Raw genomic sequence first — 71,867 nt, forward strand, 5'->3', positions numbered from 1 at the left:
CCTGTTGTTTGGACTCTCTAGAAAGTGCTCTTTGCCCTGCCCTCTACCCTGCCCATTGTCTCTATTACATCCCCTGTTATTAGCTGAAGGGTGTTGACTAAAAACTGATTCCTTGCAAGCCTGTTGCTCTAGCAGCTGGACTTCTGTTTGGTGCCTTGAAGCGGACAGCCATGGCGCCCCGGCTGAGCTGGCCTGGGGCCCGTTCTAAACCACTTTCTCCATCAACAAGCCCTGGCTGAGAACTGGAAAAGCTGCGCATGGCATAGGAGCCGGCCTCCTGCTCCTCACAAATGCCTCTTTGTGTGGCTGAGTGTGATTAAAATCAGATCACTTCAGCTGGGCGCTGCCACTGCTGTCCCAGGTTTATCACAGAGCTACATACAGGCTGGTGCTTAGCTCTCTCTGTGCCCTCATCTGAAAACAAAACAAAAGAGATAAAGACTCCGTTAGGGTGGATTCTTAACATGCATTTGAGTGTCTCCTAATCAGAGAGAAGAGAGTGGTGTTGAGGTAGGGGTGGGGTTCTGCCACGAAGTCTCCAAGCAGTTTGGAGTCAGGAAATTATGTCTGAAAGAAAGAAGGAGCCAAAGATCCCCTTTCGACTTGAAAATGTAATGACTGGATACTCGATTTTGAAAGCCCTGCTCTTTGGTACCAAAGTGTAATGTTTATCTGGGCTCATAAATAGGAGTTGAAATAATAGGCCCTTTATGTCTCCTTCTGCATCTCATTCCTGGATGGGGGTCAGAAAGCGCAGCTGTGTCTGCGGCCCTCTGTGGGAAGCAGACTGGGGCGCTGAAGCTCCCAAGACATTTTAAGTTTGAGTGGAGTATTTTTATCAACACACAGGAAGGGTGGCTTCACGTGTTGGGCCCTGGGAACGAAAGAGTGAGCTCTGGCCATGAATGGCCGTTGTTTCCCAGACCCGGCAGCCTGCAAGAGAGGCGGCTTCCTGGCACGTGTGCAGATCCGCTGAGCCTGGGGAGGAAGAGCTGGGCCAGGGTCTCGCCTTACTCCAAGGGCTCTTTCAACAGGATTTCTGCCCTGGGCAGAAGGACACCACTTCTTAGATGGCATTCTGTATCCTGAAGCTTTGGGAGCCAACTGCACAGAACCCGTCTTGCCCAGTCTTTTCTTACTGGGGCCGGGCTGTGTGGAGTGCAGACTCCCAGCACCATCATGGGGTGGAGGGAAAGGGCAGAGCTGTGAGTTGGAGGGGCCAGATCTAGGTGAGGCCATGGTTCCCTGTGCTTAAGCATTCTGCCTGACTGCCCGTGCATTTCAGCATCCACTCACCCAGACCACCTCGGCCTGGCTCCAGTGTCTGAGCTGGGCAGCCGTGTCTTCAAGGTATAGATCCCATAGCTCACTTAGTTCCAGAACCTTGGTGACTCCTCTAGGAAATCTGCCACACACAGCCCTGTGCAGAATGGCAGCCCAGGCAGTGGGCGCCCTTTCCCGGCCCCCCAGCCTCTCTGTTGACTGTGTTCCTTGCGGGTCCCTAGAGGAGCCTGAGTTTTGGGGGAACTTCCACTGCAATGGCTGGGAGCACGCATTCCTTTTATCTCTCTGACGGAGCCTTGAACATGAGCTGTTGGAATTGGGAAAGGGTTTAATGGCCAAGTTGAGCCCTACTGTGCACCCTCTTGGAATTGGGTATAACTCTACTTCAACTCACCATATTCAACCCCGAGGGAATGAAGCGGTTAGGAAAGAGACCTGTCCCGTTTTATTTAATCTGCTTTTTCTTAGAAGATTTTCAATGTCAGCTTTAATAATATAGTTTGGGGAAAACACTGGCTTCACATGTTACTTCTTTTTTTCTTCTTTTTTTTATTTTTTATTTTTTGGTGGTACTGGGGTTCCTGGAAACCCTTCTACCTCCAGGCTACACTCCCAGACCTATTTTATACTTTTTTTATTTTTTTAATTTGGAAACAGGGTCTCTTAAGCCAGCACGGCTGGCTTTGAACCTGTGCAAGTCTCCTGTCTCCGCCTCCCAAGTGTGGGAATTACAAATGTGTGCCACCACACCCGGCAACACATGTCATTTCTTATTTTTGAATCTGCATGCCAGTGGGCTTCTTTTTCTCCTCCTCCTCCTCCTCCTCCTCCTCCTCCTCCTCCTCCTCCTCCTCCTCCTTCTTCTTCTTCTTCTTCTTCTTCTTCTTCTTCTTCTTCTTCTTCTTCTTCTTTTGTGGTACTGGGGTTCCTGGAAACCCTTCTACCTCCGGTCTACACTCCTAAACCTATTTTATATTTTATTTGGAAACAGGGTCTCTTAAGCCAGCGAGGCTGACTTCGAACCTGTGTGATCCTCCTGTCTCTGCCTCCCAAGCACGGGGATTACAAGTGTGCACCACCACGCCCAGCTTCTTTTTTTTTTTAAGTAACATTTTTCTTTTTAAGAAATCATTTAATTTTAGAGTGTTTTACATTTAGATGGATGGATTGCGATTTAGAGGTAGGAAAACGATGCATATGGAACAGATTTCCCCATGCATCCCCACCAGCTTCCTCTGTTCACACCTTGTTCTAGTATAGGGTATTTGTCACAACTAAACAGTCATTGTTGATCCATGGTTTACCAAAGTCACCACTTCTATTCAGACATCCTTGGTTTTAACCGGATGCCCTCTTTCTACCTTAGGACCCAACATTAGAGTCATGCCTCCTTAGGTCTGAGACGTCCATCGTTTTTGAAAACCGGCTGGGCATGGTGAAGCATGCCTGTAATCATGTAATGGGAGACTGAAACAGGAAGATTAAAGGTTCGCCACCAGCCTCAGGGACTTAGAGTGAGATCCTCCGCTGTTTAGTGAGATCCTGTCTCAAAATCAGAAGTGAAAAGGGTTGAGGGTAGAGCTCAGAGGTAGAATGACCCTGAGTTTAATCTCTAGTACCATAAAAGAAAAAAAGGAAGGGAGGAAAAAAGGAAGGAAAGATGGAAAGAAGGAAGGGGGGGACCCTTGATAGTTTTGAAGAGTGTCAGTCAAGTATTTTCTAGAATGTCCCAGAACTGGAACTTATTTGCTCTTATCATAGGCTGGGGTCGTGGTTTGAGGAGGAAGACCTCAGAGGTTAGACCCCCTCTTTCATTATGCCCTATCAAGGGCACACATGGTCGCCATGCTGACCTCGACTGGGGCCGGGGGGCTCAGGCTTCTCCACTGCAGCCCACAGTGCTCTACCGGGCAGCCCTTCTGCGTAGCCTACATTGAGACTGGGTTTGGGCTCCTCCCTGGGGTTGGGGGCAGCTGCTGAAACCACCTGGAATGTTTCCGCAGGGGACATGTCTTTTCCCTCTCGGTTATATATTTCTTCAGCCATTTATTTATGGTCTCATGAGTATTTACTTCTATTCTAGGTCGTAATTCCTACTACTGTGTCACTCGGAGGTTTTCAGCATTAGTCATAAGACCTTCTCTGCTGGTGCCCCGTGGTGCCCTGACACATCTCCATCAACGTGTGGGCAGTTGTTTGTTTTAGAGTACTTCCTTGCTTTGCCCTGCTACAAGGTGCTCCAGACTCATCTGAATCTCCCTTGCCCCAGGATCAGCCACTTGCCCAGTGTGCACTCTAGTTTCCCAATCTGGAGCACTAAGTCAGAAAGCAGCATCGAATTTTGCCAAAGGAGGTCTTAGCAATGCTTGGTGCCCTCTCAGCTGGTGATGACGTATAGCTGACTCATGTGTATACACACGTCCCGATTTGTCCATCTTCATCTAGATTAAACATGAGTCCACACTATTCCGCTACCACGTGGATCCTTCTAGCCTTCCCTTGCTTGTCTGTCACACCCCTCCCCAACAGCAGAGTCTCAAAACCATCTCCCAGATAGATGTTTGACATGTAATGCTGTATGAAATCGGTTCCCATGATGCCAGACACACATTCAGCAATCTCTCTCTGTGTATACATACGTATACATGCATGTGTGTTCATATTTTATATTAAAAAATAGATAAAACATTTCCAGAATTGTGAAGTAGCCTGTGGCTATCACTGTCTCTTACCTTTGAATATTGCTTCAAGATGGGGAGACAGAGTGGCATATATCATACACTTTGAAAGCCATACTGCCCCAGAAAGAGTTGAGATGCACAATCAGTGTGAGTTTAGATGCAGAGTGGAGCCCAGCGCCCAGCAGACCCGGCTGTTGGGTTTTCATACTGCGGTGAGCCGTGCAGCAGGTGGGTTGGAGCACACGTGGACTTTGCTGCAGATGGACGTCATGGGAAATGCTGTGAAGTGCTGTGGTAGGGACCATGGTTTTAGACTGTACAGTGAATCCGTGCCCCAGCCTCCAGAGTTTCTGGCTCTGTAAGTCTAGGTTGGGGCAAGTTCCCAGCTGCTGCTACATTTAGCAAAGACACAGAAAGGCGTGGAGAGCTGTGGAAGCAGGAGAGGCATCTCAGAGCTCCGGGAATGGATCCTGGGCCTGCCAAGCTGGTGGGATTGGAGCAATCCTGAGGAAGGAGAAGGGAATTTGGTTGGGAAAGAAACGTGGCTGTGGCTCCGTGGACACCAGAGAGGTTGTTGGAGGGAATCAGGACAGGAGGAGGGGCCAGGGCTGGCCACCAGCTGCGTTTCCTTCTGCATTGCTTTACTGTGTGAGAGTTGAGGGGCCGCAGCCCTCACCTGGAGACAGGACGTTTCTACAAATAATCACATTGGCCTTCTACTGTTGTGAGGAATGTCTTTCTTTGGGGTCTCTTGTCTCTCCCAGCTCCCTCCTGCCCTTTGTTCATACCTCTTTTGTCACAGCACAGCCCTCTGCTGATCCTCAGTCCTGCTTAATAAGGAACTTGCCTTACAAAGATTTCGAATTGCTTAAATTGAATAATACTTATAATTGGACAGATGTTCTTAAAATAGTTGCTTGTTTCGTAGGACTTGACATTCACATAAGAAAAACAAAGACTTTTTTTTTCTCTTATTGTGCATTATGAGACTCCTAGCAAATTCCTACCGCAAGTTTGCAGCTGTTCAACGTTTGCAAAATCACATTAAGGTCATCCTGTTTGTAGGGAAGGTCCATGATGGGCTTACGCAATACACCTTTTGTTTTGGTCAAAATTAAATCATGGTTTTGAGCATATGTCAGAGACTATGTATTCTAGGGGGAAAGGAGTGCATGCAAGTAGGCAGAGTGGTGCACACTTATAATTCTAGGTTCTTCCTGGGCAGGAAGAACCTGCATTTGCAGCTGGCCTGGGCAACATGGAGAGACCCCCATCTCATGAACAACAGAGATACAGATGTGGTCTCACCCAGAAACTGGCCTGCTTCACGTGTAGTGCCGGGGCTGCGGTAGGGAGAAGGTGAGGGTCAAGGGCTCACCCTTGCCAAGGAATCGGGAAGCCACATTGTCTGGGGTTCAAGTAGAAATTGTGGTCCAGGAAGAAAGGAAGTCAGACGGGTCAAGCCCTCTGAGCTGTGCCAAGGGTCACATCAGAGAGGCTGTAAACAGGAAGAGGAGCTGAGCTGAGGAGAGGAGCCCTGGGAGCAAGAAGATGTGGTAGAGCTCTGGCCAGAGACTGAGGCTTTAAGAGGTTTAAGCAGCAGGACCTATGGTGGTGGTGAATGGAGACCCAAAGACCCTGGGGCTCTGTCATTTGACATGTTCCTGGGTTCAATCCCTGGCACCAAAAGAAAAATAAAAAGAAATGAATCATTGTACACTGACCATGAGTGGGTTGAGATGCGGCCAGAGAAATCTCTGGGAGGGCTGCAAAGTAAGGATCGTTTCCATCATTGTGAGTGCCCACTGTACACAATGGATCTCTATAGATGGTCCTGTCTACTGAAGACCTTTGCCTTCCTGGAGCTTGGGACTCTAGAACATCTATTGGCTTGAGAAGCAGGTGGGCCAGGGCTGTATCTGGAGGCTGAGGGCACTGGAACCAGCAGATTGGGGAAGGTGAAGGCAGAGGGCTGCAGAGAAGGGCTTCCTGCCTGGCTTCCCTGGGGCATTTCTCCAAGCAGTGACAATTTTAATGAAACTTTTACCTGGACCAGGTGCAAGAGGGTCTCACTAATTGCTCATGGGAGAGCAAGGGGAAGGGGTCCTTTGCCACTTTGAGAGTATACCAGAAAGCTACCTCGGGAATGTTAAAGGTAGCACCCACAGACCCAAGTCGGTGCCCTTTGGCTAGCACGTCTTAGAAGACCCCAAATGTGTACCATCTAGAGCCCCAGCTGTCTCTACAGTCGGTTTTCCACCTCTCTGGGCCCTGGCTATAGGAGATGTGACCCAGCTGAGTTCCTGTGGAGGCTGCAGGCTGGGCTGCGAGGTCTGACTACGTGTGTCTTTCATTTCAGACTGCTCTGCGATGACCACAGCAAGGTACCGACCCACCTGGGACCTGGCTCTCGACCCGTTGGTGTCCTGCAAGCTCTGCCTCGGGGAGTATCCGGTGGAGCAGATGACGACCATCGCCCAGTGCCAGTGCATCTTCTGTACCTTGGTGGGTCTCAGCTCAAGGCTGTGTTCAGCAGAATCTCAGGAGGAGCCCTCTGCTCTCTTCCAGACACACAGAGCACACCTTTGGACTCACTTTGGGGGATGACAAAGGTGTTTTATTGAAGCCTTCACTCGGTTATTGGAATTCGTTCTTAAGTCAGGCAGGCGCCCAGAGTAGATTTCAGAGGCAGTTGCTTGGGGGTGCAACACAGTCCTTAAGCAGGATTGTAGAAGCTAGTGACACAATTTCGAAAACCTATCATATCACGTGCTCTCTTTTGCCAGACAGGAAAATCTTTTCCACACTTCATTTTAAATTTAATTTAATAATAGCATGCTTGAGATTATAACAGGGATAACCTCATGATTTTACATAGCTGGTATAATAAATTATTGGTGTCATCTTCTACTGGTTAGTGCTAAACTAAAATGTCTACTTTTTTTTTTTTTTTGGTGTTACTGGGGGTGGAACTCAGGGGCTTTCTACCTTCGAGCTATACTCCCAGACCTATTTTATAGGTTTTGGAAACAGGGTCTCACTAAGTTGCTGAGAGCCTCACTAAGTAGCTAGGCTGGCTTCGAGCCTGTGTGATCCTCCTGTCTCAGCCACCCAAGCGCTGGGATTACAAACGTGCGCCGCCACGCCCGGCTTAAAATGTCTACTTCTTAACATTACATTTCAGTGTCCTTAATATGTAGCCCGAGTTCCTCTGGGGACAAATGATCTATTCTTAATAAATACAGGGGCTTTAAACTCTTGAGTTTGGGTCTAACTCAGATCTAAAATTTTTATACATCAGATAAGAAAAATGAGAAAGAAGAAATCGGGCACCATGGCATATATGTCTGTAATACCAGTACTTGAGTGGACTGTAGATTTGAGGCCAGCCTTAGCAACTTAGCAAGAACCTCAACAACTTAGTGAGACCTTGTTTTAAACTATAAAGAAAAAGGAGTAGGGGTATATTTCAAAGGTAGAATGCCCCTGGGTTCAATCCCAGTATCAAGAAGGAGGAGGAGGGTGGGAGGAGAGGAGAGGAGAAGACTGATTTACTCCTCGTTGACTCCATTTAATTTTTCTTGATCTTTCTTCCCATGTAAAGGATGAGGGTATGGTCAAATACACTCTTAAAAGCAGAAAGTAGAACAGGGTTACTAGGGCCTTGGGAAGGTGCTGGTCAGATGCACCACCTTACGACGTTGCAGTTACGTAGGATGAATTGATTCTGGCATCTCCTGCACAGCATGGTGAATGCAGTCAGGACCATATCGTGTAGGAGGATAGATCTTAAGGGTTCTCACCCAAACCAAAAACAAGGAAACTGACTCTGAGAGGTGATGAGTGCTTAACTCTATCAGATAATCACCCCCTTACCCACATATATCAAGGCATCAAAGTGTATGCCTTATATACACAATTTTTATGTGTCAGTTATATTTCAAAAAAGCTGAAAAATAATAACCGTAGTTATCGTTTCTAAAAGTAGAGAAAGGGAAAGAGAGAACCTTTCTTCAAGCTATTAAAACATCTGGATCGGGGTGCAGCTCAGGACTAGAGCATGCTGGAGGCTCCAGGCTCCATCCCTGGTGCCAGAGCAGCAGCGATAACAACAAGATAACGACACAGCAATCAAAGTCCGGCACCTCTGAGTGTCAGGCCGCCACAACTGGGCGGGACGGCAGCTGCCTGCGGGTTTTTCAGATGTTGCGATTAGACTCTGTGGATCCAGCAGTCTTTCCTACCTCTGTGCACAGAAGGCGTTTGCTCTCTGTGCCCGTATTTTCAGGCTTTATTTATGCCTCATGGTTGTTCTGGGAGGTAGGCCCAGCACCTAGCATCAGCTCCATTTTATAGAGGAGAATGAGCCTTGCAAACACTGAAGGCTCCGATTTCTGATTGCTCATCGATGCTCTCTGACCCTCTGGCTCATTTTCTGTCCCCTAAAAGTGCAGGTCAATGCAGGAATCAGCTAACCAGCGGAAGGCTCACGGATTAAACCAAAGCGAGCTGACATCCCAGAAATGTGCCTCATTAAAGCCCCAGGAAAAAACTTCAACCCGGAGGAAAGGAAATTTCTCTTGACATTTTTTTTTTTCTGAGACAGGGAAGAACAGGAGGGAAGAGAGACAGTGGGAGAGGTAGGAGAGACAGATCTCCATCCAATTAACGCAATGAATGGCGCTCATCTCATTTCTAGAGGATGAGCGAGGACTGTAGCATGTCAAGATGTGAGCTGTGCTAAATAATTAGCTCTGTGCGGAGCTGCCTCCTCCTTGCCTGAAGGGACATCTTCCCCCATCTCTGTCAGTTGTGTCAGTGGCATAGGTCCCATTAGGCAGGTGCCTTTAGGCACGTTTGCTGCCTCTGTGGTCCCCCACATCTGTCGGAAGCCATTGTGAGTGTTTCCTTTCGAAATACTAGTCTTTGGGGCTTTTGAGCCAAGGCTTTTGTTTTTATTTTTAGAGGACTATAGTTAAAATAAATAAGCAACTCTCATTCAGACTCAAGGCTTCAGTCAAGGAACACAGAAGGGGAAGCCAAGTGCTGTTTTCTCAGAGTTGCTGTTTAGGAATGCCAAAATGAGGGAGACAGTTGTGACTTCCCCCATAACTCTTTATTCAAAGTTAAAGTGTTGAAAATAATTTACCTCCTGTCTGCAGCTCGCTGTAGTGGAGCCCCCTCGTGTTGGCTGGTTAGGGAGCTGAGGAGTTGCCCAGGTGCTGGAATTTCCAGCAGAAACCTTCCCTTCTGGGGGCTCTCGGGTCATCCATGCCACAGGCTGGGGATGAGGACCAGGAGCCCACTGCTGCAGGAGATACAGCTGTTCTCTTCCAGGAGACAGATGGGGAAGGCAGACAATTGTTTTAGACTGAAAGGAGGCACTTGGAAAATAAACAGTCACTTCAGAACTCAGTTTAGTTCCAAAGTAAATTTATCTCCAGGAAGAAAGGGGTAGGAGAAAGCGTGAGCTTGGGAGGCAGGCATTCCCATGGTGGAATGCCTGTTCTGTTTATGATCTGAGGAGGCCTCATCAACCCCATCTGTGTTATGGAGATAAAAATAATTAACCTCCATGTTCAAAGGCATGAAGATATATAAAGCACCTGGTGAGTTCAGGGGGCCTATGTCCCTTTATTTTACTTCTGAGCTTGAACTGAGAACTGCAGGAATGAGAAAGAGTTGGAGGCAGCTTTCTCCAAATAAGTGTTCCAGGGAACGTTTGTCCCCAAAGATGAACTCCAAAGTGATTTTTATGGCTCAGCAGGTTTGCTTAAACTGCACGCAACGTCCTTAGATCTTCTGTGTGCTCAAGCTCATGAATGAAGCACCAGGAAGTCCCTGGCTAGACATTCCGTCTAACCTGCATTCCCCAAATGTAGGTGAGCAGAAAGATGCCTACGAGACAGACAGGTTTGTCCAGATGCCTTGAAGCCTGCTCCCGAGGGCTGGCTTCAGGGTGAGTGCCAGGGCTGCCTTGTGATTCTGATGAGGCCGCCGGGAGTCTGTGCACCGGGTCTCTGTAGCTGTGACCTGGATGGAAGTGTGGTGCGCTGAGGAAGGATTTCAGTAGCCCCAGGCATCGCCTATCTCTGCACCGCCGAGGCACAGAGCCAGGTCTGGGATCTTAGAGATGATGAGGACTAGGAGATTTCTCGCATGGTCCCCTTTTGGCTCTGTGTGAAATGTGACTTTAAGTAGACACATGTGAACCTGAAGATAATGTGGGCATCGAAGCAAAATATAAGTGTAGCCAACAGTTTTTCCTCTAAAATACAGGGAGGAGAGGGAGAGCTTTTGACATGTATGGCCATATAAGGCAGTTCTATCCCTGCCCTGAGAGCCAACTGCTTTTCCTTCTGTTACTGATAAAACCAGGTGTATGGGGCCCGGGATGGGGCCTACCAGAGCCCCTTGTTATCCACTATACTTAATGTTTCCCCATTAGCTGGTGCACGGTAGCCCTTAGAAACAAGCGTGTTTCTGGAATGTTAGGAACCCGAGTCCTTGGGTCTCTATTTTCTGTTCTGGTGACACCTGGGGCTGACAGTGCTGGGCCTCTTCTTCCAGGAGATGGGTCTCCTTGAAGGGTCCTCAGTTCATGGGTGAAATCACATTTCTGAAGCTCCAGGAAGGTGTTCTTTGTCAGCACAGACCCCGTGGTGGTCCTGGGCCATTTGCTCCAGATTCCCAAGCTCACCCAGTGAGAGTGGGCTGCAGGGCTCCCATGAAGCTGTCCATATCCTTGAAAGATGCACTGTGTAATCCCGCAACCCCCCTATTTTCATGAAAGTTCTGCCAGGGCCGGCTTGGCTGTGTCTCCAGACCTTCTGCTGAGACACATAACAGTGCTCCAGCCTAGTCATTCTGTCCGTGTGATGTTCATCGGAATATCCATCCCTCCAGCACCTCCCTACCTGCCCTGTGGATTCATCACTGGCCCAATGAGCTATGAGAAATGGAAAGATAAATATACATTTCCTACATCCAAAGAACATACCATCTGACATAGGAGAAGCATCAGCAGCTCTTTAGTTGCTGGGTGCAGATCTGTTGGAGAGCACTGGGCTCCAGCCCTCCTCAGGAGCGCCATGCCCATGAGAGTCTGGAGCTACAGGGTGATCCTCCTGTGTTGGTCAGGCTTACTGCAGGTGCCAGGCCCTGAGAGGAAGGCTCCAGCCCCAGCCACGGCTGTACGTGGGTGAGTTGGGATTCACACCCTGCTCTGCGGTTCAGGGTCCTTGTTCCTTACACACTTTTATGGTGTCCCACATCTGTGTTATTTGGACCTGACTGTTTAAATCAGGGTTAAGTCAAAGCCATTCAGGAACCTTCGAGCACAGTTTCTGGGTGTTTATCCTGCTGGTTGGGTCCTCAATAGCCAATCATCCCTGGAGGAGAAAAGATGCACTGTTTAGACCAGCCATAGTCTGGTGAGGCAGAAACGTCTCTGGCCCCTCTCTCCGTGGCAGGAAACCTTTGATATAATGGAGGTTTATTGGCAAATCAGCAAAGTTCATCGGCTTTCAGAGCGCTGGAAGCTCTAGTGGAAAATGAAATGCCTGGAACATTCCGTGGCTGCACTGCCTCCTCCCAGCTTCCCTTTGGGAAGTCGATGCCTCTTTCCTGGAATCCCTTTGTCCCTTTGGACAAAGATTTCATCTCTCTTTTTTTTTTTTGGTGGTACTGGGGTTCCTGGAAGCCCTTCTACCTCCAGGCTACACTCCCAGACCTATTTTATATTTCTGAAACAGGGTCTCTTACGCCAGCGCGGCTGGCTTCGAACCTGCTCGATCCTCCTGTCTCCGCCTCCCAAGCGCGGGGATTACAAGCGTGCGCCACCACGCCCGGCCTAAAGATTTCATCTCTTGAAGTCTTCCCTGGCCCCGGCCTGAGGGACCACCCATCTCTACCTGGAGGTGTCCAGTCAGCACTGCCACATCGCGGCCGCCTTAAGCACGGAGCACGGTGTATAGTATGCATCTTCCTCCTGCACCAGGCCATAAGGACATGGGGTCTAGGATCAGCTCTGGCTTCCGACAGTAGTGATTCTGCCTTGAGTCAGACTTGGCCAGTTCAAGACACACACAATCCTTTATTCTACAACAGCAAGTGCCATGACATAAGCTCCTTCATAAATGATTGCCCATGAAAAAGTTCCTCCCTGAGAAGGAAGTAGGCAAAAAATTCAAAATCCAGCCAACCAAAAAACCATCAACTTTAGAGTCAGGCGCACATAGCTAGCGCCGTGACTATGGAGATGACTTTGTGCCGCTCTGAGACTCGGTTTTCTCACCAATGAAATGGAAGTGATAACGCGCCCCAGATCTCCATGCATGTTCATTGGTAGCATCACTAAAGCGACCAACACAGAGCCTGGTGCTTAGGAGGCTTTTGTTGTTGTTGGCGGTGATGGTACTGAGAATTGAATCCAGGGGCATTCTTCCTCTGAGCGGTACCCCCAGCCCTTTTAAATTTTTGTTTTGAAATAGAATCGTATTAGGTCGTTGAGGGTCTTGCTAAGTTACTGAGTCTGGTCATGATCCTGTGATACTCTGGTCTCAGCCTCCCAAATGCTGGGATTACAAGCGTGAGCCATCACACCTGGCTTTCACTCTGTTTTTGGACTGTAGATTTATTGTTACAGAAATTTCTTTGTTTATTTGTTAGTTTTTAACAAACTGTGCACGTTTCATGGCATCTTTTTGTTATTAGAGCTATTGGAGTGAAAACCACACCGTGGGTAATGACCCACTCTCTATCTATCTGGAAGAAGACTGGATTATTTTTGATGGACGAAGTACACGATCTGGCACTCAGACACGCATCTGTCTTTCAGTAGTACACACAGTGACATTACCGGGACATAATCATGCTGTGCTTTGCACCATGGCCTTTGTGGCTCACTGTCCGGCAGCTCTCAGCTAGATGTAATTCAGTCCCTGTCGCCAAACACAAGCTCTTGAACAAAAGTGTTTAGAGGCTTCCTGGGGGTGTATGCTACACACCTGTTTTAATTGTTGTATTTTGCTTCTTGAGGAGAATAATAGCCTGTCATTATCTACTGCTCCTATTCGTGTTGTCAGAGTTTTCAGCATTCCAAGTCGTTTAAGACACTCTAGAATCCTCCAGAGACCCCATTTAGACAAACTTAATGGTGAAAAGTAAAGTAATGATCTTTTACTTTTAAGGATTGGGTTTTCTCAGAGCCTGTAACTGTCAGAAACACATTGCTCAGAAGGGCAGATGAGATGACCGAGATGACCAACGACACTGCTGGCTTAGCGGGTGCCATGTACGGGAGCTGTGTAGCCGCTGCTCATAGACTTGATCTATTACTGTCACAAAAGCCCAGAAAGATGGGCGCCCTGCTTTATCACAGAGGGAACTGAGGCCTTAACACTTAGGGTAACTGCTTTGTGGTCTCTGACCAGAAGGACTGAGATTGCTGAGGTTCTGTAGCTCCAGAGCCATGAGGAGCTTGCTCCATTGTCCTCTCGCCCCATTTATAAATAAGGACATGCCATTTCTCTGCTGGATGAAAACAAGCCATGGTGACAGCTCTTTCCACCAATGGTACTGCCCCATAGGGTTAGCGGTGCTGCCCAGAAGGGGCTTCAGCCCTGATGGAGTTTGCATGTGACCCCTTTCTCCTCTGTGTTGCCTGAACCTGGAGAGGGACTCTGCACTGGTAATGATATAGTCATCTCTGACCATCCTGCCATCTGGTGCCTCAGACAGAGCTCCAAGTCCTGGCTTGTCTACAGTCACTCTTCTGAAAGCTCCCTTTATAAATGATGGGTTGGCAAAAGTAGAAGTATCTGTGGGTCTTTTGAGCTCAGGGCCTCTGCGGTCCTCAGAGCACCAGCAGATCAAAAGAATGCGGGTCGAAGAAGGCCAGGGGCCTCCTGTTAGAGAGACTGACATTGTAATTTGCACATGAAGTCATAGCTCTGGAGAACAGCTCTGGAACATGGTTTTCATTTTTTTTTAAGGAATTTCTATCTAGAGTCTTTGATGAATGAAGTATTCTGCTTTGCTAGAATGCGGAGAATTGTTCATTGAGAGTCATCTCCTTTTTATGTCCTGAGCTTATACTCTTTTGGGGGAGGGAGCATTCTTCTAGACTCTTTTAAAATTCTCCTGTAAAATAGAATAAACCATTCCCAATTATAAATTGGAAAAATAAGGCTGGCAGAGAAAGAGAGACAGACAGACAGACAGACAGTAACAGAGTTGTTCCAATACAGAAGAAGCAAGAATTGCACCTGACCTACAGTTGAGGCCCACTCCTTAATATAGTATTCTTATAGTGGAATGGATTATACATTTTAGGGAGAGGTGATGGCTTGGCAACACAGCCTATGGGTTTTCTTGATGAATTGCCATCATTGTCTTGTAACAGTGCTGTCATGATGTTACGGTAGTGTTGCTGTTATGAACATCATTAATCTGGATCATGTCGAGCGTTTATTTGAGAATGCTGTTGAGGTATTTAACATTGCTTTCTTTCCCCTGGATGACTCCAGTCTTTGAGTCAGTTTATCAAATTTTTGTCTTTTCTCTCTTCATCATGAACCTAGCTGGAGAAGTCCTTACTGTTTATAATGTGCTTTTTAGAAAAACACTGGGTTTCTAGGACTAGTAGATTTAGTAAAACAAGAGTTAATTGGTATAGGCAAATTGATCCTTTTATATTAACTAACCCTTGCATCTTCTACTTGATCCTTTTTTTGTTACTCCAGACTTTGAATGAAGTAGGTAGGGTTGAAAAAGGTAGGGTTGATAGTACATAATCACCAGGTAAGTGAGGTATCATAAGTGAGAGTTGACAGATGTTGAGGTGCATGAAAGAGATGCCAGATGTAGATGTGTTCTCAGCAGGACAGCATGGTCAAGTATGCTAGATAAATTTGGATTGAAATCGAGGTTCTTCTTTTACTGTGTAGGGAAGCTAGCAAGTTTTTTCTTCAGTGACTCAGTTTTTACATCTGAAAGATATAAGAGTTATACTTCCCTTGTAAGAATATTCTAAGGATAAAATGAAACAGTGGAAGATAAACGATTTAGTACAGTGTCCAACACTCCCTATATACTTAAGAAATATCACTTCCGGGCCACTTTTGCTGTTGGAGATTGGCATTCACACTTGTTGAAGGCCTTTCTCAATTAGCTTTCTCACTGTTGTAATCCCAAACACTTAACCACCATAGCTTGAGAGGAAAGAAGATGTATTTGCTCATAGTTCTGGAGATTTCAGGAGTTCAGTCCATGTTAGGCCAGGTTACCTCTGCAGAGCTCAGGGCATGGTTTAGAGAGGAGAGAGGAGAGAGAGGATCAGCAAAGGAAACATCATGGAGGCCATGAACAGAGAGAGGGCACAAGAGGATTCAACCAGACAAGCACAATCCCAAGGGCTACACCCCCAGCTACCCACTTGCCCAGCTGCCCACACTCCACCTGCTCAGATCACCACTCAATAAACTCGTTACAGTGTATTTATCCAGTGATGATGAGATCACAACCCCCATGATTTAATATATCATCTCTCAATATCATTCTATATTTAAACCACATCAGCATCTAACCCCAGTCTCAGCTCCATGAACCAACATACAATCCCCGACCTAGATCAGATAATTTTTAAACATTTGCCAAGTGAGGAAAGCCTCGAACTCTCTAGTGTGGTGGTCATTATGAGCTGTGCAGCAAAAATATACCAAGCTATAATGGGACTATATGCTCGATGGGTCATTTCCCTAATGGTTCACTATCTATGCCTTTGGCATCAAGGAAGTAAAGGTGTTACAGAGGGGTTTTCTGCTTTTTCTTTTAGTGCCTGAAACAGTATGTTGAGCTCTTGATCAAAGAAGGACTAGAAACTGCAATCAGCTGCCCCGATGCTGCCTGCCCCAAACAGGGCCACCTACAGGAGAACGAGGCATGTGCAAAAGAAGAATCTGGTTTGTTGAACTCGCTAGACCCTGTTTCGCGCATCAGGACATTGTGCGTGCAGAGTAGGCGTGTGCTGTGTTATACTCTGAACCTCAGCTTGTCTGTATTCTTTTCTTGTAGATTGAGTGCATGGTTGCTGCTGAAATTATGCAAAGATATAAAAAACTACAATTTGAAAGAGGTAGGTAGTCCAGTCTCTTAGGCAGTTGTGATGCCTCGAACAGCATGTGGATAACTTTGGGGGGAACTTCTTTTAGAAGCTTTGCAACTTTATAGAAGTATATCACTTCACAGTTATACAATATTTGATAGGCGTGAAAAGGCTCTAAGAGAGAAAAAGTTGTTGTAACTTGAATCTCTGTAATTCATCTTTAATTCTCAGAACAGCTTACAGTTTGCAAGCCTTGGCTGGTGATCTATTAGGTCACAGGAAGGACCCAGGAAACATCATTAATGATAGGGATGAGGGATTCTGGGTAGGACTTAAAGAATTGTGATCCTCAGGGACATTATTCTTCAGCCAGATAAGGTCTATGTCTTCAGGGCTAACGTCTCAGACTAGCCCTGAAATGAAACAGCACAACATTATGGAAGGAAGTCCAAGACTAAGCATGGCAGTCATGGTCCCCGTACTGACCATTATCCAAAGGTCAGCCAGAGTCCAGATATTCAGCGTGCACTGATTCCCTGTCTGGTGTTGATGGTAGATAATCGAGTCCTGTTATCAAGTGAGGATCATAGCCCAGTGAGGCTGATACCTAGCTTCTCTGATTTTCCACCATTAGTGCGTGGTCAGGGACCAGATCTCCCTAGCCCTAGCCTCAGCCTCTCCCACCAAGTCCTGCCCAGCTCTCCTTGCTGTCCCTGAGTCTGATGCAGACCTGGGATCCTGCAGGAGAACTGCATGTTGTAATTAAGCATCAAAGCAAGTGTGCCCAGAGCAGTGTTGACTTTGTTTGGGAATTGTATTACAAAGCAGTAAAACAGGTGGACTGTCCAGAAGAGGTCTTAACCTTTGCTCTCTAAACTAGTCTAGGTCATAATATGTTTATTTGTTTGTTTGTTTTGGGGGTACTGAGGATGGAAACGGGGTCATTCTACCTCCAAGCTATACTCCCAGCCCCTTTTTCAAAAAGGCCACGGACCCCATTGTCTTCATTTGAGTAGGCATTCTGGGCCCCAGTCTCATCTGAGAAGAGCAGAGTAAGAGGTGTGTGCAGGTACTGCTCCTCCTGCACGTCCTGGCTGTGGTTCCAGAGGTCCACTGGTCTCCCTGGACAAGGTCTAGTCTGCAGCAGGGTTTTCAATTCGGCTACACCCTGGGACGCCGTGTTTATGTGAAAACCTCTTGAAGGTGGGGGAAGGTAGAGTAGACCAAAAGAAAGTATCTCCATGTGCATTTGGGTGTAGTTTTGTTATTTTTAAGCTTTTTTAAAGAAATCCCAAAGATAGCTATATTTCCTCCTGAGGCATCTCAAACAACATGATGTAGGTCCAACTTAATAAAAACTCAAACAGGACTTTTGGTGGCTTTGAAATTCGTTTTCAAGAGATCACTTCCTTAAATGGCAAGTAGCAATGTCTGCGTGACAGTTTGTAGTGTAAATCTAATGCCACGCAGTGCTAAAACCAGTATGGAGAGAGATGAAACTGATTAATTTGGATTTATGAGACTTAGTTGGTTCTGAAAATATTTTCCAGAGAGATTCTTGACAGAAACTGGGGGCTGATTGAATTACAAGAATATGAACTTTCTATGACTTTGTATTTAAATGAAAAATACAGCTGGGCAAATTTCCTACCTAATAATTTTAACTTATTTTTTAAGACTTTGGCTCAGTCCAAAAAGCAAGGAGTTTTTCTCTTGCATAAAAAGTGAAGCTAACTTAGGTCAGAAAAATCTCTCTCAAACATATCACTTGAGAACAATTTACTGACACTGTGCAAAAGATTTTAATAAAAAGGATTCAGATTTAATACCACAAAAGACTGGTCCGAATGAAATGGGAGCGAATCAGAGCTGAAATATAGCGATGGATTATAGCCAGTCCCTGGAACGAGCTTGGAGATGTGACCAGAAAGCAAATTTTGACTTGTTCTCCGCCTTTAAAATGTAGTCAGTGGGAGGTGTCTTAGGAGGAAGCTCACTTCAGTGGTTTCATGACAACATTTAGTTACCAAAAAAATCCTGTCCTGAGTTTCAGTTGCAAATGTGTCTTTATTTAGACTTCATGCATCTTATCTGATTTAGTAGCCTTGATTTTAATTTCACTTTTCCACTCCCCAACATGAGGCTTTGGCAAGAAGGCACTGGGGGAAGGGCTCTGGGGCAGCTTTCTCTCTGGGAGCCTGCCCGTCCTCTGCTAATCCAGGGTCCCAGAGGGGATGGCTCTGGAGAGTGGCCCATGGGTGTCACTCCCACGTGCTCATGCTGTGGCATCCCAGAACCCACTGTGAGGGAGCTGCAAGGGTCTGTGTGTGTCCATCTGTCTGGCATCTCATGTTATCCCAAGACAAGGACTGGTCTTTCTCAGATCTCTACCCCACTTCAGAGGAGTGCCAGCTCAAAGGAATAACCCAGTCAAGTCCTAGCTTGTGTTATTTTGTTTTAAAAATAAAACAGGACTCAGACAGATTAAACGATATGCAGGCGACCACCAGCAATCAGGCCTGACTAGTCAGTGACTCCTGAGGTTACGGTGTCTCCCAGCAGGGCCTCACCCACCCCTGTGGTCTGGTACTAGGGCACCGGCCAGCCTGAATCATGGGGTCTGTGAGGGTGTGCACAAGGATGGTCCTCCACGTCATGAAAGCAAATGAAAACCACCTTTTAGAAGGAACTGGTCATAAATATCGTTAGGGACTTCTTAGGGCTACGTTTCATTAAGATTAGTTAAGAAACGAAGGCCAACTTCAACCTCCCAATGAGACATTTCGACAGTAGTATTACATCTTTGGGAGACAAGAGTTAGGATTAATTGCCTTCTACTATTCCAGAAATTTATTATTTGCCTTGTTTGAAAATGTGTCTCATATAAAATGTATATGTAATATATAATAGCAGATATAACATATATAATAGCGGATGTAATACACGATGTAAGGTAAAGGGTGCATGTGGGTTATTCTTAGACATGCATGTAACAGAGAGATAGACAGGTAGATACATGTATACATTCTGTAAAGAAGCACCTTGCTTTGCCATACTGCCTGCTGTGGACTGAGTCCTGTCCCGTATACACAGCTGGTGGAACTGAACAGTGGGAAGGATGCTGAGGCTATTATAGAAGCCGGGCTTCATTTCCAGGCATAATGGGCCTGGCAGTTCAGGAAGGATGCTTGCAGTCAGCAGGTTGAAAGGATTATCATCCTTTACCCTATCCTTAGGAAATCGCTCCATGTAGGGACAGCAGTGCCACAGCATACTCTATGAGGACAAAGTCACAAAACTAAAGTCTCTACCGTGGAAATCTTCACTGGGTCTTCCCACCCTTCCATGCCGAGTGTAACAATGGGGCCTTTTGGAAGAGGGAGCAGCGTGGTCTCTCCCAGGGCTGAATGGGGGCCAGGATTCACGTGGTGTTCTTGAGAGTGTGAGGAGAGGCGGCCTGCTTTGAGAAGTGGGCTCCCAGAGCACAGGGAGCCACAAATAGGGCTGGAGGACCCACAGGTCAGAGGCAGGCAGTTTGCTCTGGGCACTCTGAGCACAGAGCGCCAGGAGCAGATGAGGAAGGCTGTCCTGCATCTCAGGATGAGCATGCGCGGTGCTCCGACCCTGCAGCTTCTATCTCACAGTTGTGCAGGTAGAGTACTTGTTTCTAAAGCCAGGCCAGGCTGGACTCAGCCCACAACACAGACAAGGGAAGGCAGAGATGTGCCACTGTGGGTGTGAGTCCAAGGGCTGGGCAGGGCTGCCAGGAATAGCCAGTGGATGCCATCTTTCCTGGGCTCTGTGAGCTGTCTGGGGTGCCCCTTCACTGGCCAAGGTTCTTCCAGGTTGCAGGGAGCTCCTGACAGCCCTGGCCAACAAGGGTACCCCTCTTCTTCTCTTGATGTACCCTCTCAGTTCTCTTTCTCCAATAGCTAGGAATCTCGCTAGGAAAGCAAGCATGGAAACATCTTTACGACTTAGGCAAGAGCTGGGGCCCTTCATTCTCCCAGCACTAGGAGCCTCCTGAGGGCTTGCAATATGACAGCAAAGGTTATTAAAGTGGAATGCATGCTCCTCAGCTTCGGAGATCTTTTATGGTCAAGTTCTCAGCCTCCCACCATCCCTACTTGCAGAACAGTTTTGCACCACTGATTAATCCCACCCCCCTTTTTGTTGGTACTGGCGATGGAACCCGGGGCCATTCTACCTTTGAGATACACCCATAGCCTTATTTTTTATCCTTTATTTTTGGAAACAAGGTCTCACTAAGTTGCGGAGGGCCTGAGTAAGTAGCTGGGGCTGGTCGCAAACCTGCCATCCTCCTGTTTCACCCTCCCAAGTACTGGGATTGCAAGTGTGTGCCACCTGGCCTGGCTTTAATTCACATTTTTAATAAAAAAAGGCAGCAGTGTTTCTGTTGGTCAGGTTATCCTTGGCCAGTAGGTCACACTGGGGCTGCTGTCATTGAGCTTTTCCCCAACCCTCCATTTACAGGTCATCTGTAATTATGTTTGGCACCCACAGCAAAGCCAAGTAGATGACACAGAAACCCACAGTCCACATGGTGCACAGAGACTTAGGTCATCACTGTCTGGTTCATCATGGACTCACCAGGTTCCGTGTTCTATGATCATGTCATATCAAGAGCTCTGAACTGACTTCCTCATTGGTTGGGAAACATGGTAACCATCTCAGGGCATGTGTATCTATGCATGTTGGTAGTCAGTACATCAAGGATGCTGAGCTAATAACTAAATTGCTGCCCATCCCACGATGACGTGTCTGAAGAGGTTTGGACCCTACCCCACCCCTGGCCTGTTACCGATCCCCAGTGAGAGCAGCTCCTCTTCTTCAGTGTCTTCAGTGCAGGTGAGCTGAGCCAGTGTGGCTGCCAGTCACGAGGCTGAGAACTCTGCAAGGACCTTTGCTTGTTTTCTCAGTTTCTCCTGCAAAACTTAGTTCTCTTGAGATCACTTCTCAAGGCCATTCCTGCCAAAAAGCTTAAGAACCTGTGATCTACCTGAAGGCCTTTGAAAACAGCCTTGTTATCTGCTTGTCTCCAGTCGAACCTTGGCAGAATTCTAGCAGTCCATGTGACTCCGGCCCAGTGCCCCTCACTGAAAAGTCAGCAGCTTCCAGACAAGAGGGAGAGTGGAAGGGGTAGCCCAAGGGCGTCTCAGGACCAGTTGCTTAGACACATGCAGATTCTGGAGAAGGCTATGGAAAAATGAAAGTGTCAATATATCCTGTTTTCAGAAATAAACACTGATTCCATTAAATGAGGCTTCATAGTAATGTGGGCTTCATTGTAAAGGTATTTACCTCAGAGCTTACATTTAAATTTGGGAAGAGAGACAGTCATCTGATTAGAACCATTTGATTAGAAAAATTATTCAGCCATCTTCCTTCTGTCTTCTCCCCCCCCCCTTTTTTTTTCTATTGTGTGTGTGTGTGTGTTTGGTACTGGAGATTGAACCCAGGGGCATTCTACCTCCACGCTACACCTCCAGCCCTATTTTTTATTCTTTATTTTGAAACAGGGTCTCACTGAGTTGCAGAGGGCCTAAGTAGCTGAGGCTACCCACGAACCTGGATCCTGTCTCAGCCTTCCAAGTACTGGGATTACAAGTGTGTGCCACCACACCTGGGTTTTTTCCCCATCTTTTAAGAAACATTTTCTGAATGCCAGCTCTGTGCCTAGCATGGGCCTGGGGGTGGCGACACAGGCCTGACTTACAGAGCTCTGTCTTTGGGACAGAGAAGGCATGGTGCTGGTGCTGTGAGAACCCAGCTGGTTGGGCAGGTGCAACTTTTTAGAGTGTGTGGTCCTTGACCTTGAGCCAGGCATGATACTACGGGACACAGCCTAGGGACCACGTGTGCACCAGGCACAGGGGCAGCATCCCTGAAAAACTTGGCATGTCTACAGATGTGCCATTGCCTGACAGGAGCAGGCTTAGAGGTGAGGAGGGACCGGAGCAGGGCAGAAGAGCAAGACAGGTGGCCTATGGAAGGGTGGGTTCGCTTCAGCTGCCTTATCTGGATGTCCTTCCTCATTGCTAAATGGGTTGGGTGATGCCCTGATAAGACCACACCCACCCCCCCCCCAACTCCCTTAGTCTCCCGGTTCTGATTCACCATTTTGTCTCCTTGTGCTAGAGGTGCTCTTCGATCCATGCCGGACGTGGTGCCCAGCGTCCACCTGCCAGGCGGTGTGCCAGCTCCAGGACATGGGACTGCAGAGCCCCCAGCTGGTGCAGTGCAAGGCTTGCGACATGGAGTTCTGCTCTGCCTGCAGAGCCCGCTGGCACCCCGGTCAAGGCTGCCCAGAGACCATGCCCATCACCTTCCTCCCAGGGGAGAACAGGTACCCTCCCTGCGTGAACGGCTGCGGAAGGTGTGGGCTGGAAGTTGTGGGCTAGAGAAAGGAAAGTGTCTCTGGGGAGGATGTGGCCACGGGTCCCTCAGCCCTAACGCACACACTTACTTCCTTTTCTGATGGTGTATTTTTTTTGAGAAATATTTGATAGACACTATATAAGGCCCTGAAAACATAAATATGCATAAGAACCACGCTCTACCTGCCTGGAGCAACGAATCCAGGGGCAGTTCATTGCCCTGCTGGGTTTTAAATCCTGAGACACCTGCAAATTCTCTAAGACTTTACTGTGTAAAAGGTGATCCAAAACGCAGAATCATGAACAGGAATAGGGCATTGGTTGTCAGTGCCAGAAGGATCAACAGGAACAGGTTTGCAGCTTCCTGAGGCCAAGGAAGCTATGTTCCTCTAAAAGTCTGAGTCTCTGGGAAGGAGATGGGAAATCTGAGTGTTCCTGATACCTTCCTTCTAACAGCCAGGTGATGTTCACCCACAGGACTCTGCACCTTCAAATATGTACCTTGATTTTGGTAGGATGAACCATGAGAAATTGATCATATCCAGGTCTTTCTTTACAAAAAATTGAGCATGCTCCCAGGATTCAGCTAGGCAGGCGGCCATGTTCCTGATGGAGGGACTGCTGTTACTGCCCACTGCCCACTCTAAGGGAGTCACTAGTCTGTCCCATTCTTCCGGTGCCCCACCCTGTTCTCCAGCACGAAACCCTGTGCCCTGTGTGTTCCAGGCACAGGTCTGCTCACTGGTCCCGCAACACACCCTGGGTCACTCTTATTTCTGTGTCGGTCCACGCCTTCTCCACCGTCCTTCCCACAAAGCTCCTCACCAGTCTTTGGGGCTCACGGGACCTCTGCCCAGCTTCCCAGTTCCCAGCTGAGACTCCACCTCTTCCTGTTGGAGATTATCCACATTGATTGCTCTCCTGGCCCTGTCGGGGTTCAGTTCTATCCATCTATCTGCGTGGTCAATTCTGCCATTTGGCTGAGCTCCTGTAGTCAGGGTGTGTGTGTGTGTGTGTGTGTGTGTGTGTGTGTGTGTGTGTGTGTGGACTCTGAGCCTGGCATACATTGGTCTCCAATGCCAGCCAGCCAGACCTGCTTCTCAGACTCAGGGTCATAGATATTTAGATGCTTCAAAACTTTACTATAAGAAACACATTTCTTGTTTAGTTGAATTTAAAAAAGAATCAGGGAGCTTAATTTTCAGTGTAGGAAGATGTAAATGGAAGTCAGATGTGAAGCATCCATCTTGTGAAACAGCAGGGCAGCTGTTTGAAACCCAGCTTCCTGCAAGGAGAGTGCCTGGGTTCCCACTTATTTCTTCAAGAGGTGCAGGAGGGAGGAAGGACAGCACCCTCTCCTGGTGGAGCAGGAAGCCCTGGTCCTGACACCAGCAGAGAAAGCTTCTCTAAGATGGAAATGATGATTTTTGGAACCTGATGACTTTACTTTCTTCATCCATGATAGGCCTCATAAATCATTCCACAAGGGTGATTTTAGTCAAAAGTTATAAGCCTTATTTTGTGAAAATTTAAAAATTAGTACATTCCACATTAAAATTGGGGCTTTCAGCTTCTCTGAGCCTCTGTTCCTGCATGGGAGCTGAGCAGCCCCGCCTCCCTGGACTGGAGCTTGTGGGGGAAACCGCAGCCCTTACCATGCCCTCTTGTCTCCTCAGAACTGGGGCTGACTGTCACTTGTCATTCTTAACTGAAGACACATTTGGTTGCGGTGGAGTTTTTTTTTTTTTTAATTAAATTTTCTCTTAGCCCGTATTTCTGTCCCCACCTGGCCGCTTCGCTCGTAGACTCACCTGCACTTCTTTGAAGCCTTGGGGCATGTGAAACATTGTTAAACGACCTCACATTCTGGTCTTATATAAATTTGGGTACATAGGGATGCCTGTTCTTTTAAATTTGCGTCTTTAGCAACACTTATTAATAATAATTTTAAATATAATGCAGATATACTAGGAGACTCTTGAGAAATATTTGCGTTTTATGAAGAATGCAGTACACCAGAAACTACATTTATTTTTGCGGGACCAGGGATTAGAATCAGGGGCATTCTGCTTTCGAGCTACACCCCCAGCCCTTGTTTTTATTCTTTATTTTGAAACAGGGTCTCATTGATTTTCAAAGGACCTCACTAAGTAGCTGAGACTGTCCTCAAACTGAGATCCTTTGTCTCAGCCTTCCAAATGCTGGCATTACAAGCGTGTGCCACCATGCCCAATTTAGAAACTACATTTTTTAACTGATTGTGTGTATGTGTTTGTATGTGTGTATATTTGCATACCTGTGTGTGTTACTCAGGACTAAATACAGGGATATTCTGCCTCTTGAGCTACATAACCAACTTTTTATTATTATTCTTGAAATAAGTCTTGCCTACATTTCTGAGAGTCTCACTAAGTTGTTGAGGCTGACCTTGAATCGGTGATTCTCCTGTCTCAGCCTCCCAAGTATTGGGAAGGATTACAGGCTTGAGCCACCATACCTGGCTGCTTTTGTTTTGAATATCTCTCTGAAACATGCTCGACACACTCCAGTGGTCTTGCCTTGCTGCGTGGCATTTCTTTTAAAAATAGCTTGTGAAAAAAAAATAATAGCTTGAGAACATTGGTTTCATTACTCTAAGGTCACACCTGCCATTTACCTCAAAACAGTTTAATCTGATCACCAGCCTCAGCCGGGGACTTGGTGCCTCATGACTGGGGGCTCTTTGCTAGCCCCAGTGTTGGAGGCCGGGGTCCCGCGTGGCCATGGCTCTCTCTGGGTCCTCTTGAAGGCATCTGTAAATGTTTTCTGCCATCCACCCTTGTAACAACACTCATTCATTCTAACTTACTTTTGCTGTAGCCAGATTGGTTTACACTTTGCTCTTGTTTTTTTTTTTTTTTTTTTTTTTTTTTTTAGTTCTGTTAATTAAACCCAGGGGCATTCTATCTCCAAACTGCACCCCAGTTCTATTAATATTTTTCTTTATTTTTAAACAGTCTTGCTAAATTGCTAAGGGTCTCGCTATGTTGCTGAGGTTAACCTCCAGCTTGCAATCCTTCTGTCTTAGATTCCCATGTTCTGGGATTACAGACATGTACCACCTGTAATCCAGTTATAGCTTGCTTTAAATTAAAGAATTTGAGCTAGAGGTGGTTTTGTGATTTTGCTGTAGTAGTACGAAAAATAACTATGTGTCATGTTGGCTTTGAAACTTTTGCATCTGACACGTGAAAACCCTGAAGTCCTCCTGCTATTCCTCAGATGAGTGCTAGTTGCCAGGTTGGTATGTTTTGGAGACAAGGAGGCTGTGATGGACAGGTCACCATAGCACATCATCTAAAATTTGCCTATGTGTCTCAAGACTGTGCTCCTGGCCACAGCCCTTGCCGGCGCTAGCCACACTCTCCAGTGTAGTTGCTCCTCCTTAGGATTTCTTAGCCTCTCACTTCTACCAGCGGACAAAACAGTATCCCATTAAATTCAAGCTTCCATTGCAGTACACTTGGTAACCTGGAGACATAACCATAAGGAAAATTCTCTACTATCTATCAGATGAGTCATACTAGAGTGACGCAGTGTTTAATTTTTCTCATTACTCTGATTCTGTGGGAGATCTTTCAGCCAGGGTGCACACAGAGTCCTGGAGTTTGCTTAGCCTCTGTGGTAGATCTGTGCTCCTGAATACATTCCTTTCTGAAAAGACTGCTCAGCCCAAAGGGGAGTTGTGGTTCTCCTGGTGAAGTTGGGATGAAACTGTCCGTCAAGTATCACCAACACACCCTGTAACCAGTGATTGTTTCTCTCGGCATTTATGCTACATCTTTTCATGTTTCCACGGACATTTTAGCCTTTGTTTAAAAATTTATAGCATGGGATAAACATCCTTCCCTACACATTCCTAAATATCTGTGCTCCCTTTTCAAGAGCAGCACTGAATTATCGCTGCTTTTAATCAATACTTCACACCAGCAGGCTACTGCCCCGTGCTTTCGCCATAGTGACCTTCTCCCTTGCTCGCGCTGATGAAAAACTAGGTCTTGAGGGCTGTCTCACAGCTGGTTTGTAGGCGACCCAGGACTTGCCCCTGGGCCTGGACCTGGCATGCCTTTAGTCACTGTATATCTAACTAGAATTTTCAGGGAAACTGACATTGTAAGACAAGCCAGGAAGATATAGTTAAGCATATAGTCTGTGTTTATGCACATTCATAACTTTTTTTCTGACATGAGCAAAGTACATAAAATTTACTACGAAGCCTTTGGAAAGCATATGGATATACGAATGAGGACTGGATGCATGACTCAGACACCTCCCTATAAGCCTTTTACCGTGTTTTTTTTTGTTTTGTTTTTCTCTGCGTATCTACATTTAGATATGCCGTCCCCCCTCCCAACTCCGTCAGGCCGAGGCACACTATTTGGGTTGTTTTTGGAGCACCTGTCTCTGGTTTTGCTGTGTTCCATTTAATAACAAGAGGTCTCAGTGGCTGCAGGTGCAGCCCGTGCTGCTGGGCTGTGGTGGGACCCACTGTGCCGGCTGCTCATCGCTCCTCTCCCACAGCTCTGCATTCAAAATGGACGAGGACGACGCGCCCATCAAGCGCTGTCCCAAGTGCAAAGTCTACATCGAACGGGACGAGGGGTGTGCGCAGATGATGTGCAAGAACTGCAAGCACGCCTTCTGCTGGTACTGCCTGGAGTCGCTGGACGTGAGTACTGCCCGGAGTCCCGCGGGCCCAAGGGCTCTGAGGGTCAGCCTTGGGGTGGAAGGGGCACCGGCCATATCTAAAGCGAGGCAAAGAAGTAATGTGGTGGGCTTTCTGTCTTTGTGAAAATGTTCATTCATTGGGTGTGATGCTGTTTGAAGCTCACTCAAGAGTTCTAAGCCGGGCGTGGTGGCGCACGCTTGTAATCCCAGCATTGGGGAGGCTGAGACCCGAGGATCGCGGTTCGCTGACAGCCTCCACTAATTAGTGAGGCCCTCTGCAACTCAGTGAGACCCGGTTTCAAAATAAAGAATAAAAAATAGGGCAGGGGGTGTAGCTCAGAGGTTGAATGCCCCTGGGTTCCATCCCCAGACCCACGAAAAAAAAAATAAAAAAATAAAAAGAGTTCTGGTCCATGGACAGCTTGAGGCATGGCCTAGCTTTTAAGGGGTGTTGTGAATCTTAGGACCTTAGGCTCTTCCTGAGGGGGACCTGCCATAGTCAGCTCAGCTCCTCTGGTAGAATAAATACCACAGACCGGGAAGTAAAATCAATGGGTCCTCTCTCGCGCAGTTGAGGAGGTCCTAGGCCAAGAACAGGCGGGTCCTGTTCCTGAAGAGGACTGAATAAATCTGGGAGAACTATTACCCTTCTTCTGTATTGAGGGCTTCATTTCTACTCATGGTCAAGCTCAGTAAATCAGTCACAAGCTTCTGTTTCTTCAGAATAAGTCAAGCTCTCCTCTGACCTGGTGGTGAGGCTGTGTTTGGAATGACATCTGAAGCCCACAGATTGGGAATTTCAAAGTCTTTTTAATTTTTTTTTTCTATTTTACTATAGTCCAAGTTTTGGATTTTTTTTTAAAATTGTCTATTGTGTGAAAGGAGTCATTGGCCAGAAGCCCATGACCCTGGAAGTCCCAACAAATCATGTCTAGCCATTTATCCCAAAAGTCTATATGGAAGAGGCCATGGTTACAAGCAGGAAAGGGGCTTTAGTTGATATGGCCACACGGGGAAGGTAAGCAAGAGTGCGCATCCCTTCCCTGCCCACCGGGACTGATATGCTCTCTGTGTTTAAATCGAGAAGTGGGCAGGGGGAGTGAGAAGCGTCATTAAACACCTCCATGGGACGGCTCCGTCACCTCATTGTCCTGGTTCTGGTTCTGCGAACTGGCTCTGGAGAAGTGCTGGTCTCCTGAGGGCTCAGTCTTCATCTCCTCTCAGCTTGCTTGCTTCTCTCTCGGACCTCAAAGGGGACTTCGGTTCCCAGGAGACTATGGCTCCAGGTCTGTGGGTCAGTCTCATCCTTGATGACGGGCCACAAGGCTCTGCTGTTCCTGAAAGGTGGAGCACAATGACTGGAGACTTCCAGTCAGCCCTCCAGGACAGGCAGGGGTGAAGGCCTGGGTATTGAATGTCTCTGCAGATCTTGAAACGCTTTATCCTGTTTTCAGCTACCACTGGGCATCCACAGTGAAGAGTCAATGCTCCTTAGCCAAAGTAGCTTCTCATTCCGTCTTCTAATTGAATTAGCATATAGTATTGTAGCTGACCTGCAATTTGCCACTCTAGCTTTTACCCAAAGAGGAAGGGAGTGAAATGCCAGGTCTGCTACATGACACACCCTGCCCCCGAGGACTCTTGGTGGACAATATTAGAAATGACAGACAAAATCCTTACTTTTTGGACTATTCTGGTTTCTGCATCTCCTTCTAGTACTGCTTAGAGCAGTCCCAGGGAAGGGATAAAGCCGCTATCTCTCTTTTACACTCAAGGATGCACATCCCTGCTCCGGGCCCTGGTGCAGCACCCTCTCTGCTTGCCCCTGTCCTACGGCCCCTGCCCAGCTCTGCCTGAACCCGGGGAGGGCCACACAGGTCTCTTCCTTTCTCAGTGCTTCCTCCAGGCCAAGAGCTCTCATCACCCTTGCAGATGAAAAGCTGCTGGAAGCCAGTGGTGTTGCTGAAGAGACAGGATCCCCAAGGAGAGAGAGTCCATTTGGGGGACAATTTGTCAAGGACATTTGTGGTGTTTCCAGACAAGATCAGCTGAAATCATCCCTGAGTTCTCATCAGAGGAGGGATCATTTAGCATACTTAGCTGGTCTTTTCTCCGGAGCATGTCCTGCACACACAAGTGTCAGGGTTGTGAATTACTCTACACTGGGCCCTTGTCTCCATACCCCTCCTTGGCCCCCGTAGACCCCCCCAGGAAGCCTCCCTGCTTTTCATCCCTACCCACGGCCCCACCTTTCCTGCTCACAAAGACCTTCCCTCATGGTCTTTCTCTCTGGTTAAAAGAGAGCAGATCGTTCCTATTGATTAGTCATCGTTTTGCGACAGCACTGGACAATCTGCTCTCCATGTCTGCTGTGTTTAATCCACACAGCGCTTCTGTGAGTCGGGGCTATTATTTCCTTTTCTCAAGAGGAAGTCCAGGGGAGTTATCAGTGACTAGTGAAGGCATCCATCGTCCAGCCTCTCCCTGCAGACTGCACACTGGCTCCTGCGCCCAGGCCAGTTGCTTCAAGCCAGAGTTGGACAGGAAACATCAGCCTTCACGATGCAGGAATTACCCCGAGTGTTTGTTTTTTCTCTGCACATCTGGCTGCTTGTGACTCTATTGTCTGCTGCACTGTTTCTCTCCCACCATGAGTTTATGGAACTTCTCTGAACAGCAGGAAATGTGCCCTGGCACAAAAGTGCTGCTAGACTCCTGGCAGACTTTACTGCCTAAGGGCTCATCCATAAACTTAAAATCACACTTAAGTGCATATATTGTAAGAAGCTTTTAAAGTGCTTTCAGGAGGGGGTAAGAAAAGCAGATCTTAGATAAGCTTTTATTGTTTTCAGGAGACTCACACTAAGTGAGCAGCTCCCTTCTGGGTGGATAAAGTGCGTGACCTTGAGCCCAACCCAGCAGAAAACACCATCCTGTGCGAGGCCGACCTCACTGTAAAGAGGGCTGTTCACACTGGCGTGAGGCCACCAGCAGCCAGCGGAGGCAGCGCTGCCCTGGATGGCGCTGGGGGGAGACTGAACGGGTGTTTGCTCACCAGGCAAAGGGAATACAAGGTGTTGAACCCAGCAGCTGCAGAAGAACTAGACATGGCAAAGGTCTCATGAACTTGCAGGTGGCCAGAGATGCTGGAGAGATAGCCAGGACCATGCTGAATGGCTCTGTGCATCAAGCTCAGGACGCTGGCCTCCAGTTCAGAGGCCTGGACACCAATCCAAGCACTCCTGCAAGGTCAGCTTGGATCAGAACCAATCAGGGAGTTTGGGGACCAGGCCTCCTTCTAGACTTGCAGGCTAGTATCAGTGGGGTGAAGCCCCAAGAGTCCTTATTTTCCATAAGCTTCGAGATGATTCTGATGGGCAGGAACCACTTCCACCAGCGGAGAACATTAAAGACTTTTGAACTGAGTAGGTCCACACGATTCAATCTGTGTTTCAGAACAGGGATTCAAACACACTTCAAAAGAGTCTATGGTGCAAGACGTGGTGGTAGGCAGCCTAGGAAAACGAGATGCACAGGTGGAGCGTGATATCAGAGGTGTGTATGCACCACCTCAGTGTGAAAGACAGGAGAATCCCAAATTCGGGGAGGACAGGAAGGCAGTGGAGAGGGGTGACCAGATTGACTTTACTAATGACATTTGTGTGGCCAGAACAGAACTTGAGTTCTTCTGTCCTGCACATTCTTTGGCAAATGGAAGTCTAGGCCAAGAAGGGGAGGTAAATGGTAGCAGGGCGGACTCAGCCTCCAGGGAAGGCTTCCTGGGGTCACACCGTGGAGTCCAGGACGCGGCGCCACACCACTGTGATTTCAGACCCAGGAGGGTTAGCCTCTCAAATCAGCATGAGCAAGCTGGCTCCCATCTCAAGATGAGAGGACTGTGGACTCGGGCACCCAGCCTAGCCACAGAGTCATTCATTTTAGGGGCCTGAGGTCAGCGGCCCAGACCCCGCTCCTCTTGATTTCAGAACAGTGTCCTGTCTTGGAAGAAGACTGTTTCTTTACAGCCTTGGTAAAATAAGTAAACAACCTTGCCCCTGTGTGCTACCGTTTACCTGACCGTTTCCTTATTAGCAAGAGGATGGGAAGGTTTGTGGAGGAGTGGAGGGTTTTGAGATTAGCCTTTCACCTGGCACTTACTGGTGCCCAGGAAGACAGGGGTGCTGGGCTCAGAGCTGGGGGGGGCATCTTCAGAGATGGGCGCTGTGAGTGTCCTGACTCTGATGGGCCCATGAAGTGGTTAGAAATGAAGGTGGATCATTGACCAGACATTGCCTGAGTGTCAGAAACGGGGATCATTGCTCAGTCTGGACCCACAGAGAAATTGTGGGTGGATGATATTCCTGGGCTAATCTTGAATAATGATATATATGGTAATGGTCTGAGTTGAGAGAGGGCGCTTTGTGGATGAGAATCTAACACCAGTCACGGGCCAGTGGAGAAGCCAGTTGTTACCCTTGGAAGTGATCCCTCCAGAATTGCTCTGCTGGGATCAAACCCAGCCAGGCTCAGGAGGAGCTCTGTGGAGTGGGAATCTCTCCAGCTTGCTAAATGGCCCTGCATCTGCACAACCATCTCTTTCCTGCAAGCTCAGGAGATGGAGATGGCTACTGTGCCAAGGAGACTCTTCTTTGGGCTGAAGACAAACCTAGTCTGAGACTCCCTCTAGGGCTCGCTGCCGGCCATCCCCTCCAGGATGCTCCTCATGGAGGGTGACAGCTGTAGCAGCTGCAGCCGGGTACCTGTGCAAGTGGGTGCCTTCCCAGCTGCCTCCTTCCCCTCCTCCCCGCCTCCACTTCCCGGGTGTGTGCAAAGGAAGCCTGGCTGAGGCTGCGGTCTCCAGTGCACAGAGCTGATGCCCCTTTCACCTCTTTCCTTTCTCTTCTTGACAGGATGACTTCCTCCTGATACATTATGACAAGGGACCCTGCCGCAACAAGTTGGGCCACTCCCGGGCATCTGTGATCTGGCATCGGACACAGGTAAGAGGCATCTCACCTGGAACTTGGACTTCAGGAAGAGAAAGAGAGAGAGACAGACAGAGACACAGACAGAGAACGAGAGAGAGAAAGTATACGTGTGTGTGTGTGTGTGTGTGTGTGTGTGTGTGTGCGCGTGTGTGTGTGTGTGTGTGCGCGCGCGCGTTATAGTCTAGAAAACTAAATCAGGTGGTTGAAGATGTGCTATGGAGAGATGGAGCTGGAAATGTGTGGTTCCTTCTAACCAGAAGAAGTCTGAGGTATCACTGCTGGCAGCTCTGGCCCAGAGTTAGAGTTAATATGGGTCACCCCTAACACATGATGGATCTTCAACTTCAGATTATTATTTGCATGTTACTCATGACCGTGGTCATGATGTACTATATATACTGACTCTTTTATTAATCTCTAAGCAGTGCTTAACAAAAAGCTTAAAGAGGGTCTGAGTTCAGCAGGTAGATAACAAGGAAAGATAGTGGCTGCTCCCAAGCCTTCCGTGTCTCCCCAGTGCAAGACCGTCTTGAGCGTACAGTGTGATGCTCCATCTTCTTCAGCTGTGGCTGCCGTTCTGTCGCCAACATCGCATCAACAGTACCCCAAACGTGCCCAGTGGCTCCAGGCCACTAGGGAGACACAGAAGGCTTGAAAGCAGCAGAACGCAGTGCTTAGAGGGGCGTAACTTGCAGGCTCCTCATGGTGACGCTCCTGGAACTCCACGTTGGGTTAAGGTTTGTCTCTATATACAAAGCCGGAATTGCCGGCCCGGTGGCCTCTCAGAAGGCCCCCCCATGGTGGCGTGCTGTCTTCCTTCTCTACTCCAGCCTCTCTCCTTGCTTGGTTTGCTTCTTCTTTCTGCTCACTCAGATCCCCTTCTTTCAATTTTAAGGTTCTGCTCTGACCCCACATCTTGCATCCAGCTGTCTCTAATCCGTCTGCCCACAAGCTCTGAGCAGCAGCTTTTGAATCTGACTTGACTGCAGCCCACAGCTAGACATGCACCGCGTACCTTGTACCCCACACAAGCACCTGTGCGTAGCTTACCCACTTTTTGCTGACATAATTTCTATTCTGTTCTATTTACTAACACCCCTGTCTTGACCAGACTAGTTGATTGTACACCCTGTGAGAGAGTCCAGACACTGGCCTGGGCATGAATTGTATCATGGCTTAGAACTTCTTGCCAGACTCATGTGCTCCTTAGAGAGTGCTCCAGTATCTGCCATGAAGGGCCGTCCCACCTCAGACTCCATGAGACTCAACAAGCCAACCCATGACCTCTGCGCAATGCAGTTGGTCACTGTGACCAGGTCCCTTCTAGCTCCTTAACAGTCCTGCCCTTAGATGTGAAGTTCAGTAAAATTGTTGTAAGGACTTTCAGCATGCTTTCTGGGTATTATCAAAGGTTTCTTCTATTATTATTATTATTATTATTATTATTATTATTATTATTATTTTGCAGTACTGAGAATAGAACCCAGGACCATTCTACCCCCAAGAGACACCCCAACCCTATTTTTTTTAAATTTTGAAACAGGGTCTCAATGAGTTGCAAAGGGCCTCACTAAGCATCTGAGGCTCTCCGCAAACTGTGATTCTCCTGTCCAAGCCTCCCAAATGCTGGGATTACAAGTGTGCACCACCACATCTGAATGCTCTTATTATTTTTTATGAGAACGAAAGTACTATACACCAAATATATTTTACCCAGCACACTTTCCAAGTGGACCTTTCCATCAAGATATTGTGCTATGTGTAAAAAAAAAAAATCATGGATCTGTATTGTAAAGGTTTTGCACAATATATTTTGCCTTTAGTGATACATTTTTTGATCTGTGTGAAAAGGTCTCCTGCTGGAGTAGGTAGGAGTGAGAGATGGCAGGGGCCAGTCTGGCCCGGACACAGCGTACACAACATGGTCTTTGTGCTGTTACCTGCGGGGCTCCCCATCGTGAGCACCAGCCCGCAGTGGCTGGACCTGTCCATCTACCCTGCTGTACATTCAACTCTAGCTCTGTGGCTCCAAGGCTGTGCCCGTGTCCCAACACAATCCCACCAACAACCAAAACGTAGAAGAGCTGAAGGACCTGTTTTTGTTTTTTTTAATTAGAGTAAATTTACTCTTTTAGATGCTAATATCTGTCTGGAGACACTCTTACCCAGTACTGGCTCTTCCATCTATTCTGAGTAGCAAAGAGACACTTCTTATTCAGGTCAAGAAGGGCAGAGGACTCTGACTGGCATATGCGGATTCTCACAGCAAAGGCCTTCACAGATGAGCCGAAGGGCAAGGACCCCGCCTGGAGATGTTCCGCCTTGTGCAGAATTCTTCCACAAATACCGTTCACTGAATCAGTGAAGTGGACCCTGGGATGCCCAGCTTTGTCATGTGAAACAAATATCAGGGCCTTTAGAGCCGTTTCTGTGGACAGGACTTTTGCCTCTCTGAAATGAGAACACTGGACTGGGTTGTGATCCAGGAATCCAGCATGATGTCTACAGCTTCTGCAGATTTTCACCATGTTCTGGTTCCAAGTTCCAGTGCTGTAGAGATGCTTGGCTTGCCTTCCGGTGTTCTGATGGTACCTTGGTTTTCCAGAGCTTTCGAGCGTGGCTTGGAGAACCCTTTGGTGAGACTATTCAGAATGTGGCCCGTTTCTCTGCAACTGGTTCACCCCATGTCCACACAGGATGTGTATTTGAGGTTGGAAATGCTCACAGTGAGTGTGTTCTGGTCTCACACAATTAGAGGGGGCACCATCCGCTGCTCTGGGGCTTTACCAACACACAGATGCCACCTTGATGAGCAGGGTCCTCTCGGGACCCTGGGCCACTGCCCTTTCTGTCTCTGCATGTCTATTCTGGTAACATTCATGGTATGCTCACCAGGTGATTATTTTTGCTTGGTGATATGTGCTCATATCTCATTACTTTCTGTTGGCTACTTTCTTCTGGCAGTAGCTGCCTTTACCCAATACTGATTGGCATTTGATTGACAACCCGGCTTGTCAGAGCTCCCGCAAAGGAAGAGGCAAGGTAGACAAGTGAGATGCGAAGATGGAGTCCCGTGGACAAGAATGTGGCCAAGGGTTGGAGATGTTTTGGCTCCTTTAAAACTGACAGTTATCTATCAGGCACTTGGGATTCTTAGGAGCATGTTTTATAGAAGACCTCACTGTGTGTTTTTTTGGGGTCTGAGGTATCAGTGTACACGGCCTCTTAACAAAGCATCATCCAGTGTGCGCTGTGTGTGATCCAGCCACAGACTTTGTTTAGCAAGAGAAAGTTGCCCACTGGGCAACCGCCATGGTTTTTCAGTATGAGCACTATCTACTTTATCAGTGCAACATGACATTATTTACTAAATGCAATCTTGCTTATAAACACACACGTGTGTATGTGTGTGTGTATGTGTGTGGATGTGTGTGTGTGTTGCTTTTCAGAAGAAATTCTCATTCAAGGTATCCTTTTCTTCACACATCTGGGATGCTTTAGTAGCTGATAATTTGAGAGTTGATAATGGCCCTGAGACATCGTTAGCCTCATTTGTTTATCTTACAACAGAGAAAACAGACCCAAGGAGAAGCAAAGCCTCAGAACGAGAACCACATGTGCAGTGCTTTCATGTACTTACCACTCTGAGCACTAGGTGGCGGTCTAGCTCCATCTTCAGATTCCAGGTCGGCCCTCTCTGTGGCCTGGTAGGGTTGCAGCTGATGGCCAGGATGGCTTCACTGCCCAGTTTAGATGACAGCGTGGCTACATCTGAAGTTTACACATACCTAGGGATAAGCATGTTTTAAAACAAAAATTGAAATTACATAGCAGCCAGTGTTTTAAGTTCCAGCAATGACGAGGGTGAGGCTATTCTGTAACGGTCCCTGCCTGCCTGTGTCTTTCTGCTTTCCTTGACCACGAAGCCCTTTCCCAGTCTTTCTTGCATGCTATCTCTCCTGTTCTATAATCTCAGCAGTCACCCACTGAGAACCCTCCTTTTCTCTAGTAAATGTTAGTGTCGGTCACTTGGAATCCCTCTGCAACTGGAGCTGAGGTAGTTTCTGTAAAATGTATTGTTATCAGTTGATCAGATTTGAGCCTTTCTACACCAGAAAGCAGCACGCTCCTTGAGGGCCACATCGTGTGCACCTTTGTCTTTGTGGCGCTTAGTGTGCCATCTGGCTCCGAGTGGGTGTTCAGGGAACTTGGATGGATGGATGGATGGATGGGGAGAAAGTGAACATGAGTGCTTGTGTGGGTAGGTGGGTAGATGAATGGGTGAGTAGGTGAATTAACATCTAGATAGGTAGTGGTTGACTAGAAGGTCGATGGGTGGGTCAGTGGATGGATACAAGAATGGATGGATAAATAATAGGTAGAAAAATGGATGCATGGATAGGTGGACTGATGATCAGTGGATGGATGAATGGATGGATAAAATGGACAGCTGAAAGATAAGTGGATATATGAATGATGGACAGATGCACAGATGGATGGATAGATGGATATGATGGATGCATGGATGCATGGATGGATGCATGGGTGAGTGGATGAATGGTGGATCAGTGGATGAAGAGAATGGACAATTAATGATAGGTGGATGGATTCATACATGCATGGGTAGATGGATAGATTGATAGATGATGGGGTGGTAGATGAATGAATGATGGATGGATGGATGGATGGATGGATGGATGGATGGTTGGTTGTGCTTTGAATGCTTTGGCTATGGGACCTACAAACTGACTTCCTTAGCTCTACTGTTTGGTTTCCTTCTTCCAGGTTGTGGGCATTTTTGCTGGATTTGGGCTCCTGCTCCTGGTGGCCTCACCGTTCCTGCTCCTGGCCACTCCCTTTGTTCTTTGCTGCAAGTGCAAGTGCAGTAAAGGCGACGATGACCCGTTACCCACCTAGAGGAAGGCTGGATGCTGGACAAGATCCCCAACACCCACCGGGAAGCGTGGCCCTCTCCCACCCACCCCACCGTCCCCCCTCACTAAACATTTTTCTTGCCTTATGTGCCCCGTTGAGCTTCATAGCATTGGGCTGGATGCCATGATTTCAGGGACTGGTGTCAGGATGTTTGCTAAGGCCCCAGGTGTGGTCACCTAGGTGTGGGGAAGGCAAGGCAGGCGTGGCGGGCCGTCCCCACAGAGTCAGCCTCTGCAGACCTGACCGATAGTAAACGACGCAGGCCAGGCAGTGTTGTCCCCGCGGTGGTAGATTAGGAGCTGGCGGGGCTGAGAGACTGTCTTCTCCTTGGCTTCAAGATGGTGCCACGTGGAGAAAAGAAGTCTTTTAAGGATCACAGCTCTCTTCAACAGAATCCTATTATTCCGACTTGAGAAAAGTACTGTTTATGACAACTCTTTTTATTACTAATGGTATTTAGGAAAATCCTTTTTAGAAGGCTTGTTTTTTTTTTTTTTTCGCCCAACTGAGTAGTGAAATCAACAAGGTGCATATAAACCATCCTATGCCTTTCTAGAAGTTCTAGTTAAACGACTTTTCTGGCTCGACCACTTTTCAGGAGATTTAGAAAGCCTTATGCACTGCGTTTTTTCTTGAAACTTGCTGTAATAACTTTTTGAATGCTGTAAGCTGTGTACTGTTATAGATGTGGTTCTCCTATCGTTGCATTTCTTTGGAAATATTGACATGTTTAAAGGAACATCTCCATTAGATTTGCCTTTTCTTTCTGATTTGGAGATTCAGCTCACAGGGCTCTCATCTCGTCTCACCCAAGTAGGGTAAAATAACTTTTAATGTCGTCAAGCCAAATGTTTACTTGGAAGTAGTTCCACACAGAATCACTTGGGTTTGGCCTCTTGCCCCAGTTTTCAAGTAGACAGTAAGAAGACTGCATTATCGATCCCTAGAAGCAGAGCTTCCTGCCAAAGGCTGGGAGATTCTTGGAGGCTGAGCGGGAGCTTTCTGGATTTTCACATTTTTAAAAAGCTTTAGTTATTTTGAAAAATCATGTACTCACACAGTTCCAAGCTCTGTAGCTAATCAGTTTGCCCTTGATGGGAATTTTTTTTTTTTACTTAGTTATTTTGATGTGGGGATTTTAACCTCTTGGTTTTTTCTAGGACACTGTGTGACTATTACCATGGCAGCAGCATGCAGAGATCAATAAGAAGGCTTCCACTACTCTATCTCTTGACTTTGAAACATGGAAGAAGTATCTTTGTTAAAGAGAATATTGACTTTCAGAGCCAAGTGTGCTAGTCAGGAAAAAAAAAAAGCAAATGTTTATTTACCGTCATGGAGTTTCTTAAGACTTATTAAGCATTCTACACAAGATTTTAAAAAATCTTTGTTTCTCAGTTATTTGCTCATTGCAAGCACATTTTTAGAATGGTTGTGTGCGTGTTCAACTCCACATGTGTATGTCTGTCTCAGGTCCTTGTGTATCTTTCCTATTTAGAAATTTCTTCTTGATATTAAGTGGCTGAGAAGAAACAAAATCACTTCCTTTTCAACTATAGTGTTCATTTTTTAATGAAATTAAAGCCAGAAGACCATTCCATGTCAAAAATCATGTTCAAACACTTTTTATAATTAGCTTCAGAAGTTAAATAAAAACATACCCGAGACCATTCTTCTGGGGGCAACCTCAGTGCAATCTGCACACTCTGAGATGTGGTGATGGATGGAATGGCTTCTTCATGTGTCAGGGACCACAATTAGTAGATGCAGTTGACCACACTGCCCTTTAAAATGTCGCTCAAAGTGCCGGGTGTGTTGGGAGGCCGAGGCAGAATGATCACAGATTGGTGGCCAGCTTCGGCAACTTAGACCCTGTTTCAAACTAAAAAATAAAAATAAAGCTGAGAGTGTAGCTCAGAAGAGTGCTCCTGGGTTCCATCCCCAGTACAATGAAATCATAAAAGAAAATGCCTATCAGAGGTAGTGGGCATATGGCCCTGTTTCCTCTGGCCCTGGCAGCATACCTTCATGATGCCCCAGTTCTCCCTGCTCTCCATCACACAAGCCCATTCAGTAGCACTCCACCATTGAAGTGGGAGTCAGGGTCTTTGGAGAGATGGGATACCTAGAGTTGAAGGCCGGGTTCACTTCTCCTAGGAGGTGGAATATCCTTCTGTCCTGGAGGAGTCTCTGACTGACCATGCACACTGTAGCCGCCCCCGCCGGGGGGTGGGGGGGCTTCATGTGTAGTGTGTTGCAAAAGCACGTGGTTTGACCCAGGTAGAGACCACATAGATTCTGGGGCCGGGCAGGGGCTGTTGGATTAGCACCTATTTGCTCTGAGTGTTTGATTACCACATGCCTCTGTTTGTAATATGTCAGTGTGCTTTAGTAATAGAATTGAAATTGTTCACTCCATAACTCCAACTCTCATTTATTCCCTTACCATACTTTTCTTTTGGTAAAGAATGTCATGCCCATTTGTTATGCCAACGCCATATCACCATACTTGGCCAAAGGTCAATAGAACATGGGAAGATGGCCCTTGATACAAGTTTTGGTCTTACTGTCATTCTCCAGGAAAATGTAGGGAGTAACCAATTTAGTAGATGGATTCGTCCCTGTTCTTCAGGTTGATTTGTCCTTTCTGAAAAATGAAATTCAGTTTTATAGATGGTTTCCACTTTGAAACATGATACTTATTAATTTAGAGACCTTTAAATTCTGGGGAGTGGGGGGAAGGCCCTTTGAGAGAGGCCATGACTGGTACAGGGCTGACCAGCTGGGGAGCTCATGGGGAACGTGTAGCTTCATGGTTTCTGTGTAGCTGAACTCAGTGGTCCTGTGGCCCAGCCAGAAGGGCTCCTCATCCTCATAGGAGGTTGATGCCTTCAGAGATGGAGTCCCAGTGGATGTCCACATGGTAGAGGTTACTTAGCATCTGAGCTGAAGGGAGCCCTTGGCATGCATGAATTACTATCTAAATCAGTTCCTCAGCTCTCAGGAGTGGCCCAGACTGAAGCACCAACCTTTGGCATCTTTTTCAAGGGAAACATTCTTTTTCCAGCATAGTAGTCCTCAAGCCAATTTGAGATGTGGACCAATTTGCTATGAGAATGCAGGTTGTGTGGTGGTTGAGGGCCTTTTAAGAGATGTGAGAAGGACTTCAAGATGACTTTATCTTTCTCACTTAGGTTACAAACATTAAAAGAAATTTCACAAATTAGGAAAGAAAAATTTCCCTTGTTAGTCTTTAAAAATTAGGGGATCAAAAAGAACCAGAGTGGGCTTTTTATATATTTTTCAGATTCCCCTTTATTAATAAATACACCTGTGTATATACACATATGTAAATTACGAATCATCAAGGGAAAATATCTTGCATGTATAAAGCTTCAGGAAGTTCTCTTTCAAAAATACCAAAGCTTGTTTATTCTTTATAATTAGCCCAAGCCCTTATGAGAATGAGCAAAATGAACAGATCATGACTGATGATTGCCAAAACCCCCAACTGAAGCAAAGGGCCTCCATTAGAATATAATTGCTAATGCATCACAACCAAGAAAGCATGCCAGTTTGGTATTTTTTACCCCATGGTCTCCACCTTCCTCTGATTTGTATAATCCTGTCTTCCACGATCCCAAAAGCCAGAAGGGTAGATACGTGCCATGTGCCTGGCCTGTCTTCTGTTCCTTGCTCACTTTGCCATGGATGTATTTTAATCTTGTATAAAAAATATGCATGAACGAGTCATGCACATGTACGCGTTGTGTATCTGACCAGTGGTGGTGAAACACAAAACCAATTTTGTCTGTGTTTTTGAGACGTTAGTACATGTTGTGCCACTAACACTGTGATGTATAAAAGAGCTGTTTGAATGCCTTTAAATGTCGTGTTTTGTACTTTGGAATCATATGGAAAAGTTTGATTTGTAATCTGAATACATATTTTAAATGTATTGTGTCTTATGTAGTGTGTTCTCCCTTTTCAAGCTACTTTGGCTGAAATACAGGTGACTTTTGTAAACCCTGCTTGGCTCCATCTTTTGTAGACATAGTTGATCCCTGGCCTGAAAACTAGAAATGTGGGAATCGGAGATGGACAGGAGAAAAGGCGGAACCCCTGGAAACACAACGTTTATACTTGGAAGTTTTCTCTCAGGAGTGGTTTTAACTCTGGGATGACAATATAATCTAGATCACCGTGTAAATCAGCACATCCAGCCATTCTCTGGCTCCTTCTTGTGGTACCAAACCAGTAATGCAGCTTCAGGCAGGATTATGCATGGGGGCTTCCACCTCGAATCACAAAGACACAGATGTAAAACACCTACCATGCTTTGCAGGATCATCATGAAAGTCAGTAAATAGTCTTTCTGCTGGAAAGAAAGTTAGTAAAATAAATACACCATTTCTTATTGATAAGAAATACAGTCATCTCTCAAATATCCCAGAGGGACTGACTCCAGGTTCCCCAATCCCATTTTTATACCACAATCCACAGATTTTCAAAATGGGGTAGTATTTGTATATAACCTATATACTTACTGTTGTATACTTTAAGTCACCTCTCTCTCTCTCTCTCTCTCTCTCTCTCTCTCTCTCTCTCCCTCCCTCCCTCCCTCCCTCCCTCCCTCTTTCCTTTTTTATGGCACTGGGAGTTGAACCCAAGGGCATTCTACTGTGCACTATACTCCCAGGCATGCGCATTTATATATATATATATATTTTTTTTTTGAAACAAACTCTCACTAACTTGCTAATGCTGCAATGCTGGCATGGAACCTACAATCCTCCTGTCTCAGTCTCTCAGGTACTGGGATTACAGGCATGTGCTTCCAGACCTGACTAAATCGTCATTTATTTATTTATTTATTTATTTATTTATTTATTTATTTATTTGGCGCTGGGGTTTGAACCCAGGGGCATTCTACCTCCAAGCTACACTCCCAGCTTGATTTTTTTTATTCTTTATTTTGAAACAGGGTCTCATTAAGTTGCGGAGTGCCTCACTCAGTAGCTGAGGCAGACCACAAACCTGGATTCTCCTCTCTCAGCCTCCCAAGTACTGGGATTACAAGTGTGCGCCACCACGTCCAGCTTTGTCTCTTGATTACTTATAAAACCTATTGCATGTAAATGCTATGTAAATTGTTGTTGTATTGTTTATGGAAAGGGAAAACTAAGTCTGCATGTTCAATACAGATGTAGTTTTAATTTTTTCTGAATATGTTTGACCACAGTTGGTTGAATCACTGATGCAAATCCTGTAGAGAAAGAGAGATAGCTATATTGTAATCTAAGGACTAGAGTATTTCACCTTGATTTTTTTCTGCCTCATCTAAACTTCATAGAACCTATACGTCTCTCATTATCAGAAAACTAAAGGCCCAAACTAGGCAATTGGTTACTCATCCTGTATTTCCATTTTATTATTGACCCTTAGTGTCCTAAGGCACAACTTTGGGAGGGTACTTTGTCAACTGATGATCCATGTGGGTACTAAAGACTTAGTACCCATCTGTTCTCAAGGCACTTTTAGTCTGAAGAGAGGACAAAGAAGTAAGTTCTGTAAGGATTGACAGATGGTGTAACAGACACAGCAGGTTTTGGGGACGCCAGACAAGGGTGTTCAGCCATTGCTGGATGTCCGGGAGAGCTGTCCAGAGTATGTCGTACATGAGCTGAGTCTTGCAGACAAAAAGCTGTCAGCTGAGGAGCCAGGAGAAAAAGAGTGTTCAAGGGAATGGGCCTTCCAACAGCTGCCAGTGGTCTCCCTTGCTGAGGCGTTGAGGATGAATCATTTCTTGCCTGTGGACCTCGTGGGGTCACCAGCCTTTGCTCTAAAAGCTCTGCGGGAAAGTGTTGATAGCTTATGGCTGCTGTAGGAAAAGACCACACTGGGTGGCAAGAGGAGCATACTTGTCTCATAGATTTGAAGGATGGTTATCCAAGATTGAAGTGTCACCAGGTCGGTCCTGGAGAGCTGCCTCATGGTGGTGCTGGCACTCCTTGACATTCCCTGGATTCATCACTGCCGTCTCCCTCCACCTTCCCGTGGCTTCTCTCTGGGTATGGGTCTGTGGAAATGGAAATGTGTTATTTCATAGGACACAGCCATATGGGGCCAGAGCCCACCCCATGATCTCACCTTAACTTGACCGTCTACAAAGATCCAATTTTCAAGTAAGGTTAGTTTCAGAGGTTCTAAGGCTTGGTCTTTGACGTGGTTCTTGGCAGTGGTGGGGACACAAGGAGTAGAGTAAACATTCTGACCCCAGCGAGGCCAATCGGAGAAAGCAGACCAGAACTGAGGGTGGCAGGACTAAGGTGCCACCCAGGCGGCATCCTAAAGCAGTTCTTATGCTGGGAGGACTCAAGTTCTTTTAACTAACCTGAGAATTGCACCAGGAAGCGCTCTACTGGAAAGCAATGATGCTGAGCAAAACAAATCTATATGTGTATATGTATGTAGGCATTTCTTTTGAAAATCTGTGTCAGTGCTTACGAGCATTAGAGACTGATAAACCCAAATGACAGGGCACCGAAGGCAGGGAACAGTAACCGACTTGGCCTCTGGTGGTGCAGTAACTGTTCCGAGAGGGACAGATTCCATTCTAGACCCTGCCTGGACCATGAGACAACGTCACATACCTGCTCAGCCCTGTCTGCACCAGCTCCTGGTTCAGCAGCCCTTGCTCGTGACTGAATTACAGAATCTCTTGGTGTGCATGTGAGAGGAAGACAAGTTTACACAGGAGACAGGCACCATAACAGAACGTGTCTAGAGCTGTTGTGGTCAGGAAGAGCTGGATTCAAGTCCCAGGTGGGTAGTTCCTCGTGCCTGTGACCCAGCCTGGGAGCATTAGTGTCCTCATTTGAAATAAAGTGCAGAGCTACGGGGTGTGGGACAGCTCTGTGTGCAAAGCTAATGAGTGTTGAGAGGTGAGTGGTAACAGAGATAAGACATGAGAAGGGGTGGCATTTTGAAAACAACTGTCCCATGGCTGAGCATAGTCAGTTCTCAGTGAATGTGTTTTGTTTGCATGAAAAAATAAATGATTGTCCACATGGCTGCAGCCCAGGGATGAGGTAGAATTGGTGGGATACACACTGTTGACCAATGGTAGGAGCAGTAGATGAGAGGTGACAGATTAGGAAACATAGCCTGCTCGCAGGAAAGACGACCTCGGGGGATATTGCTTGCTGATTCCACCCAGCACACGGGACCCAGAATTATGACTCCCTTGCTACCCACAAAGGATGAAAAGGATAAAAACTCGACTGTGCTCAGCTATTTCAGAACTTCTCAGAGACAATAAAATGAGGTTGCCATTAGAGTGGAATCTGTCTGTCTATTCTCCAGAACTCCTAATACATTGTTGGTGCACAATGAGTGTTAAATAATAATTTAATGTTTTTATTAATGACAAAGGGGCAATCAGCATGTTAATGAAACATGAAGATGATACTAAACTGGGAGTTTTGACAAATGCCAATTAGATGCAGACAATGAAGAGGGACAAAAAAGGAGGAAAGTTACAACAAAGCAACTTTCTGTTTTGCAAAACAGAAGCAAACGCACCTGCAAAATTGCACACTGTGAGGAGACCCAGAAGGCCAGGAAGCAGCCCCAAGGCAGTGGAGTTTGGAAATGTCAGGCCTGAATGTGTGGTACAAGGGGTAAGGAGACCAGCACGGTCGCCCCTGAATCCTACAGACAATGAGTTCAACCTCAAGTTGCTTCATTTGGGTCGTGCTTTGGGAGCCAGACATGATGAAACTGTCGGCTGAGGTTCCTATCTGTTTCCGTTTCTTGTTGGATGTGCCCTGGTCCAGAAGACTTGTTTTTCTGCTCTTCTCTACCTCCCATCCCTAGAGACTCTGTCCACATCTTGTAAATGTGTATGTCAAAAATCACTGAAGCTGCTCCTCTGGATGCAGGGGCACGTGCCTTTAATCCCAGTACTTAGGGAGGCTGAGGCAGCCCAGCACATGGCCTGTTTGCCGGGGAGGTGGAGTCTGTGGCATCCAGACCCCTTGTGTTCCTGGGGTTTGTGGTCTCCATGTGTCCCAGGATCACTGCGGCTGGGTGAAAGAGTTCCACCCAGGCTGTGCAGTCTTGGCTGCTTCAACACTGCGTAACATTCTGGGCCTTCATGCCTACTTCTAAGATTATTAAATTCCAAAGTATTCGAAAAAGTTCAAGAATGTGCCTGTCCGAGTACACCTGGTTCTTCATCCTACCCCCTCCCTTAAGAAAGTACAATCGCCATGTTTATTTATTTATTTTTTAGGGACAAAGGCAGAGGTTTATTTAGGAAAGTGAGGGACACACATTTAAGTGAGAACATGGGCCGTCTAAAGAGGAAGAGAGTGACTTTAGGATTTCACAGTTCTTTTGTAGGCAATGCCCTGGGTCGAGGTGTACAGCAAGGTTGGAGGTCTGGACTTCCTCAGAATTCTCATTGAATGGTGGTTGGGTTGTGCCTGAATTTGACCAAGTGTCAGACCTTCCTTATAGATCCTTTGTTTATCCAGCATCTCAGGAATCTAAGATGGGAAGAGGGGCCATGATGATTAAAACTGTGGGCCTGCTGAGGATTTTTGCCTAAGAAAGAACAGGCAGATAGGGTGGAGATAAGGATTACAAAGTTTCTAGCTTTTAATATTATAATTTCTCCTTCCTTTCTGGTTTGTCTCCTTTCTACCTATTATTTTGATTTTCCTAATCTATTTCATTTCAGCCCTCTGAGACTTGGATTCTTTAATCTTACGGGTTGATGAAGGGTGAAAGTCCATCTCCTAGAGATTCTTCCACACTGACAAGGGACAAAGGCTCTGTGGAGTCAGGGCTTGTAAGTCTCATCCTAACTGACCTAAAGGACACTGAGTAAACGTAGCCTCGGTTAGTGAGTTGGAGTTTTTAACAGTCAGTTCAGAAGCTAACATCACTGAAGGATACATCCCCAGAAACAGGAAGATCAGTATATATTTTTTTCCTATGTGCCCGAAGTTTTTGTTGTGCCTATTCTATCAAGCCTGCCATTGAAGATATTGAGTTGACATACATAATCCTGGTTATTTGGTCAACAAAGACCATGTTTAACTTAAAATGACAAAAATGCTTCAGAATTATCTGTTGCCTCGGCAGTTGTACCCTAAAGAAGGTATCATAGGCTAAGGGTCCATGCTGTCATCCCCTAAACAAATAGCTTTATATCAGCATGTCCTTGTCTTGGTATTGAAGCAAGAAAGAGGAAATCAGTTGTCAAGATAAACATGTGAAATGGTTGGTTACCCCCCTACATGATGCTTCACTAGACCTGGGCGCTCACTGCTGACCATCTATTCTGAGGAGCCATGGCACTTTGCATTTTCACATCCTCACCAAAGTGGGTGAGGTCTTATTTTGTGCCCACTTTATATATGAGAAAAACCAAGCCCTAGTAAAGTTCATCCACTCATGGTCAAGTCAGCCATAGAGTGGGGATGTGAACAGTTCTATGGATTCCAAAAACAGGTCTTTCTGCAAAATCTTCTCTTTTGTGTGGTGCTGCTCATGAAGAGGTCCAGTGAAGGTAGGAAAGGTTGTGATCTGTGAAGAATGACTTCTGAAGACACTATCAGGTGCCATGATGCTCCCCAGTGATGACAGCCGGCATGTCTGTGGCCCTGTATTTTAGAGGAGGAGAGCACATTTGAGGTCTCTCTTATGACAAGGAGTGGTCATTTGATTACTGAGAAACCTCCTGTCCCCAGAATGCTCGCCTTGGGTGTGATACAGATCAATCCCAGCACAGGACACTGCCTTCATTTGATATGCAAAAATTAGGTAGAGCTGGAATTTCGCTGTATGTCCTTTTCCAACATCTATTTTACAACTAGTTTTTCCCTTCTTTCTGCATAGCATGAAGCTTCCCTTGGAAAGGACTTCTGTGAAATACTTTCAGAGGCATTTAAACTCAGTCAGTATAATATTTCAGTTTTTAGTAAAATTGCAAAGATCAGTGTAATTTTTATAACTGGTGATGAGTTTTTTTCCTTTGATTCTCATGTTATTTCCTTCTCTGGCATATATAAACTATAGAGTTGGAAGGCATCCTAACATAATCTGTCTAGTGTTTACCAAAGACGTGGTGTTAGCCTGGGAACATTACATTGCCAGAATCTAGAGTTCCCCCTGGTGACTGGGGACTCATTACATTAGTTATTTTTTTACTGCATAATAAATGAGCAAAAACTTAATATCTGAAAACATATTTATTATCATTCATTTTCCTTGAATCTATTCAAGCATGTTTATATCTTTTACTCCCTCAATGCTGGGTATTAAGCCCAGGGCCGCACACAGGCTATGCAAGTGCTCTACACCCAAGCTGCACTCTTGGTCCTGTATCTTACCACCTGCTCAGTCAGGACTCTAAACACAGCCAAACCTTGTCCCACTTCAAGACCCACTACTGTACAGGTGAGACCAGTACTCCAGCAGGTACTTAATTTTGTCTCTGTATGTAGTACTGAGATTTGAACCCAGAGGCAATTACATCTGACCTATGCCTTCAGCCTTATTTTATCATATTTTGAAATAGGGTCTTCCTGTCTTAGCCTCCAAACTGCTGGGATTGCAGGAGCTCATCAATAAACTTGGTCAGTACCTTTCAGTCAGTCTTTACTGGACTGAAAATTCCCAGTTCCCCCTTCCAATTATTCCTGTGACTAAGTTGATTCTCAGAAAGTGAACTGGAAATCCCATGCCAATCCTCCCCAGAGGAGAATAGAGATCATTAAAACTACCTTAATAGCAAAACAGGCCCTGCCTTTAGATGGACATCTGGAAAGCTCCTCAGAGTCTTTGTCACTGTCTTTCTTTCACCATCTGGACCCCTCCTCAGGCCCTGGTGATAACCTTCTTTCTATAAACTACTGAGGCCTCTTGAGGTCTTTGCTGCCCTTTCTGTCCTCTGGTCAGTAGGCTGCATGAGGCCTTCATTTCCTCCCTTGGACCTGCCCTTGGAGAGCTTTAGCCCACAAGTTAGTTTTAGCATCAGAGTTAATGATTCTGCCCTGTATGATCTCCAGTTCTCTTAGAAACGAGGCAGCCTGCACAGCTCACTCGTTAGGAACAGGAGAACCCCATGCTGGCTGTTCTGATCTCCAGTGCCCTCTCCAATGTGCTCCTGTTCTGTGCCTCCAAAGGCACCTGCATGCTAAGCCCCACCTGCATCGCACCGCCCCCCTCTGGGGAAGTGCCCCCTTTGTGCTTCCCTGACGACCTCTCTACCCCTCACATTTCCGATGTCCCAGGCAATTTTCCACGTCCCCCATGCCTCAGGGCAAGCCCCCCAACCCCTGCTCATAACATTTATGAACTGAATTGTATCCCATGCACACCCCAGCCCTCAGGACCTCACAGTGTGACTGTGTGTGGTGACAGGGGTTTTACAGAGTTAAGAGAGGTAAGATGAGGCTGGTATGGTGGCCCTCACTCAATCTTAAGAGACATGAGGAGCGCACCATGTGCACACAGGAATGAAGGACTGTGTGAGCACACAGCAAGAAGACCATTTGCAGCACAAACCAGGCTCCTTGATTCTAGACTCATAGCCTTCAGACAAGTGACAAAATAAATTTCTGTGGTTTAAACCACCAGTCTGTAGTATTTTTTCCTTGCGGCTGTAGCCAACTAATTCAAGGACACTATCAGATTCCTTTCTCATTATACACTTCGGCCACATGCCTATCATCCCTCCTCAGCCAGCCACCATTCTCCACCTGGCCTCTCAGTTTTTTTCTAGGTCACTCCAGGTCTGGCTCCTGCAGCACCTATCCGGTTTCGCGGGTCATTTCCCTGTGTCCTCCCAGCAGCATGCCCTGCTGTGGCCGGCTAGCGCCCCCTCTTGCTAGGGAATTGCCTTTGCCTATCTGTCGACAGCATCAGAGGCCAACACTTGATTCCAAGTGCACGGGTGGGTTGTGGTCCTGCCTTCCTTCGCCTCTGTGTCCATCTGCTTTCTCACTTGCAGATCTGTGCACCTACAGACACTGCAGTCAGAACCGTAGGAGATCTGTGCACCCAGAACTCTGCCTTTCTGATACAGATAGCAGCCTCACCTCGAGGCCCTGCAGCCTCTATTTCCTGAGAACCCTAATATTTCTGAGACTGCCTGAGACTGCTGAATCTGAGCACCACAGGCCTCCTCCAGTCTGATGCTCATCAGATAAACTGTTCATACAACAGCTGGAGGCAAAGAGGCATGCGTGTGGGAAGGACGGTCACAGGTCTTCTATCTGCAAAATAGAGGCTTTAACTTCTCCATCTCTGTGCCTCACAGAGCTTCCTGCAATCCTTCACTAAAGAGGCGGACACAGTGAGTTGTATTCTGATTCTTTGAGGCATATTCTAAGTCGCTGGAAGGCTGGCCTCCGATCACTTTGCCATCCCTCATCTCCAGCACTGCACCTGCTACATGCCAAGAGTCAATGAGTGCCTGACCATGAGCACATTCTGAAATGGTGTACTCTAGAAGCAAACTTTGGAGACAGTGTGATGAGGAAAGGTTCCTAGCCTCATTTCAGTGTTAGGGAGTGTCAGCTAGATGTGAGGGCATCAGGGACACAAGGTGTTATCCTTAATTCAAGCACCAGCAGGATGAACTTAGATAAGGTTTTTTTCTGCTTCCTAGGTGTTTCAGTAACCTAATGGGAAAATAAACCCCATTCTGAGGGCTCCAATGGATGGTGCTATAGTTAAATATAAAATGTTCCCTAAAGAGTTCATTTATTAATATTCAGGGTTCATAGGGTTGAATCACGAGTGTTATAATCTCAATAGTGAATAAATCCATTGCAATGTACTTATCTGGGTGTGGCTGGAGGGCATTGGTCCCTGGAGGTGCAATCTTGGGGAATGTATAAATAGTCCCTCTTCTCCCTGCTTGGTCTCTTGCCTTTAGCCTCCATAATGTGAGGAGCACAGCCCATGCAATTTCCCTCTCTCCGTCCTGCATTGCCATGGTCTGAGATCTGCGGTTCCTGGTCTCACGTGTACTGAACCTGAGTCTGTAAGAAAATAAATATTTCTTCCTCTAAGCTGCACGGTCAGGTCTTTAGATTATAGCTCTAGGAATGATGACCGGAATAAATGGCACAAGGATAACAGACGAGGAAGGTACTACTTGCCCTTCATGTGTTCGTATGAGGGAGGTTCTGCTCATCCTGTGAGGACTGGCATTAAGATCTTACAATTTCAGACAGTCTTAGAATTTTCAAATGCTGGTTGCAACCACTGATTTTAGTAAAATTGAAACAGCTCCATGGGTACTATAAGAAGCACTTGGGGTGAAAAGAGAGGAAATGAAAAGAGTCATAGTACATTTTCTCACTGGAATCTGCTTAGGGAACAAGCATTGAGCAAGGATTTTCCAGTGGACATAATGTATTTAGAGAACAAGTCATCAGTAGTGGCAGGTAGGTGAATGACAGTAGGTAATGGCACTTACCAGGTCCGCCAGGCTGTCCTGGTTCTCTGTAGGTTGGCAGGTGTAGGAGTTTACCTGTATGTCTGTATGGTAGTTTGATCTGGGGTAAATTTAAATAAATTGAAGTAGAATTTGCGTGTGTGTGCGTGTGTGTGTGTGTGTGTGTGTGTGTGTGTGTGTGTGTGTGGTGTTAGAGGTTGAACCCAGAGGCATTCTTCCTCCTACCTACACCCTTAGTCCTATTTTTTTATTCTTTATTTTGAAACAGGATCTCACTAGGTTGATGAGGGTCTATTTGCTGAAGCTGTCTTTGAACCTTGATCCTCCTATCTCAGCCTTCCAAATACTGGCATTACAGTCAGCCGTGTGCCACCATGCCTGGCTAGCAAGAGATTTAAAGCAGTAATATTCTGGACTCTTACCCACTGTGTCTCCTCTTCCTTTCACACACTCCCCTGACACTTTTCATCTTTCTCTTCTTTGTTTTCTGATACTTCTCTTGTACTTTCCTCGAAACTTTGGAAAGTCTAAATAAGATACGATTCTAATACTTTTTCGAGGTTCCAGTTGACTTATGCAGATACTTTTTTCCTTGGAGAGAGGTCTAGAACCTAAAGGAGCCTGCCAGAGAAAGCCCGGTGCAGTCTCAAGTGGAGAGCGTGGGAGTGTGGGCACAGCCATGCGTCACGATGACCCACAGACCAGATGTTTCCTTTGTCCCCCTAAGTCCCAAAGGACTCAGACAGAGGAGCATTCCAATGTCCTCTTCAGTCTCTCTGTCGTGCAAAACTCTAGCCAGAATAAACCCAAAATGTAATGGAGAGAAAGGCCACTGCATTTTTTCCACAGCTTCAAATCACCGGTCCACATTTATCTCCAGCTCTCTCTTGCTGACTGGTTCTTGTCCTTCACCATGGCTCAGACCACAGCAAAGAAGCACTGACTTTCCCCACTCTTCTCTTCCAGAGAAATGCTTAACATCGTCCAGCAGACCCAGCTCAGATGGCCCATCCCAAATAAAACTTTTCCATCTGCTCGTCCACCCTGCTCACCATCTCTGACCAGCATCTGCAGTCCCTCCTTCCCTTCGCAACACAGTCAGATTTCGTCAGAGTGCCATGTTGGCACCTGTGCTGAATTGCAATTACCCCTTTATGTGTCTGTGTTCCTTCTTGGGATGCTGTTTGCTTGAGAGCAGATGGGGCCTGATTCTAATACTTTGTTTTTCCTAGCATCTAGTAATTGGGCAACAAATGATTTCTAAATGGGTGGATGGAACCTACAGAATCAAAAGGGAAATTAAACAATCTATTTTTCTCAGTGGATGCCTTAGAATTTTACATCATTTTTGGGTACAGAGTGTTAGAAAAATACATGCACATGCTTTTGTTGCCCTGACCACCAGTTCCCTCATCCTCTCTCACCTTCACCCCACAAATCCTTGAGATTGAAATCAGCAAATTTGTATACATTCATAGCATTATTTCTACTATTGCATTTTTATGACTTTGTTCCACTTCCCTTTTCTGGTCACCTTGGGTCACTCCTTTGAAGACTCTGTTCATCTATCTGATATATTGACTTTATTGCTGACTATCTCTGTAGTTTCCACTGATAAGAGAATCTCTTGATGACCTGGGCTCTAATATGGTGGTCCTGAGTGGCCCTGCTCTATTGACCCCTTATATTCCACCCTGAGTGGTCACAGACACAACAGGGCTGCTGTCCTTCCAGACTTGAGCTTCACTATCAGATACAAATTAATTTTCAATGTCCAGGCAAGAGCGGAGTGTGGCGCTCTGACAAGCCTGCCAAGCTCTTTTTGTGTAAATCTTATTCTGTGCAGTTTTGTGTCTCCAAGTCAGTTTTCTCTTCCAATCTCGGCACCAAGTCCTGACAAGAGTGTAACTTCCCACCGGGCTTCCGTCAAATGTGCATGAGTAATCTGCAGTAGCTGCGTTATTCTATAGCTCCTGGAAGACTTTAACTTTTTAGAGAGTAATTGATTTTATTCAATTACTGGGGAGCTAAGCCACACGGTGGGGTTTATGATGGCTCTTTCTTCCAAGATGAGCAAAATAAAAAGCCCAGTTAGACTTTCCTGAAGACTTACTTAACGTCACATGGAGGAGCTGGATATAACGTGCTCTTTGCTGAAGCCTGAGCAGGTCCTGGGAGTGGGAGGAGCCAGAGGGAATATCTACACATATATCTACCAGCCAGGGTGGACTTCTATCTCCAAGCAGCCAGCCAGAGTACACAGTTCAGACAGAACTCTCATGCTGCCCTAATTTGCCAATTGTTGGCACACCTACCCTTTGGAGTTCATAATTAGGCCAGATTTGGAGTCCTGGAGTTGCAAATTACATTTACTTTGTTAAGGGTATCATTGCTCTTCAAATTGCCCAACAGAAGCATGAAAATTGGAGTGCCTACTATGTGGTTTAGGATTTTATTTCATAGTCATTACCTATTAAGTAGAATATGAATTTTAAACAGCACATATAGGATAGGCTTTGCTTCCTATTTTACTCTGATGCAGGCAAGGGGTAAGAGATAGTATGCCAGCTGGTTTTTGAAAAATAATAGATCACCCAAAATTGTGGTTTAAAACAATGAGCATTTTTATTGTCCACTTATCCGGTGGCCACCTGGGCAGTTCTAGTATCAGCAGAGAGAGAGGCAGCAGGGGTGAGGCGCTGGAAGCTGGCTGGCTGCCTGGTTCTGAGGATGGAGGCTGGGTCCTCCAGGTCCCTGGCATCCTACTGGACCTCAGCTGCTTCCTGAAGCCTCTTTTTCCTGGCAGTTTTGGCAGGAACTATCCTGGGACAGCCAGAGAAGAGGTGTAAAAAAGAGCAGAGACAGGCCTGCTCTCTGGAGCTCTGAAACTCACACTTTAATTCCCCTGTGAGATTTTTACTGTTGTTGTTGGTGGCAGTGTTTGGTTTTTGCATTCTTTTCAAAATGAATCTCAAGACTAGTCCAGGGTGAAGGAGCAGGCAAGTACATTCAGCCTCTTGGTGGGAGCTGTGGAACCAAAAGTCTGGTCTCAATGGCTGTGGATAGAGAAAGGCGATGTAATTGATCGCCGATGTGCTCTGAGAAGTACGTGCAGTATTAGGAAAAAAGAAAGGGGGCTTCCAGCCTCTACAAAGTGGGGCTTCCAGGACATTGCCTCCATAGGAAGGAGGTGATCGCTTGAGTTAAGATAAGTGGATTATAGACAACTCCAAAGAGAGAGAGGAGCTGGTGCTGAAGCCCGAGTGCATCCTGGAGAGTGGATGGATGGATCCGCAAGAAAGAGGGCAGGAGGAGAAATCAGGCTTCTTTGTGTCTCCGCTCTCTTGGAGGCCATCTCTCTGGTGCAGGAAACTGGCTCTGTGTTGCACTATATGCGGCTTCGTGGTCACACCCAGCTGAAACAGAACCTCTCATCCTCCTGCCCTGAGGCTGGCTGAGTTAGGGTGAGATGGTCTCAGGAACAACAAAAATTCATTTGCAAGTGTTTGTGATGAAGCACTGAGCCAAGATGGAGAAGCTAAAAGTTATGCTGTATGTCCAAAGGCCAGGTTCTGAGAAGCCCAGAGGAGTGGTCAGCTTTGTTTGACAAACGGGGCCTGGTGTCGACACTGACAGCAGATTAAGGAGCAAAGGGCCGGGTTAGGCAGTAATCCAGGTAAGAGACAGCGAAGGCCTCACCAAAGCCTTGGAAGCTCTTTTGGAGGAAAGAGGACATGTTTCAAAGGTGTTGGCAGAGTAGATGCTGGGAGCTGAGAGGCGTGAAGAAGAGGAGGTGATACGAAGAAGCAGACTGCTCCCGGCCTGGGCTGCACACCATGGGTTAATGTGCACAGCATGCTGGGGGCAGTGACTGCAGAGGAGCAGCAGGCTGGACGGGGAGTGTGGGTTTGCTTTTATGTACTTGAACTTGCCTTGCATATATGTGACCTAAGGCAAAGCCCAGTGGGCTAGTGGATCTATCTAAATTTTGCTTAGGAGGCAATGGAGGCAGGGATTACATTAGGAAACATTATTATAAATGAACAGTAAGAGCTTGGGAGTGAGAGAGGCTTTTGAGAGAGAGTCATATTGATGGAGATGAGCTTCAAGGCAGAAGACAGACCTAGAGAAGGGCAGAAGGAGATCAGCCCCTCGGGGAGATGCAGGAGCGCAGGAGCAGCAGCAGGAGACAGCAGGAGTGGAAGGTGAAGAAGCATGGCAGAAACTGGGCTAATATCTGATGCTGCAGGTATTCAAGCTAGATCTCTCTGAAAGGACCCACTATCTAAGGAACTAAGAAGATGGTGGGGGATCTTGGCAAATTCGACCTCGTGTAAGAGAAGAATGGAAACCAGGGAGTGGTAGGCAGGGGATATAGGCCATGCTCTGGAGATGTTTAAATGGAGAAGAGGATAAAAAATAAAAGGAGATTGGAGATTCTGCTCTTCCAGGATGAAGAGATGAGATGAAGTAGATTTTAGTGCATTTAAATGTGGATGCTAAGTGACCAGGGTCAAAGGCGAGGCGGAGATCCTGACCTGAGGGTCCTTCAGAAGAGGGGACTCTTCTATTGTGACTGAAGGGCAGGTTCCCAGAGGGCTTGGACAAGTGAGCCCACAGGTGGTGCTGAAGGAACTCGAAGGAGCTGTCCCCTGCCATCTAGGACCTCGAGGAATCAGAGCAGGGAAGCTCTGTCATGTCAGTTATGAAGGGAAAGGGTAAAGTGAGCACATGCCAGCACACTGCAGATCAAGAAAGATTCTGGAAATTCTTTCCATAGAAGCCCCGGAGGGCGAGGAAGGGGAGATAGAATCAGCTCAACAAGGGGGAAGGATAAAGCTGGCATTTGAGCTTGGCCTTGACACATGACCTCCTCTTTCTAGAAAGAGCAGTTGAGATTGGTGAGGTGTGTCCATGGACTCCAGAAACTCTAAGCGGCCCTGAGGACCTGCAGAAGCAGCAGGGCAGCAGAGCTGCGTCAAGCCGGTTTGCATCAGGTTAAATCAGCAAGCACTGAGGATTCAGTGCTAAGTCTTTTCTGGACATCAGAGATGGGTAAAACATGGTTTCCACCTTCAAGAGGTCCAACCCATGACAGCCGTGGAGTGAGCTCTCATCACAGAGCAGGGCCATGTTGGCTAATGTTCACGGAGTGTCTGCTGCATGCCAGGTACCGCTCTGACCAGCTTCTGGATATCGACTTATGCAACCCTTATAACATTTTCACAAGGCCTGTACCACCATCCTCCCCAGACTGCACACAGGGGAATGGATACATGGAGAGGTCAGTGAGCTCATCTGATATCACATAGCCACTCAGTGGGTCTGACCACTTGTGTTCTCAGCCTCTACTCCACGCCCGATTGTCTCATGGTATAGATGTCCCAAGACTGGGACAGCTGTTGTGGATGCAGAATCAGGGATAGCCCCTGGGGAAGGGAGCATCTGAGTGGAGTTTCTGCTTTGCTTCCTAGGCAGTTGAGTGACCTATCAGTGCTTTTTTAGTGCATGTAATCCATCATGATCCAAAGAAAGGTCTGTAAGAATGAGAGGAGTTGAGATACAAGTCTACACTGTGGATGTGACTACTGTGTTTTAAGGGCTTACGCGTCAGGAATTTGCTTGGCAGCTTAATAATGGCAAAGACGGCACTTCTTGAATGTTTGATATGTTCCCAGCAAGTTACTTAGCATATTTGATACATTTTCTTATGCTTGTCTGCCTCAATGACAGTATGAGTTTGATATTCTCAATTCTGCTGAGCACAGGGCCTTAGAAACATGAAGCAAATGGCCTGAAGTCACACAACTAATAATAGCAGAGTGGAATGCGGTTCCAGGTGCACCGATTCAGAGGCAATCCTCTTACCAGCTCATGATGACCCTTTCTCCTGGCATATTAATTCAGGTACTTTGGGCTGCACGTTTCAAAGGAAGCTCTTGTAAACACACAACTAAAGGAGAGAGAAATTCATAGCATGATGGAAGTGGACATGCAGGAGGCTCTTGTATTGACTGAGAAAGGTTGTGGGCTTTCTAGTGGATCCAGAGATTTTCCCCAGCTCTTGTTCATCAACTGCAGACTGACCCTGTAGGTTTCCCCAGATTAGCTTCCTACTGATGGCTGTTCTTAATTTTCTATATCTTTTGTCCAAAAAAGATTTAGATCCAGGCATGGTGGCACAAGCTTTTAATCCCAGCATTTGGGAGGCTGAGATAGGAGGATCGCGGTTTGTAACAGCCTCAGCTACTTAGTGAGGTCCTTTGCAACTCAGTGAGACCCTGTATCAAAATAAAGAAAAAAAATAGGGCTGGGGGTGTAGCTCGGAGATAGAGTACCCCTGGGTTCCATCTCCAGTACCACATACACACAAAAAAAGATTTAGGTTAATGCTATAATCTCTTGGTTCCAAATCCATATCCTCATGAAATAGCTCTGATTTTTGGAATGATCAACTCAAGCCATAAGACCTGGAACTATTGCAAAAGTGACTACTCCTATTTTGATCAGATGGAGTTGGGAGAGCTGGAAGGGCAGGTCCTGAAAAGTGGGAGACTGATCAAAGATTCTTTTCTTGGCTAAACTTTTTTGGGAAAAGGAACGTTGAGGGAAAATCTTATCTTGTGCGGTCAGAGCTAGCAGAGATTGAATAATTTTTTATTAAAATTAGCTTCTGTATTAATAGCACCCTGGTACTAGAATTTGGTCTTTGTCAAAATCATGTGAAAATGTTATATGCCACAGAAATAGTCAAATGTTCTTGCCAATTGCCTCATTTATAATGAGCTCTCATCAGATTTTTAACCATGGCTATTGTCTTTTGTCATTCATGGACATTGATTCTTTTCTGAAAGCGTTTGCAATCAGCTATGGTACAAAATTGCTTACTCTTCAAGAAGATTCATGGAAAATACTCTGAAAGGTACTCTGAAAAACAGACCTCCCTAAAGCTTTAAGACAATACCAGAACACTAGATAAGGATTTATGGGATCCTGTTGCTATGGTTTGGCTATAAAATGTCACTCAGAAAAGCTCATGTGTTGGCAATAAAGAAACCATCAGAGGTGAATAATTAAATTAGATCACTCACCCATTGAAGGGTTAGTTATTTGAATGGGTTTGCTGGGTGTCAACTTAGGTAGGGTGTGGTTGAAGAAGGAAGGTCACTGTGGGTATAGCCTTGGAGACTGTATCTGTCCCTAATTCCTTTCTTTTCTCTCTGATTCCTGGATGCCAGAACCAGCTCTCTTCTGCTACGTTCTGCTGTACCATGATGTTTCTACCTTGGAGCCAGCCTATCATGGACTGAGCCTCTAAAACTTAAATATAGGAAAATCTTTTCTTACCTACGCTGTTCTTCTTGAGTATTTTGGCCACAGCTATGAAAAAGTTGACTAAAACACTTAATGAAGGAACAGATAGATTGTGCAGTTCCTATCCAAGATCAAGAATAAAAATTTGCTCCGTGAAACTGAATGAACCAATGAGGAAAAAATTTTATGACTTTTGCATTTTAAGCATTAATATACTATGAATATTTTGTTTTCCAGGTTTAAGGAAATTTTTTCTTTCAAGCTATCTATATCTTATAGCAATTTAATAAAAATTGCCTTTGCAAAAAAAAGATGAAACATTCACATTTTTCTCTTCATGTTCCTTCCAGAATTCAGAAACTATCAGTGAACATTCCTATGTCTAACAGCAATATAGTTGTTTGCATAAGTTTAAAAATAATCTCTTCTCACAAATGTGCTCATAACAGAATAAGGAGAAAATACTCAAGCCAGTTACTTGTGTCTGTAACTGGCCGTGTGGTCATAGCTAGTATTTATAACTGTCCTCTTCTACTACCCCTATCTTTTTCTTTTCGTCTGCATAAAGCACCTCAACTTGTCATGGTGTGAGGAGGTGACTTGAACTGTCATTTCTGAAACATCTGGGCCATTACTATTCCTGCTGGGATTGGATTGCTGTAAGTTTTCATTGACTTAATCTCAGGACTGGTGATGCTAAGAGATGCCATAAGGTATCTCTTGTATTGCAGCCACACTCTTCCTACCTGCAATGTGAAGCAGTAGCCTAGTGGACCCTTGGTCCCACCAACACTGTGGCTCTCGTTTAGCCTGTTTGATCAGAGGTATGAGGATTTCGGAGGAGTTGAAAGGCAGTATTAACATCCAGTTCTATGGTATTGATGTATCTCCTGATAGAATCATTTCTTCTTCTATAACTAAGACCACTAGGCCAGCAGATCATACAATAGGGAATCAGGAAGCAAAAATTTTGTTAGTAGATCACTAGAAATAACAGCACCACTCCCATTTCTGCCTCCTGATTCACAGACCTGTGAATCTTGACTATCAGAAAAACAATGGCATGTATTAGAGGCTGAACCAGATCACCTACAGACTCCTAGGAACCTTCCCCCACTGTTACTGAATCTTAAAAGGGCTATTCCATCATTCTGTAAAGCCAACTACCTCAAAATGGTGAAGAACATGGTGAGAACAGTGACATTCACTTCTCCACGCTGTATTCAGAGCTGAGACCAATTTCTCTCACCAAGTACAAAATTCTATTGCATGGTCCTCATTTGGGGATGATTTTGAATGAAATCTTCCTTATTGTGCTTTAACAAGTATTATTGAATTTTGTTAAACAAGAAAGGGGAAATATTAACAATATTAGGTGTGTCTTCTGTATAATATCAAATCTGTGTGTTGTTCCTAAGAGGTAGGTAGCTCATTCCATAGTTCAAAGATAAGAAAATTAAATTAAAGAAGCTAAGTAAGATGAACTTTATAGTAAAAATGATAGGATGTGATTATTGATTTTTAGACATAATGGAAGAAAAAAGTATTCAAAGTGAGTTGAGCTTTGGGACTCTGCAAGTTGGTATTATTAGTTGGAGCTCTGAAAAGAATAATCAGAAAGAAAGGGAGTTTGCAGAAATTTTGAGTGTTGATATGTTGGTCAAGGTTGAGGCCGTCAAGAGAAGAAAGAGAGCATTCCACAATGATGGATGGGGCTGCAGGCTCTCAGTCAGTTGAGAGGATCCCAGGGGGTGGTTCAAAGCATAGCAGACTTGTGGTGTGAGGAACTGGAAGAGACAGAACAGTGAGAGGTAGTGATAAGTGGAGTAGGCTTTGAGTTCCTGGTGGGGACAGTCTTCACGTGATGGCATCATGACAGGACCTGATAATACGGAGATGGCCATGGAGAGTTCAAGACCTCAGGGGCTTGTAGAGTCCTGAGTGTCCACTGCCATGAATGCTGACCACACCAGATATCACAGTGGAGTCTAGCTGGCTCCTCCTGGGTCTTGCCACTAAGCTGGTGCTTCTCCAGGTGTTATTGTGATGGCTCATCCTCAAAGCCCCCTAATGTGATAATTATTGTCCCCATTTAAGAGTTGAGAAGCTGTAGATGAAGAGATTGAATAATTTGCCCCAGGTCAATAGTAGCCAATCATCTTAGCTAGCCTCCGAGGCTTGTGGTTGCTCGAGGGGCCTGTCCAGATAGATCTGGTGAGTGCTGTGCTCTGGGAGCTGTGTCAGCACATCGGGATATGAAGAAACCCAGGGCTGCCATCCTGGTTGCCAGAGTTGTCTTCTGTACACCCAGGGGGAACCTGCCATATCATCCCAGGGACAAGGCTGGGATGGACTGTGCATCTGTGTGGATCACAGGCCCCTAGCACACTTTTAATCATAAACCAATCCTATTCTGAAAACAAGCTTGAACCCCAGAGGCTATTTCACAGAAGTATCTCTAAGAGGCTTTGCTTTTTTTCATAACATGATTCCAGTGATGTCTATTTATCCTCTCTCTCAGTAGGTCATTTCCTTCATTTTTAAAATTTTCTCTTCCTCTCCATTCTCTTTTTCTTATCATTTTTATTTTTCATATTTCTCTATGTATCAATTCTTTTTTATTTTTTTACTGGTGCATTGTAGCCATACATCTAAATGGAGTACAAGATGGTAGAGGCATACATGCACTCTATGTATCAATTCTTATTTTTCTCTAACTTTGTGAACCTATTTCTCTTTCATTCTATTTCTTATTCTCTTGTTCATAATCTGGTAGCTTAAAATATAGTGGTGTTATAGGAATTTTCTAGTAGTCACTTGTATATAAATATGATCTGACCGTTTACTTATAATTCCTCCCCCAAATTTTTTTTAGAGGGGCGAGCACAGGTATTTGAGTTCAGGGAAATGAGGAGTTGGCACAGCTTCATTCAGGAAGCACATATGAAATGAGTCTTTGTATACCATGGTGAATATGCACGTTCTAACTTGTCTGCTGGAAGTTCCTTGAGATCCCAGAGATTAACTCCCTGAAATAGTTTAAACATTTTATTTTAATGATGAGAAACAGCTTAGCTTTCAATATGTTGTCAACAGTTCTCTTGCTTGAACTTTTCAGGGTTTTGAGTTGTCTTTTTTTTTTTCCTGTGCACAAAAATGCCAAAATAATGACACAATTCTATCCCAATCAAAATGTGGCATATGGGTGAGAAGATCTGTGGTGCTTTCCAAGTATCAGGGCTGCCCCACTGTTAACCAGACTGGATTTGGGGATTCTGAGACATTTGTTGAGAAATGGAGTTCTAAAGGTCACATTCAGCAGATACTAAAATGGGGCTGTTTCTAGGAAGGACCAGAAGAAGTGCAAGGGAAAAATAGTGACCGTTTTGCAGGAGTTAGCTTCCTGCTACTGATAGGAACTGGTTGTGGATTGAACTATGCTCCTAAAAAAGACATAGTGGAGTCTTACCTTTCAATACCTGTATATGTGACCTTATTTGGAAATGGGGATTTTGTAGATGTGATAAAGTTAAGACGAGGTTGTTCTGAATTAGAAAGAGCCCTAATCTGATGATTCGTGTCTGCATAAAATGAGAATTTGGAAGCATACACGCAGAAGAGAATTCTATGTGAAGATGAGACATACAGAGACAGTACCGCATGAGGAGAAGGTGTCAGTTAGAGTTAAGCTGTGACAGACACCAAGGATTGCTGGCCAGAAGCTAAGCAGAAGAACTCTATCCAGTCTCAGAAGGTTAGGAGACCTTCAACTAAAAGTGGGCGGCCAGCAGTCTGCCTGCAGTTTCCTAGAATGGCCAGCAGGTGGCAATCGAGTACTTCATTTACCCGGTGTCTGGTTGCACGTGCTTTGAGAGGTGTGTGTGTGTGTGTGTGTGTGTGTGTGTGTGTGTGTGTGTGTGTGTGTGTGTGCGCGCGCGCGCGCGCGCGCGCGTGTGTGTGTTCACGCCCGCGGGCACGCACCCACCTGCTGCCTTCCAAAATATTTCAGAATATTTTCTTTCAGTTACCTTTTAACTATAATACAAAAGGTAGCAAAGAAAGATACAGCAGGTGCTCTTCCATAAAAAGCACTGTGATTTGGGGGCAGCCAAGTAAGGGAGGTTCTTTGCACCCTTACCCTCTAACAGAGCTTGCTGTGCACTGCCCCGCCCTGGGCCAGCAGTCAGGATGAGGATGCGACAGAGAGACATCATTCACCCTGTGGTTGGCTGGTGCTTCCTGCACCTGGTGGACCTACCTCGTCCCAAACCCCCTCCCCTTTTTTTCGGTACCGGGGATGGAACCCAGGGGCACTCTAATTCTGAGATACACCCCCAGTCCTATTTTTTATTCTTTATTTTTGAGACAGGGTCTCACTGAGTTGCAAAGGACCTCACCAAGTAGCTGAGGCTGGCCATGAACCGCGATTCTCCTGTCTCAGCCTCCTGAATGCTGGAATTACAAGCATGCACCACCACGCCCGGCTCCAGAAGCCCCTTTTGAATGACGGAGACATTAACTTCATCCTACAAGTCTTTCAGTGATATTCTGTGCTCTTAAGGACACAAAATTTGCTTTTACTCCAACAATGGTTTATCCACATAGACCCCACAGAACCCCTAAAGGCACATCCCCCACTGGGGGCGCCTTCTCTGTTCTTCCAGTCACCCCACACACCCTCTGCAGGTCACTCAACCACAGACATCCTATCATTCAGGCGGTAAGAATGGGGAAGTCTCTAGGGCCAGCTCCTCTCCACAGTGTTTCTAGTCGTATTCCACTGTAGCCGCCAGAGGACTCGGAGTTGGGGCCCCAGGTGCGCATTGTTTCCACCACTGCCTCTGAGACCTCTCTCTGCCTCACTGAGCTAATGTTCCTGAGCTGCTCCACATCTCTGAGCTACAGATGAGAATGCCAATCCTGGAGGGGTTTTATTAAATGAAAATCTGTGTATAAAATTGGGCTCAGGAGCTGTTGTCGTTGGTACAATGTCTCAGGGTCCAACCTGACTATTAACCCGTGTGTGGGTAACAAGAAGACCCATTTTAAACTTCAGAGAAGGAACCCCATACTTCCTAGGTACCAGTTGCCAGAGTTTTTCAGTGTAAGGCATCAGAAATGTTTGCTCAAGCCGGGCGTGGTGGCGCACGCTTATAATCCCCGCGCTGAGGAGGCAGAGACAGGAGGATCGCGCAGGTTCGAAGCCAGCCCCGCTGGCTTAAAAGACCCTGTTTCAAAAATGTAAAATAGGTCTGGGAGTATAGCCCGGAGGTAGAAGGGCTTCCAGGAACCCCAGTACCGCACACACACACACAAAAACCAAACCCAGAAATGTTGGCTCATCCGTCCTAAGGGTGGGATGTGGGGGCTACAAAGCAAACTCTTACTGTGAAGTAAAAATACGTCCCTGCACAATATGAAGAGTGTGTTTCCAGAGTGTGGCTTGTCTTGGCAAACCGAGAGTTATCCAGGAATAAACTGGAATAAAAGAGTCGCTACCTTGAAGCCAGCATACCGTGGACTGCTCCTCTGAAACCATGAGCCAAAATAAATGCTTTCTCCTTTAAATTGTTATGTCTTGTATTTTGGCCACAGTCACCAAAAGCTGGCTAACAGAGACTGGGGACGTGAGGACTATTGTGGACCTGTACAGATGTCCACACATCAGATATACAGGAGTCACTTAATTCTCCTAGAGTTTCCAGAAGCCTTCTCTGTCCTGGTATCATGTGAGGTCCCTGGTAAGACACTGGCATGTTTTTTCTAGCCTCATATTGCTTATTTAGAGCCCCTCGGATAGACAGATTCCCTTCACAGCCCATTCACTAAGGCTGAATTTTCTAGATGTATATCTCCCAGTTCAGAATTCCAGTATAAAAATTTAAAAACGATATATTAATGGGATATATACAAGCAGATTTTATTTTCCTAAAAGGAACGGTTTTGCTTACATTAAGAATGTATTTTTTTTTTTTACACAAATAAGGCTTTGGTGGACACCTTTCTAGCCACCAAAGTGGGCAATGTTTTTCCCTACTTTATAGCAAGAGAGAGAGACAGAGACAGGGAGAGAGAGAGAGAGAGAGAGAGAGAGAGAGAGAGGGAGGGAGGGAGGGAGGGAGGGAGGGAGGGAGGGAGGGAGAGGAGGGAGGAGAGAGGAGAGAGAACGGGAGAACCCAGAGCTTCAGTTTTCTTCTTGAGTTCTGGATCAGATGCCATTCCTGCAGAGAGCGGGGTGGCCGTTCTGGGTTAGAGATTCTAGAACCAGGTAGATCCGTGCTTTTTCAGGAGGTATGTGGGGACACAGAGGCCAAACCTTTGTGTCACCCTGCTCTAGAACATTGCCTCTCACTTTTCCAATATTATGTCTAAGCTGAAAGTGTGCAGTCATGTGTATGATCACTCAGTTTAGGTTCTAAACCTTATTATCTGTAAGTGAGGCCAAGATGCTGGCTTCTTCCCAGGCTTCCAGGGTAGTGGAGCCCCATGCCAGAGCAAGACTTGCCTCCAGAGGCAAAGTTGCACCTGGTTTTGGTTAGACCTGTGGGCTCTGAAGTTACTGAGAAGGCTATCATTTCCCAGGGAATTATGCATTTAACGAGTCTGCTGAGCTTTGCCAGCTGCAGAACAACAGTGCCCTGCATCTGGCCCACCCAAGGGAACCTGGGGGCGGAACTGACATCCCAAACAAGTCGTGCTTGGTCCTTCTGCGCTGGTGTGACTACATCCAGACAAGATGCTTTGACCCAGGTTAGGGCTTGCTGAGCTTTCTTCTTGGTTTAAAATGACATCACACATGCAAAGATGTTTGAAACTGCACAGTAAGCCCTCCACCAATGTTAGATATTATTATTAACAATCCAGTGTACGCGGCTGTGAGAGGACCTGAGCAAGTGCCTGGCAGTTTGGATGCTTCAGAAATATTCCCCATTTCCCTTGTATGCTCCACAATGAAGATAAAACACAGGGTTGAGCCTTAGAATAGAAGGTGATAGCTGGGCGTGGTGGTGCACGCTTGTAATCCCAGCGCTTGGGAGGCTGAGACAGGAAAATCACCCAGGTTCAAAGCCAGCCTCAGGTACTGAGTGAGGCTCCCAGCAACTTAGTGAGAACCTGTTTCCAAATAAAGTATAAAATAGGTCTGGGAGTATAGCCTGGAGGTAGAAAAGCCCCTGGGTTCCACCCCCAGTACCACCAAAATAAATAAATAAATAAATAAATAAATAAATAAATAGAAGGTGTTAGCAAGAATCAACCACGGTGGTAGGTGTGTGTGTGTGTGTGTGTGTGTGTGTGTGTGTGTGTGGTGCTGGGGATAGGAACCAGAGACATTCTACTCCCAAGCTAAACCCCCACCCCTATTTTTTTCTGTATTTTGAAACAGGGTTTCACTAAATTGCAGAGGACCTCACTAAGTAGCTGAGGCTGGCTGTGAACCGCGATCCTCCTGTCTCAGCCTCAAGTGCTGGGATTGCAAGCGTGCGCCACCACGCCCGGCGGTAGTCGAATTTTGGAGGACTAATCAGGAGTAAGAGTTGAGTTGGTTTAATTTACACGCAAACACTCACATGTGTGCATGCGCAGACACTAACCCTGAAAACAGGCCTGTAGTGCTGAGTGTGATTTAGAATTAAGGTGTGAGTATAGACAAAGAGGGAAATACTGTAGATGAGCCACTAAGGTGACCTAATTGAGGGGATGGGAGGGAGAAGAGGGAAACTCTCTAATGCACCTGATGTCCATTAACAAACGTATCAAAGTCAATCACCAAGCCAAGCATGAGAAGGAGGGAGGGGAGGGAATGGGGCAGGAATTGGGTAAGGGCTAACTGGGTGATGTGTGCAGGTATGCCTTCACCCTCTTGTACTCCATTAATATATATATATGATTTCAATGCACCAATATAAAATTTAAAAAGGTGTGTGGCTGCTTTGTGATAGATAGGCACCACCTGGACAGGCTTACCTGGATTTCTGGGTGTGGGCTCCCTGTCTGGAGTGGGGGTCCAGCACAAATGATCACTTGCTCACTAGCCTGGGGGGTCTAAATGAGAAAAGTGATAGCAGAGCACTTCAGAAAGCCCCCTGAGATAGCCTAAGCCGAGTGCAGATGGCGACATTAGGATCCAGTGCGGATGGGGTCTCTGGCATGACTGCTGCCTTGTGACCTCTCTGGACAAAGGCCAGGAGGCCACATAAGACCCTGGAGGAGCTGTCTCTCATGGGCTTGGCAGAGCTTGTCATCTCTGGAGAACTGTTCAGCATGTGCAAAGGGAGAAAGAGGCTCCTATGGCTCAGAGTCTACACATCTTTGTCCCAAGGCTGGAGAACTTAAGACCAGGGAAGGATGCCTCTGTGAAACTGATGACTAAGGTGACATCCAGCCCCTGGGGGGCTTGTGCAGTGAGCTGAGTTCAGAGATTATGGGAACAGGTCAAGGTTGGCCACAGATGACGACACCAGCCATGGTCTTTTAAAAACATTCTATGTAAAATTCCATTATGTGCACATCCCATAGTTTTTTTATTTTTTATTTTTGGTGGTACTGGGGTTCCTGAAAGCCCTTCTACCTCCGGGCTAAACTCCCAGACTGTATTATTATTATTATTATTATTATTATTATTATTATTTATTTGGAGACAGGGTCTCTTAAGCCAGCAAGGCTGACTATGAACCTGCATGATCCTTCTGTCTCTGCCTCCCAAGCGCGGGGATTACAAGCGTGCGCCACCACGCCCGGCCCATAGTTTTGTAATCCATCCATCTGTTGATGGACATCATGGCTGATTCCTTAGTTTGGCAATTGTGAATTGTGCGCCAATGAACATCCATTCACAAATTTATCAGTCAGTTAATAAGCAAATATGAGAAAAGAGAGGGGGGAGGGAATGGAGTGTGAATTGGGGTGGGGCTAAATGAGTGATGTGTGCCTGTATGCCTCCACCATCTTGTACCCCATTAAGATATATGACTACAGTGCACCAACAAATAAAGTGTCAGGACTCACCTGCTTCAAAATGTAGTATTTTTTACAATATCGAGACATGCATATTGTTTTTTTGATGTATATAATCATTAAAAACACCCTAGTTAGATAATACAGATGAGGAAAGGGAATCTCTAGGTTAATAATTTGCCTGGGTTCAAACAACTCACAAGAAATAGAGTCCAGATGTGATTGGTTTCACAATTTGTGTTCCTAGTCCCTGCATGTCCACTTGGCATGGTCTTCTCAATTTATCCAGGCTGTCAAGGGTCAGCAAGAGACTGGCTCCTTTTGAAGGTCATTCATGGTGTTTGTGTTTATTCAGATGTGGCCTGCTGGTAGCGCAGTGCTGTGCACTGCCGTGTGCATAGACATACAGAAGCAGGTGTGCATTTGTGAGTGTGAGATGTTTACCTGGGCACGCACCTGATTCGACTTAAGGCTGTTCCCACTGAGCTTGCCCAAACGCCCTGCGAGGACATTTGGCTGTGTTATATTGCACGTGAGGGGGCAGGTCAGCGCTGTGGTATGACGGTGCATAATTCTTCTTCATTAAGCCCTGGAAACATCTGTTCTCTGAAGCCCATTTAAAGGTTTCACTTTATTAGATATTGGTTAATGATCACAAAGTCATTTGCCTTGGAAAACAGGTGCTTCTCTCTGTGCTGAAAGCTGGTGTCTGGGGATAATGGGAGAATAAATGATCCTGTGCACAGAGTCTGAGCATCCCGAAGTAATCCTCGAGCACAGAGGCAGCAAAGAGTCTAGCTGAGACCCCGTGGCTTGTCCAGTCTTTATGTGGGCCCTGTACACTCAGAGTCATTGTTGTTGTTCATTTGGGTGGGGGTTGTTGGGAACCTGTTCACAAAATGGAATGTCCCTTTTGGACACGTTAATAAAAGCATGTGTGTACTGGATTAAGCCTGGTAAAGGGTTATAGGTGCTCTGATCCTCCCTGTGCCAGGATAATTGACTACCTGTCCTGGGATGCTGAGAAAAAGGGTGAACTTTGATAGCTGCTCCCTGATTCTCCAGAAGAAGCAAACCCTTATCACTGAGCCAGGCTTTGGGAGAAGCCTGCAGCAAAGTGTAAGACCATAAGGGCAAACCACTGTGCTGGAGTACATTTCCTTCCTTCCTTCCTTCCTTCCTTCCTTCCTTCCTTCCTTCCTTCCTTCTTTCCTTCCTTCCTCCCTCCCTCCCTTCCTTCCTTCCTTCTTTCCTTCCTTCCTTTTCTTTCTACTGAGGATTGACTCTAAGGGTGTTCTATCACTGAACTGTATCTCCAACTTTTTTTGTTTGAGACAAGGTCTTGAGTCTTGCTAAATTTACCAGATTGTGAGTGTGTGTGTGTGTGTGTGTGTGTGTGTGTGTGTGTGTGTGTTTTACTGGGGATTGAATCCAGGAGTATTCTAACTTTGAGCTACACTCCTTGCACTATTTTTCATTCCTTATTTTAAAACAGTGTCTCACTAAGTAGCTGAGGCTGGCTGTGAATCTGTGATCCTCCTCTCTCAGCCTCCCAAGTACTGGGATTACAAGTCTATGCCACCATGCCTGGGCAGATAATTTTAAACTTGAGATCCTCTTGCTTCTACCTCAAGAGTAGCTGGGATTACAAGCATTACCAACTTCAGTGAGCCATGCAATGCCTGTGATGTCCTGGATGGCTTCCATGTTGGTTAATGTCAGAGATCTTACAGGAAGTCTGGAAGGAAACGTTCAGAATTCCTGAGCTGGGTGTATTGCTTGGTGGTAGACCCTGGATTCAGTCCCAACTCTGAAAAGTCACAAAACATTTCAGATATTATACTTTTGTATCTTGTTTGATTTCAACCCCACAGATGTTTAATGAGCTTCTACTATGTTTTAAATGTCTTTGGAAATACACAATGGCTGGGACTCATCCCTCCTTTGCCAAATTTAAAAAATTTATTTTTGAGCTCCTAATCAAGAATTCAACTTAAATCTGTACGACTCTAGCACGACTTTAACTATCATGTTCTTGCTGCCATGTATGTATGTATTATAAGCAGAAAGTTCACTCCGTGACTCTCAGTGTGTCTGGAAGGAAATGTGTGGACCAAGGTAGGTCCTTGTTGAAAGACAGGGCGTGCAGCTCTCTTGCTTGGTGGTTCTTAGACTGTACTGCACTTTGAAACCAGGGAGCTTTAGGCACACAAGGTCAAGACAGTATCCCAGAGAGCAAGGCGGAAGTTGGGACCAAGACGTAGGCAGCCCTATTTTCTTTTGGTCTCCTGATGGTCTCAGTGATGGTCTGCCGTGATGCAGAGCCAGTTCTAGTGCTAGCGAAAACAACAGGTGTGCTACAGTAGAAAACCCGATTTGCGCCATTGTGAAGCAAGCCCTATTATTTATTTTTCAAGCGCTTGGTTTGGTTACCCAGTGTTATTTTTAGATCTTCAGCATCTAGCAATAAAAAAGTTCCTTGAACTTGAGGGATAGAGAAGAGCACAACATGTGCCATTTTAAATATTGATTCATGTATCATTTATTCAAGATCCATGGGCAATGGGCTTTTTCTGTGCTAGCAGTTGTGCTGGACACAGAGATATCCAAGCAGATAGGAGGTCATAACCCAGGGAGGGAGAGAAATAGGTAAATAGATGAGTCTGCTCCAGTGTACACAAAGTGAAGGCCATCTTACAGCAATGGCCTGTGTTAAACACACCAACTACCTTACCACCAACAGGTGCACAGAGAATACAGCCCAGAGGTTGACATCTGGTTTGAGCCATGACTCTGACTGCTAGTAATATGGCTTTGTCCTCTCTACCTGAATGATAGACAACTGGCTTTGCACTTCAGCCCATAGACATGTTTCAGGCTCCTTCTCTTTGAAAACTCACAGGCTGGACCCAGAGCTGCAAGTTTTGCATTCACAGAAGAATCTAAAACTCTGGGGGTGGCTGTCATTGCACATCGATTTTGTGACAAAGAAGATGCTGGGTCATTAGTTGTTTTATCTTCCTAGACATCAGCCTTTTGTATAGCTCTGCCTTGGGAGAGAGGACCTCTTCTATCATCCTGGAATGCCAGGAATCATACTGCACTCCATCCTCCTCCCGGCTCGAAAATCAGAGAGTTCATGGAAGGCGCTAAGCTGGATGAGCTTAGCTGTCTCCTGAGTCAAGGGGGAACCAGGCTGAGAAGGGCCTGCAGCTCTAACCCCCAGCCCTGTGAGTGAGCTCTCTCCTCTTCAATGAGGCTCAAACCCCTGCTCACAGGGGTTGGCAGAAATCAAGGATTCTCTCCCCCTGAAGTTCAGTTGAACTCAGTATCTGCAGGGGATCCGTTCCAATTCTGTAGCTGCCAAAGTCCTCAGATGCTCAAGTTTCTCATAGAAAATGGCACGGTATTTGCATATAATCTATATGCACATTCTCTCAGTTTGTTTTGGTACTGGGGAGTGAATCCAGGGCATTCTACCTCTGAGCTACACCATCAGCCCTCTTTTTCTTATTTATTTTTATCTTGAAATAGGCTCTCGTTCAGTTGCTCAGGGCCTTGCCAAGGTGCTGAGGCTGACCTTGAACCTACGATTCTCCCATCTCAGCCTTCCAAATACTGAGACTTCAATTGTGTGTCACCACACCTGGCTCCTCTCATATATTTTAAATAATCTCTAGACCACTTTGAATATTGAATAAAAGTACACACCATATAAATAGGTATCTTATTGTGTGGTTTAAGAAAAGTGACAAGAAAAAAGGCTTGTACATGTTCAAAACTATTGTAATTTAAAAATACAATTTTCATCTGAGGTTGGTTGAATCTCAGGGATACGGAGAGTTTGTTTTTCTCCTAACACTCCATTATTTTACACCTCCCAAATTTAATATTCATACAGTAATTTCCAACTTCAAGTTCTATAAAAATTCCTTTGCATTAAAAAATAACCTGTAGCCGGGCGTGGTGGTGCACGCTTGTAATCCCCGCACTTGGGAGGCGGAGACAGGAGGATCGCGCAGGTTTGAAGCCAGCCTCGCTGGCTAAAGAGACCCTGTTTCCAAATAAAAATATAAAAAATGGGTGTCTGGGAGTGTAGCCTGGAGGTAGAAGGGTTTCCAGGAACCCCAATACCACCACCAAAAAAGAAAATAAAAAATAACCTGTATATTGACCCCAATCAATTTGTCTCTCTTTTATCCAGTTAATAATTAACCTAGGTAGGTCTCTTTACTCGTGGCCAGTAGGACCGTGCTTGTGAACTTGAGAACTTAAGCTACGTGTTTGACTCATCCTTCACTTTCTTCTTGGGGGTGTCAGGAGGTCTGAAGAGGAGCACTTACATAAAAAGAGAGGACCCTTCCTGGAAGACAGGTCTAATCTCCATTCTGCCTCAGAGCTAGCATGTGGGCATCATGAGCTGTTTGGACACCCAGGGCTCAGTTTTGTCACATGTAAAATGAGAGGCCGAAGGTTGTCCCCAGACATAATGTGAAATTTTTAGCTCAACACAGGATACAGCGTGAAACCACAGAGAAAAGCCATCAGCGTCTCTATTCATGAGAGTGGAAATTCCAGAAGCGAAATAGAACATGTAGAAGCTCTAGAGGTCACAGCTACCTCCAAACACGCGCGACTCCTCAGATGGTGAGCCTCTGTGGCCATGCCCACCTGAACAGGAGGCTCCACCCTCCTGGCCGTCTGTCTCAGAGCAGTGAGATATCGCATGGAGAAAGAAGTCCACACCTGGCTACTGGCTCACAGTGGCTGCCTGCAAGGTCCACTGTGTCTTCTTGGTAGTAGACTGTAGAGATGTGGAACTCTAAGCGTTGCACATTCCCAAGGACTTTGGCACAGTGCATCCTTCAGGTTTAAGCAGCTGGCTCCAGACAGGTCATTTCCCTGGTCTAAGTGCTGAAGAATTGCTAGGTGTGTGTTGGCTTTAAGAAAAAAAAAAAATGAAGCTGTTGGGCCTCTTCTGCTTTGCTTTTTTGGCTGGCTGATCGCTGCTTCATAAAT

General features: G+C 46.1%; 1 protein-coding gene across 1 annotated transcript; it reads left to right on the forward strand.

Annotated features, from left to right (window-relative positions):
* Window positions 1–6,329: 6,329 nt before the first annotated feature.
* RNF144A (ring finger protein 144A) lies at window positions 6,330–37,081 on the forward strand (the record flags this gene model as incomplete). Its single annotated transcript, XM_080711052.1, has 7 exons — window positions 6,330–6,470; window positions 15,802–15,906; window positions 16,041–16,101; window positions 22,231–22,438; window positions 27,030–27,177; window positions 32,087–32,176; window positions 36,950–37,081. Exons 1-7 carry the CDS (start codon window positions 6,336–6,338, stop codon window positions 37,079–37,081), a joined length of 879 nt encoding a protein of 292 aa, XP_080567178.1. The 5' UTR covers window positions 6,330–6,335.
* Window positions 37,082–71,867: the final 34,786 nt, after the last annotated feature.

Source organism: Muscardinus avellanarius (genome assembly GCF_963383645.1).
Source record: "Muscardinus avellanarius genome assembly, chromosome: 15".
NCBI classification, from domain to species: Eukaryota; Metazoa; Chordata; class Mammalia; order Rodentia; family Gliridae; genus Muscardinus; species Muscardinus avellanarius.